General features: G+C 32.0%; 8 protein-coding genes and 1 long non-coding RNA gene across 9 annotated transcripts; 4 read left to right on the plus strand and 5 right to left on the minus strand.

The window, feature by feature from the left end:
* Window positions 1-4203: 4203 nt before the first annotated feature.
* On the minus strand, window positions 4204-6120 carry LOC114374652 (tubby-like protein 8). Its single transcript, XM_028332319.1, has 5 exons — window positions 5503-6120; window positions 5371-5426; window positions 5109-5295; window positions 4925-5026; window positions 4204-4839 (listed from the first exon to the last, which is right to left on the minus strand). Exons 1-5 carry the CDS (start codon window positions 6082-6084, stop codon window positions 4696-4698), a joined length of 1071 nt encoding a protein of 356 aa, XP_028188120.1. The 5' UTR covers window positions 6085-6120; the 3' UTR covers window positions 4204-4695.
* A 1521-nt stretch (window positions 6121-7641) lies between these two features.
* On the plus strand, window positions 7642-8379 carry LOC114373421 (protein FAR1-RELATED SEQUENCE 6-like). Its single transcript, XM_028330881.1, has one exon. It carries the CDS (start codon window positions 7642-7644, stop codon window positions 8377-8379), a length of 738 nt encoding a protein of 245 aa, XP_028186682.1.
* A 2167-nt stretch (window positions 8380-10546) lies between these two features.
* On the minus strand, window positions 10547-15588 carry LOC114374208 (ubiquitin receptor RAD23b-like). Its single transcript, XM_028331823.1, has 12 exons — window positions 15416-15588; window positions 15154-15315; window positions 14121-14159; window positions 13964-14025; window positions 13840-13884; window positions 12643-12820; window positions 12418-12552; window positions 12250-12312; window positions 11674-11721; window positions 11474-11583; window positions 11109-11187; window positions 10547-11004 (listed from the first exon to the last, which is right to left on the minus strand). Exons 1-12 carry the CDS (start codon window positions 15479-15481, stop codon window positions 10888-10890), a joined length of 1104 nt encoding a protein of 367 aa, XP_028187624.1. The 5' UTR covers window positions 15482-15588; the 3' UTR covers window positions 10547-10887.
* A 2288-nt stretch (window positions 15589-17876) lies between these two features.
* On the plus strand, window positions 17877-18665 carry LOC114373422 (fasciclin-like arabinogalactan protein 3). The gene has a single exon (XM_028330882.1). It carries the CDS (start codon window positions 17877-17879, stop codon window positions 18663-18665), a length of 789 nt encoding a protein of 262 aa, XP_028186683.1.
* A 1817-nt stretch (window positions 18666-20482) lies between these two features.
* Window positions 20483-21836, minus strand: LOC114377688. The gene is made up of 2 exons (XR_003659130.1): window positions 21559-21836; window positions 20483-21311 (listed from the first exon to the last, which is right to left on the minus strand). It is a non-coding gene; the product is annotated as an uncharacterized LOC114377688 (long non-coding RNA).
* Window positions 21837-27017: 5181 nt separating this feature from the next.
* LOC114376475 (ribulose bisphosphate carboxylase/oxygenase activase, chloroplastic) lies at window positions 27018-33134 on the minus strand. Its single transcript, XM_028334615.1, has 12 exons — window positions 32764-33134; window positions 32577-32662; window positions 32461-32470; window positions 32053-32115; window positions 31685-31798; window positions 31374-31435; window positions 30268-30322; window positions 29919-30120; window positions 29576-29682; window positions 29183-29238; window positions 28506-28598; window positions 27018-27636 (listed from the first exon to the last, which is right to left on the minus strand). Exons 1-12 carry the CDS (start codon window positions 33092-33094, stop codon window positions 27529-27531), a joined length of 1287 nt encoding a protein of 428 aa, XP_028190416.1. The 5' UTR covers window positions 33095-33134; the 3' UTR covers window positions 27018-27528.
* A 6045-nt stretch (window positions 33135-39179) lies between these two features.
* Window positions 39180-42294, plus strand: LOC114376474 (4-coumarate--CoA ligase 1). The gene is made up of 5 exons (XM_028334614.1): window positions 39180-40271; window positions 40450-40648; window positions 41206-41419; window positions 41498-41603; window positions 41920-42294. The coding sequence occupies exons 1-5, from the start codon at window positions 39267-39269 to the stop codon at window positions 42037-42039; spliced, it is 1644 nt and encodes a 547-aa protein (XP_028190415.1). The 5' UTR covers window positions 39180-39266; the 3' UTR covers window positions 42040-42294.
* Window positions 42295-45458: 3164 nt separating this feature from the next.
* Window positions 45459-54726, minus strand: LOC114376444 (vacuolar cation/proton exchanger 3-like). The gene is made up of 11 exons (XM_028334563.1): window positions 54179-54726; window positions 54037-54104; window positions 53925-53953; window positions 53635-53831; window positions 53345-53557; window positions 50349-50480; window positions 48033-48149; window positions 47905-47958; window positions 47590-47706; window positions 47276-47369; window positions 45459-45800 (listed from the first exon to the last, which is right to left on the minus strand). The coding sequence occupies exons 1-11, from the start codon at window positions 54458-54460 to the stop codon at window positions 45790-45792; spliced, it is 1314 nt and encodes a 437-aa protein (XP_028190364.1). The 5' UTR covers window positions 54461-54726; the 3' UTR covers window positions 45459-45789.
* Window positions 54727-61915: 7189 nt separating this feature from the next.
* Window positions 61916-64000, plus strand: LOC114374605 (D-3-phosphoglycerate dehydrogenase 2, chloroplastic-like). The gene has a single exon (XM_028332270.1). It carries the CDS (start codon window positions 62057-62059, stop codon window positions 63815-63817), a length of 1761 nt encoding a protein of 586 aa, XP_028188071.1. The 5' UTR covers window positions 61916-62056; the 3' UTR covers window positions 63818-64000.
* The last annotated feature ends 7698 nt before the right edge of the window (window positions 64001-71698 follow it).

Raw genomic sequence — 71698 nt, forward strand, 5'->3', positions numbered from 1 at the left:
CCTTTATATTATCAATTTTAGCTTCAGTTGTGCTGTAAACCTCATATATTGATTAACATGGAGCATACCTCGGTGAAAAAAGTCTAAAGTTTAGTTAAAGTTTAAAATCCTACTTGGACGCAACACCTCCTTAACTTTAAGCTACATTTCACACACTAATTTTGAGCTGTAGTCTTTCTATTTTTTGGGTCTAATTTCATATTTAAAATTGTAGTTCCTCTAATTTTTTTTCTTCTTATTTTTAGTTTCTCGTTGATTTTTAATGTTCACGATTGGTCATTAGTTAGGAGGAACTAAAAATGGATAACAAAAGGGCAAAAACTTAAACCCTCAAACTAATTATGAGCAACCAATATTAACGAGTACTAAAACTTTAAAATCTAAAATTTAATAGGAACTATAAACTTATTTAACCCAATTTTTATATAATTTAATGATTGACTCCAACCAACTATTTTATTGGATTAACTAGTTTAAGTTAATTATTCTAAAATATCAAATTAATCCGAATTTGTATAAGTAGTTTAAATTATTTTTTCTAAATTGAAATTGAGAAATTTATTTATAACTATTTTTTTAACTTTCAAATTTATATATTTTTTGTCGATAGAAAAGTTTTCAAATTCATATCTAAACAATAGAATTAAGTTTTATTTTAAAATTCTAATTCCCCACCTTAACTCTTTATATAACTCATAGTTTTCAAAAATAATGTATTTTAATATATCAAAATTGAAATTGAAATTATAGTTTTAATTCCATCATGGAAACTTAAATTGATTTGGTATTATCCAATCTTTTGTGCTGCAAAGCAAACTCTAAAAATTGTTCCTTTAGGTTTTTAGCTATTGGGAAGAGGAAGCAGGAACTGCCGAAAGAGAACGAAGATACGAAAAATGAAATTAAAAACAAAAAAGTCCTTGAGTCTCGCGAGCGAACGTGGACAGAGAAAAAGCTGAGTGGTACTAGCAAGGTTCACAACGAAGCTCAATCTCCCTCATTTTTGGGATCAATCCCACAACAACAAAGGAATCTATGGTTCTTTCATCCCCCTCTTCATAATGAATCTACACGTAGACCTTTGGGTCTTGCTACTGCTTAGGTCACTGTTTAAAAATTACATGAGAGTGCATTTAAAACTCATAAGAAAATATAGTTTTACACATTTCAATAAAAAAAACTCATTTTACTTTCTTAATTAGTGTTCTTAATATTTTACTTTTCTTTTACAGGTCCACCACTGATATTAAAATTTATAATTTTATGTATATTATCCAAATCATTCACTATTTGGCCCATCCTAGTGTTTCTTTGTATTAAATTTTACATGACGTGAAAAGCGTATTTTTTTCTATATAAACTTCTTACAAATTTTCATAATACTTCAATTATTTAATATTTGTAAATTTTCATATAAATATTAAGTAATGTTTTAACATAAAAACCTATTCTCTTTAGTTTTTTTAATTGAGCAATGCTATGTTGTATTACAGTACAATTTATCTTGGAAATCTTTTTACTAGTACTTTATAAGCAAAATGTTGAATGAAAAGATAAATATAATTAATATCATCGAAATATAAAATGCATTGAATACCTATCATATAAAAGAAATAAAAAAAAATACTGTAGTAAAAAATGTGTTATTGAAAGATTTAAAAATTGCAGTATCTTTTTTAATTTTTCACTTTAGATGTCCTGATTTTGTTGTCTATTGTCGTCTTTAATTCGTAGACACCATCACAATGGAAGATGGGAAGCTCGAATTGGCAGTGTCTTCGGCAATAAATATCTATACCTTGGAACTTACGGTAATTTCCGCGACATTAATCTAGCGTCATAATTAAGTTCCATGCATGTATAGTGGTTAAATAAAGTGTCCTCTTAATAATGTAATTGAGCAGAAGTTATTAGTTTGAGTTGAATTGTTTAGACTTTGATCTTTGAGAATAAATAATTTTTAGATTTTATTTATTTTTTAGTCAAACTTTGAATTAGTTAAAATTTCTTTTTCTAAATAAATTGAAGGATTAAGATAAAAAAAATATTTTTTTAATAATTTTTTTTGGGTAATAATAAAACATTGATTAAGATATTATAAATGCTTAAAAAAGATATTAATAAGATTAAATGTTTTATTTTTTATAAAAAAAGGTTATACTCATAATTTAATTCTTTAATTATTGGAACAGTGATTAACAAAACCTTTTATTCTTATTTTTTAGACTCCAAAGAAAAACAGTAATGTAAGTACAAATCTTAAGCATATGCACGTATGTTTGGAATTGCTTCCTTATAAATAAAAAAAAGTGTTCGGAATTGTTTGCATTATGCATATTAATTTGAAGTGAAGGTTGTGTATCGGTTTTTCGTACAGTAATAAGTTGACGAAATTGCACTTTAATTTTGCTTCGAATTTAATAAAGAAAAGACTTTTTTTTTTTGTTTTGTTTAAAGAGGAAAGACATATAGAGAGAATGTATCCAGTGATAGGATTATTTTTTTGTAAAATATAAAATTACTTCAATATTATTCAACTTTTATATTTGATGTTAATTATTTATAATAAATTCAATGTTCATAGTTTATTTTATTTTTATATATAAAGAGATAAAAAAAATTATGTATTGACATAATTAGTCGATTATAAATCATTATATAGAATAAATTTATTAATTTTTATAATAATTATTTAAAAATTATATTAATAATAAATTATAATTAAATGATAATATAAAATTATTTTATATTTTAGACTACTGGCACATGACTATTAAACTTATATATTATAGCAATCCTCTCGCTTAACATTTTTGTTTTGGTTTGTTACTAAATATTTTTTTTTAAATATATTAATGATATTTTTTCGTACACATGCTGTCAAATGAACAAGTGAATCTTAAAAGAAGAAAAAAAGTAAGAATATTGGACACAAATTAACTCAAGCTGTTTGATTAAGAGGAAATTAATCTATACATGAAATTAGTGAAATTAGTGAAATTAGTGAAATTAGTCAAATCAACAAGACAATAATTATAAAATGGTGAAAATACGCATTCAAATCTAGTTCGTTGGGATGTCGATCACCAAGTCTCAACTGCTTATTAAGGCTATTTAAATATGACCCCATTCTTTCAAGGCCCTTTTACAAGGGAAGAAACAAAATATCCTCTGCCAAACTTTATAGTAAATTAATTTTTATAACAATAATATCTTGAATACAATTTTTCTTAATTTCACGAAGGACGGACAAGTGAACAATGTTGTAACATTGTCATTTTCTTTTTCAAATTGAAACTATTTTATTAATTTAATTTTAAATCAATAATATATTAAAACAAATAGTCTATGCGCTTAGACAATAATAGTAAAAATGATTTTTCACTTATATTTGCTGCGGATTGCCCTCCTCGTGCATTCCCTGAAGATATTCAAACATTTTTCGAAAGTCAAGATTCTGGAATCTACACAGACACTGATGACATTATATTTGTAGACTTGACCTCCATTGCTTCACCAATTTTTCACTGTGAGCTTAATGCTTAATTACAACAAGGATTTCAAATCTCGTAGCTTAGACAATACTATGTATTGTTAATTCTTTGACACTGCCCTTTTTCTTCTCCGATCCTTTTGTATAAACTTACGGGGGGAAATTTACTATTTTTATTTCTTTATTCCTGTATTGATTCTTATAATTGAGATAAACAAAATGGCATGTAATGTGAGGGCCTGCTGATTTCTACACAAACTAACGTGGTACTACAATGAATGGCTAGCACAAAAAGGCTTTTAATCTTATTGTTTTTACATCAAAACTCATATACCGTATTCTTTTACATTCCCCTTTTAATATATTTTTCTCATAAAAAAATCATTTTTCACCTTTCTTTTACATCGTCTTGGATTAGTAGCTTAGAAAAGAAAAGGATAAAAAAAAATGCATATAAGAATAGTATAATAAACTAAATTATGCATCACAAAGATAAGGGATAAACTATTCGTTTTATAGCCAACATTATTGATGTGAAACAAATACCACTTACAAAACGTTAAATGGAAAACAAAAGGAAGATAATGACAAAGATAACAACACAATAAAGATGTAATATTTTATATTACTGTCAGACAAAAAATATAACATATTCTTTATTATTACATAAATTAATCAATCAATATAAAATAATTTAAACTTAGGGTGTGTTTCATTGAACATAAATGATGGATTCACATTGGAAAGTGGGAATAGAGGTTTAAACAGGAAAATAAACACACACTTAATCATGGTTATGATTTGGAGTCTGCTATACGGCTGAATTAGATAGATTATCTTATATAAAGCTTCAGAAACAAAGTTAGCCAAGTTCAGAACACTTGGAAAGTCGAGAAGTGAACAAGGGAGATTAGATAAATTATAAATGCTTCAGAAACAAAGTTAGCCAGCCAAGTTCAGAGGACTTGAAAGTAGAGACGTGAAGATCGGAGTACAAGGATTTGTTGCAAGATTTGATGACTTGGTGGTATCTTTGTCTTTCGAGCTGAAACTTGGAGGAGACACCAAATACAAATCCTGCAAAATCTTCAATTTCCTTTGAAAAACGTACTATTAAACTAGTTGTGTTTGTAGTGGCAATTAATTCAGTTGAGAGATTGAAGCAAGCAAGTTTGGTAACAGAAATATCTGATCTGAGAGTACTAGAGTGTGCAACAAAGTTTTGCATCCATGGAAGCCAAACATATGCAAAACGCCTGGTAGCCTGTCAAAGGATAGCTGTAGTCCATAACGAATTTTGACTTTTCCACCCTCCCTAGCTGCAGGATCGTCTGCCTCCCATTCTCCTGATCACATCACAGTAAATACAAGTTCATTAAACAGATAACGGAACAATTGCTACAAAACATGCACGATTAAAATTAAAAATACCTCTAAAGTCAGCTGGAAATTTTTTACTGATCTTTGGATTCTAAATCCTCCTCCTGCCTTTCCTTTATTATCTCTAAAGTCAAGCTCGTATTGCTTTGAAATCTGAAGGAAACCACAAGAAATTAATGAAAAGTCTGATACTATAAAGAAAGAAACTTAATTCCCTTTCAGGGCCCGCTCCTACCTTGTTGTAAAGTGGAACCTTTGAGAATAGTTGATGCACTTTGTCCGGTTTTCCCTCCCAATTGAATGGCAATCCTTTTATATGTTGTACCTGGGTTGTGCTCTTGAGTGACATAGTTTGATGCTTGGGTATATATGCCCTCATGCTTCTGTGACTTCCTGTGCATGTTGTGACAGTAGGAATATAACTGCAAAGACAACCAAAGCAAGAACATGAAGAAAGATGAAAATTGAGAAAGATGATGAAGAAGAAAACGGCTTACGTGACAACAGCAAGAGGTGGCTTTGGTTGTTTACCACGGGAATTATGAAGATATCCCTAAGAGTAAGAATGAAAAAGATGAGTTAGTTTAGAAGAAGGAAGAATTAAGAAGAAGAAAAGGAAGGGAGCTGACCTGATCCCAAATGTGGTATTTAGAGCCGATGAGGTTAGCTGTTACGGTGCCAAGAAAAGAATCATCTGAATGGGAGAGGAGTCCTCTGAGATTCTGAGCTAGGATGAAGTGAGACCTGCCATTGCGGCGCTTATGGTGGGCAACGGCTAGCTTCCTATTCTGGCGTCCATGACCTTCGTTGGTGTAAAGAGAGAAGAAAGTGCCACCTGATAGTCCCTGGGGAGGTGGTTCATTGACGATAAAGCAAGTGCAGCTTCCGATATCTAAAGGCAAGGGTCTACAGATCAAGGACTTGTTGGCCAGTGTGGACCAGGAAGAAGCAGGACCTGATTCGGAGTCAGAGTAGTCCCAAATGTTGAGATTCAGAGACTGGGATTCAAGAGAGCAGGGCTTCAAGATCATGTCAGTGGAAAGAGACCTGAAAGGCCTGGGCTTGGGTAGAACAGAGGAGCCATTGGCGTTGGAGTTTTCCTTGTCAAAGAGAAAGGTGTGGTGGGGTTTGGCAGTGGTGGTGGTGGTGAGGGGATTGAAATAGAGAGAACTGTAAGTGCGCGTTGAGGACTCATTATTCATCTTCTTCATCCTAGTTGCTTTCAATTCGAAACTCACACTTTATTTGGGTAAATACTCCCTGTGGGTCCCTTTTATCATCCACACAACATGTTTGAATTTCAAAACCCTTTGGGAAACGCACTGTTCTTTAACGGTAACTATTCAAAAATGTGGGAAAAACAATTTTCAAACTTGCTCGTCTTCTTATGTGAGCGTGCATGCCTCAAACAACAACCAACCCCATTAATCACCGATCTATCCCAAGCCTCAACATGAAAACCCCATTCTCAATTCAATTTTCTTTTTATCTGTTTTTTTTTCTTTTCTTTTCATTTTTCCATTTTCCCTCAATATGAAATGAAATCTTATAATTTTGTTTGGATGAGAAAATAGGTAAGTAAATAAAGAGAGAGCAAGAAAATGGAGACGGCGTGGTACGAAAGGAAAGGAGCCTCTCTCCTCCCTGCCCTTGAGGGAGCAATTGAAGAGAAGAACAAGTTATAAGGGAATACTACTACTGTTACTCTATGTATCTGTAGTTAATTGGAAATCATTATTTAGGTTTAGGGTTTGTGAACTGTGATAGATTAGATGGATAAAGTGTGTCTGAACAGTGAGGCTGTCCCTGTTGTTCCTGCTGTTGGAATGGAATTTGACAGTTACGAGGATGTCTATTACTTCTATAATTGGTACGCCAATGAACAGGGTTTTGGGGTTAGGTTCACTAATACCTGGTACCGCAAGACCAAGGAACGTTACAGAGCTAAACTTAGCTGCAGCAGCGCAGGCTTCAAGAAAAGAACTGAAGCCAATCGCCCCAGACCCGAAACCAGAACCGGTTTTCCTGCTATGATCAAGTTCAGGTTGATGGACTCCACTAGATGGAGAATTATTGAAGTTGAGCAATCACTTAGATGCTGATGCTGCTCAACAGGTTCACAAAATTAGGATGTTTCGAACTCTCATAGTCGATGCTCAGGATGAAGGGAAATCCCAAAACGCCCTCTACTCCAATCAGTGGAAGCTGAACAAAGGTGATGCTCAAGCCATTCTGAATTTTTTTAGTCACCTCTCCGGCAAAATTGGCAGATCCACACTTTTTCTATGTGGTGGATGTCAATGACAGGGGATGCTTGAGGAATTTGTTCTGGGCCTATGCAAAGTCCAGACTGGCATACACTTATTTTAGTGATGTTGTAGCAATTGAAACTGCCTGTTTGACAGCTGAATATCAAGTTCCACTGGTTCTGTTCCTTGGGATAAACCACCATAAGCAATCCATCTTGTTCGGTTCTGGATTGCTTGCTGGTAACACCATTCAATCATATGCATGGCTATTCAGGGCGTGGCTTACGTGTATCTTAGGATGCCCCCCACAAGTTATCATTACCGACCAATGTGGAATCTTACAAACTGTGGTTGCAGATGTCTTTCCAAGATCCACTCGCTGCCTTTGCTCGTTACTATCATGCAAAAAATTCCAGAAAAACTGGGAGCCTGCATTGATTTGAAGCAACCTATGCAGCTTTGAGCAGAGCAGTTTATTCCTCTCTGAGGGCTGAGTAAGTTGAAGCAACTTGGGAGGACATGATGAAAAGCAATGAAACTAGAGGCAATAAATGGCTTCAATCTTTATATGAGAATCGGAAACGGTGGGCTCCAGTTTATCTGAAGGAAATCTTCTTGGCAGGAATGTTTCCAATTCAACCAAGTGATGTTGTATCATTTTTCTTTGACGGGTACCTAAACGAACAAACTTCTCTAAAAGCATTTTTAGAAAAATATGATCAGATTTTACAGACAAAGCGACAACTTGAGGCTTTGGCAGATTTGGACTCAAAATCTTCTAGCTTTGTGCCAAAATCAAGGTCTTACTTTGAGTTACAGGTTTCAAAGTTATACACCAATGAAACATTAAGAATGTTTGAAAGGGAAGTGAAAGGGATGTTTTCTTGCTTTAACTCCAGACAGATAAATGCTGATGGACCAGTCGTCACATACATTGTCCAGGAACAAGTTGAAGTTGAGGGAAATCAGAGAGATGCAAGAGATTACGAGGTGTGTTATAATGAAGCTGAAATGGAGGTCCTTTGCATCTGTGGTTTGTTCAATTTCAGAGGCTGCTTGTGTAGGCATGCTTTATTTATCTTAAGCCAAAATGAGATAAAAGAGATCCCAGCTCAGTACATTCTTTTACGATGGAGAAAAGGTATGAAGCGTGGCAATGTAGATGATCACAACGGTAGTGGCATTGATTTTAGTAATCCAGTTCATAGGTATGACCATTTGTACAGGACAGGCTGTGAAGGTTGTAGAGGAAGGTAAGAAATCTCATGATCATTACAGGACTGCGGTACATGATGTCATTGGAGAATATATTGAGCAAGCTTCATCTTGTAAACGTTGAGGATCCCAATACAATGTACAAGTATTGATGTCCGTATAACTAGGGCATCGACATTGTATAATATTTGCAAATTTTTTTCCTTGTTCGTCTTCCTAATCATTTCACGCCAATATTTGGTTGCTGAAACTTACAAATTTGTCGTGATTATAGTAATTCATAGGAATAAACTTCGAATAGGAGCTTCCCAAATATCTCCTAACCGGGCAAAGCCAGTAGAATGACCTCTCCATTTTTGTAAGAGAACCCATATTTCCTAAGAATAAGAAAATTGTTACGAAACAACATCTATGAATACATTTCACAAACACGATTTCGGAGTTCTGGATAAACGGACCGAGTAACAATTTAAGGGTCTTAAACCAATCAAGGTTGTTATGTTTTAGGGGTCGCCAACAGATCTATTAATTACATTTATGGCCCCTTTTTCATCTCATCTAATGACACACAGTATAGCAATGAAAGGAAAGAAGGGAAAATAAATATTTATAGGTACTTAAAACTAAACATGGTTTGTTAAAAAAAAAAAAAAAAAAAGAGTAAACATGGCAAGCAGAAATAATTCCATCAACTAAATCGAGTAGCACTATCCCAGTCTCTTCAGATGGAGATGCACTGATGTTAAAAAGTATAATCCTTCGCATTTGCACCTCCCTTGTATCGAAAAATTGAATCATCCTAAATGTTGAATTTGATTTGTTGTGTAACGACGCGCATGCCAACAAATATCAAACGGCAATTCTAGAACCAAATATCATGATGCTAACAATGGTTACTATACAAGGCCGGATGAACGCATATATAAAACTATAAAACTACATTATAAGCTAGGAGAAGCTTAGAAGCTATATGAAACTTCTAAATTAGCTGTAAAGCAGAAAACTTGTAAACTAATTAATTGAATTTGATAAAACTAGTTTATAAGCTGGTCAAGGAGTTTATAAGTTCTCTTAATTAGCTTATAAGCTATTTTGATTAAATCTTTATCTTTTATAAGACATAAGCTACTAAAATCACCAAATCTTTATCATTCTTTTATAATACAAAATTTAAAAAATTATTGTCCTACTTTTTAAGATAATAAGTCATTAGAAATAAGTTTAAATGTTAAAAATAATAAATATGTCATTTCCACCATTTAATATTAATCAATTAACTTATCAATTGATGTTATCGTACATTTTCAATTAAATCAATTAACTCATAAGATTTTACTTTTTTAACTAATAAACTTTCAGTTTTTTTTAGCTTATAAACTTTTAGCGAGTGCATTAGCTAATTTTAACAATGTCAAAGTATTTTGTGGTGGTAACCACATGGAATCACGTTTGTACGGATATTAAAAAATCAATTAGTAAATCCAGTTGTATTGCATTATTAGTTTTAGACAAGTAAACAGTATCAGATTCAACACACTAAAGGTAAAGCGCACCGCATACCCAACATCACGTTTCCACACTCTTCATTCAACTCAATCATACAATTCTAATCCACAACAACATCTATGAATACATTTCACAAACATAAAATTCAGCTAAATATAACTTTTAATCCCTAAATGAAGCTAACTAGACGCAACCAGATTCAAGAAGAACAATGGCAAGTGGCAACTGTCGGACAATCCACATCTACTTCATTAGAATGATTTCGGCACCAAAAAATTCAGGAAAATGACACCTTTACTCAAACGCCACTGTCCACACCGGCAAGAATGGAAGTCAAAATCAACTTTGTTCAGATGAGGGAAAGCCCGTAAAGTCAAGAAGACCAAGTCTTTTGTCAGACAAGGAAAAAGAAACTGATGGGTAAAGACTTTTTTATCCTACGATTCTCTAAGCATGTGATTCCATGTGGTTACTACCACGGAACATCAGCTATCCTACGGTCCAGAATTCTTTCACACGGTGCAGGACCTAACTGACATTGTTGTAACGTGTCATTTCATCTTTGTTTTAAAGTGGACTTTTATCTTGTCACTGCCTTGGTCTAAACCAAATAAAAAGATAATTAGACGCATTATAGTCGAGTTCCTTTTACCTACTCCAATATAGTATAAACCAAATAAAAAGATAATTAGACGCAAATACATGACCAAAATAGCCGTATCAGAATCTGCTGCAATGCAGAAATCTAACATTGGTGCTAATTAAAATGAAACGATAGTACCAACTACCAATAGATCAACTTACAATTAGAGCTTCGCTATTTCATCTGGGAAGATAACCAGAAACACTGTTGTGTAAACTAAACCATTCTAATATCAAGAGTAACTTTTGTCCATTGTCTCGGTTAATACGCAAACCAAATCCAAAACTCTATCCACGTAAATTTGCCAAGACACATTAAGTACAAAAAAATGCTCCCCCCAACAAAAATAAATAAATAAATAAAGCCTCAAACAAAACTACAAATCAATGTAGGTTAGTGATTTAACCCTCAAAATCTCCAGCATTTTCCAGTAAGTAGTTGGCTGCCAATTGCTCGTCATGGTCACATGCCAAAAATGCCTCGATGACTGAGGCTCTATCAAATCCCATAGCCTCAAGCTATGTATCATAAGTAAAATCAATCAGCACATATGAAGCTAATGGATAAGTCAGTGGAAATGAAATGAGCAAAAATATCAGACTTAAAAATATAAGAGACATACCCTTCCAATTGCCTCCTGCTCTGCTGGCGTCACATTGATGGCATGAGGCATATCTTGCTCAGGTTGATCAAATATATCACTAATAAAAGAAAAAGGTTACATTTCTAAATAAAAAATTTCTCTGAGAATACATTATTTAGTGAAGATAACAAACTACTAATTCCATGTCGTGTAATAAAGAATTCCTGGATAGGGTATCAAGCTGACTAGTCAAAAGGTTATTTTCATGTTACAAACATGGCCAAAGACTAAAAACCAATTGAAATAGCAAACGATGAAACAGATTAAAGGATTAATGCTAGTAAAACACAATGATAAAATAAAATTATCTAGCATATAACATATATGGCAAGCAGTACACTCACCCTTCAGAACCCTCAACAGGTTCGTTAATCAACTGGAGAAATTCAGCATGATGCTCTTGAATTAGTGTTAAGAGACTAGGATTCTGCTTTCCAAGTTCCTGAAGTACAGGCTGCAATACAAATGTTCATAAGACATTGACAAGTGACCAACTGGCCATATGTTGGGTATTGGGTGATCAAGAAAATAGCCAATTAGATACCTGCAGAATTTGCGGATTGGATTGCACCATTGAGCGTAATGCTTGAAACTAAAAATGCAGACAAAAACAGTTTAGGGTTATGCAAATCAGGAATAACAAATCAATTGCAGTACTAAATTGTCAATTGTTCTACGTGCTAACCCTGCAGTATATTTACTAGGCATATGCAAATTCATCATAAATTTCCAAATAGCTCCAATCCAATCATATAAACCATAAAGTAATTGTAACAGACGAGAATGCACCAACAACAAATATTATTGTTTACTTTCAGAAAGTCTTTCTACTTTATATTTTCTTTTCAACATATTATGATATTACCAATTGGGGGGATGGGGGATAAGCTCACCTGATGGTCCAAATTTATATTTCAGTCTTCACTTGACTAATGTTATTCATAGTGTAAACAAGTCGCCAATGACCCAGAAAATTCAATGGCAGATACAATCCACACATCTCAGGTTTTATTAATATAAAAAGTGCAAGATACTAAAACTGTTTCCTGCAACAAGGATATGCAGAACATAAATGTTTTCTAGCATTGAGAGCATAGCAATTTATGGAACAAAAACCCACCTGGGGATTGTTTCTAAGAAAGTCAAGCGATCCAATTTCAGCTCCAGCACCAGAAATTGTTTCCTGAAAGAGTTTCAACTTAAAATAAAGCTCAAAAACTAACAGCAAAAAGTTGTAAATGACAAGGTACAAAGACTTCTGACGATCCATTTAAATTATAAGTTTTACCTGTGGAAACATATTCAAGGGAGATGAATTAGGGACCCCAGGAACAGCTCCGACAGAGGCCCCACCTGTTTCTGTTGTCTGACTGATTGGGTAAGAAGCAGCTGGCACAGCAATTTCTGCTGCTACAGGAATTCCCTGCAAACAAAAAGAAATAATTGCTAAATTGCAAAAGATACAGCAGAAAATCTAAGCAGTTAGATTCAACAATGAGCACTTCAGGCATACAGAATACAAGTAATCTACAGCACGCTCTGGGTTATTGTAAGCTGCTCGAAGAGCACGAGTAACTGTATCTCTGTCCCAACTGCCGCCACCCATGTCCATAAGTTGCTGAATAGTCTGCTCCAGATTACTACCAGCAACTAAATTTGAAGCCGCCTGACCATAAGTATTTGTAGTCACACTGCAAAAATGATACCGAAATGTTTATAAGAAGGCTTGATTACAGGAAACAGGAAAATGGCAAACAACTCAATTTGTTAATAGCAACAAAAGGGTGATATTATATCAATTTATCACAAATATAATTACCAGGCTAGAGTGTGTAAATAGGAATTTAGATTTAGTTATTTGGGTCTGGTATGGTTTACCCCTTGGTTGTAATACTACTTAATTTGCCATTGTAGATTAGAATTTGTTGAGCCTAAGTTTGGGCTACCCATAATGGTATAAGGGTTGTTCAAGTTGCCTGTGGAATGCATATTTTATCTGTCTTTTATAGTTTAACTGAATTTTTGGAATTTGAGCGTATTTTCATCAGTTTGTATGTGGATGTAGTGCTGTACTCCAAAGTGAAAGCATCTTAGGAATCTGAAGATTGAACAAATTGAAGATTAGGTGAAATGACATCTGAATGCAACAGGCTGAACAAAATCTGGACATAAGCCTGTCCCTTCTCAGGACTGTAATTTGTGTGCAGGTAAAAACAGATTTATTAGATTGGGCCAAACCAAAAGGAATTGTGCAGGTCCAAGTTAGAATTTGACCACATTGGTCCACCCTTCATGGCCACAAAGGAAACATTAACTAATTAGATCAGGACACCCTATAAGTTATCAGGCTAGCCCCCATTTTGATTTCATCCCAATTTAGCATCAGGTCAAATTGACCTGCTCTTCTAGGCAGTGGGGGAAAAAAATTAATTAGATCTGATCCAATTTGGCATCAGGCAAAAATTAATTAGAATAGTACCAAAAGTAATCCGGTTGACCTAATCAGCATCAGGCCAAATTGAAATTACAAAAAATGCAATTCACCTCTTGAATGTATTACTATAAATAAATAAATTAAAAGGATGCCTAATTATCAGCCTTCATTAGACAGAAACTACTTAAAAGGCGGTATATCATGGCATAAAGAATAGAAACTTCATTAGAATTTATTAATAGTATATTCAGAGATATTTAGAGATAAAAGTCATACTTTGTAGTTGTGACATCTGTGGCAGATGCATTGTTGTTTGCAGATCTGCAGGACCAATAAGTTAGGCAAAAATTTCAGCTGATATAAAAACAACCACATAAAAAGCTATTTCAAATAAACTCACTGAGGTTGAACTAGAGGCGTGGAATTTGGTGTTGATACAGTTGTAGGTGGGTTGCTAGCAAACTGTCACACACATTCCCAATCACTAGCTCATTCAAAGGAAAAAGAAATAAAACTCAGATGCCAAAAAGAAAGAATACAATGAGCAAGCAACATGCCTGAGTTGATGAAATGCCAGCAGATCCCAAGGTTTTACCCTGCAAATGAAGAAAAATGGCATGTTATGCTTACAGAATTTAAAAGGAATCACAAACAAAACATGCAGAAACATAACAAAAAGTAACTATTGAAAGGACAAAAATGAAAATAGAATTGAGTTTATCAAATATAACAGATGGCATACTCAAAATATATGACTAGATAATGCTTTCTCACATTGTCAATAAGAATGCCACAACACACGTAATTTCCATTACAATCTAGAAAGGCCAAAAACCTAAGCTAGTTTTGTTTAAAATTTCATTATATTAGTCTTTTAAAAGTTTTATCAGCAAAATAGTTTCTCAAAATTAAATTTATATCAAATTACTTCTTTAAAAACTTAAAATATCATCGTATTCATCATTATGGTGACAATTTTTTCGAAAAATTAATATAATAATTATTAGATTGTTAAAAAGCAATTTAATAGTCATTTATTTGGTAAAAATATTATTGTGATGGATATAATTTTATAAATATATATTTTAAATATAATATATATTATTTTAATTTTTATTTCTTTAATAAATGCTTTCAAGAATAATCTTATTAATATTTTTTTAATTAAAAAAAAAACACACCAACGCCAATATGTGTGTGTGACTGAGAAATAATAATGAAAATAACAAGAAAATAAGGTGAGATTGTGAGAATGGGAGGATTTCAGTTCTACTATCTAGATATAATAATATCTAAAGTTTCAAGAATTATAAATCTCTTATTAAAAAATTATTTAATATATTAATTATTAAATAGTATGGATATAATAATATACTCATTGCATTAATATAACATTTGAATTGAACTAGCCCGTGGTGATAAGCCCATTTTGATCCATCGGTGGTGGTGGTAGCAGTGACGATAACAATTGAAAAAAGGAGAGAAATTGCACAATGCAGGGTGAGGAAATAGGAATTGTAATGGTTTGATGGTTTGTATAAGATAAAAAAAAAAAAAAAAAGTTATGGTGAAGGAAGAAAGTAAAGGTACCTTACTAAGCATGACAACAAGAAAACCATCCTCAGAGACCTTATTGTCGGATAAAGTAGTTTCATCTTTCAAAACCTTACCATTGTGAATGAGCAATTGCTGTCCACATGGGTAATTGTCTTTGCCTTGTACATCTTCGATATTCTTCTTGACTGCCATAATCTGAGGTGAAGATAAAACATCACAATTAAGAAATGCATAGGATTTGGAAGAATGAAATTAAAAAGCAGAATTGGGTTGGGAATGAGATCATATGACTGACAGTGTCTGAGGGCTGAACCCTGATTTCGAAATGGCTGCCTTTCAGAGTCTTCACGGTGAGCTTCATGCCTCCGATTCAGCTCCGCCACGCCCCGCCTAGCCTAAATGTTTCAAACCAAACCCTAAATTACCATGTACACACATGAGTATGACTGAAGGGAAATTTCGTGCGCTTTCAATCCTTCAAATTTTTATTTTTATTTTAAGATTAAAATAATGGTGAATATTTATTTAAATTAATGTTAAACAAAAAAAATTATTTAAAATGAACTAACAATATAAAAACTTTTTACAATGTTATCTGAATAAATATCATCACATAATGATAAATTTATTTATTTTAATAGTCATATTTAAAAAATAATACATAAATCAAACTATAAGAAAAAATTGAAAACATGCTTGATTTGATTACGATCTCGTAAATTTTTATAAGTTCTATTTCAATCAATATTCTATGTTTTGGTAATATGTTAAACAAATTATTGTTTTTCTAATGATTTCCATAATAGAGTAAGTTTTGATTTGTCCTTGAAATGAATGAGCAAATAAATCGAATGCTGATACTTAAAAAAAAAAAAAAAAAAGAGAGAGAGAGAGAGAGTGAGCAAATACTAAAGGATAAAATGAGTGGTAAGTAGATGCAATTTAAACATGATTTGAAACTAAACGGATGCGATGGAAGTAAGACTGAGGAGGAAACATCCCTTTTGTAATTTTTTATTTGAAGTTTCATACTCTGTTTTTAGTAAAGTTATTATTTTAGTCTCCTAAAAACTTAATTAAATCCTCTCATTTTTTAAAATTATTTTCTGCCTGCAGTATTTTTTTTCTAGTGAGTATTTCCCTTTGTTGACATCATGAGATAGAAAGTTATAATCTTTGTAAGAATGGTAATATAAAAAATGATGTGCATGTATAATGAAGTATTTGAATTGATCACTTCCTTCATTTTCCATTCAGCTTTTATAACGTACTCAATAATTTTTCTTTCAAATCACACCAATTGTTATCTTTACTTGGAATCGGTTATAAAAGATCATCCAGAATAATTCCAGTCTAATATTTGTTTTGACTCTGAGTCTTTTATATCTATGATTGTATTAAATACTTATAAAAAATGAATACATTGGTTCAAATTTGAGTGATATATATATATATATATATATATATATATATATATATATATATATATAACTCAAATTTAATTAAGAACTCATATAATATGATATAATTAATAGATAACAATATTTTTTAAATATGTGATTAAATGTTTGATGCTTAGTTTGTATATATGAAAAATATATGTTAGAAAATATTAATTCCTTAAATAGATTTCAATACCTTGAAGAAATATTTGACTTTCAATAAAAAAATACCCTTGAGTTCAGCAAAAAAATAAAATAATAATAGTTTTACATATCACTCATAGATAGAACATTATGTTGTTAATTAAAAGTTTAAGTCACTTATAATAATGTTGACTATTTTCTAAATTTACACCTGATCAAGTCCTCAAGCTTATGTAGCTGTTTCTTAGTAAAGGTGTTCAAAATCAATTACAAACTATTTGTAAATCGTTAAATTGATTCAAAAAATTAAAAATGAATTAAATCAAAAATTACAAAAATAAAATACCTCAAAATCTTTTTTTTTTTTTTTTGCAATTTGCTTTGATTTTTAGATTTTTTTAAAAAGAATTTCCAGGTTTTGTTATAAAAACCTAACCAAACTGCATATTATAATACTGACTTTATTTAATGGATTTTAGCATTATGCAGCTAGGATTTTTTAATTTTTTTAATGTATATGATTTATTGTGTATTTTCTTATAATAAATTTGCAACATGTGATTTTTGTTGTGATAATTAATAACAAGTATTAGATATTTTACTTTGCTTTAGGACTTGGCACGAGATTAATTTATTAAGTCTTAGGCAACGGTAGGCTTTGGTTCAAAACATATATTGAGCATATATATGTGACTTCAATATACATGCGTGCCTAAAGGGGTGAACCCAAAGACGGCCGGGCTCTTAATTACTTTAGATTTTAAACAAACTTGCGTAGTCTATGATTATGCATGCAATATTAATTTCAGCAACAAGGTTAAAATTCCATCAGGTATTTGGTCCGTGGTACACGTGCATAAAATAAATATGCATGGTGGATATTAAACAGAAAGAAAAACAATGATCAATGAACTAAAATTAGACGAGACGCATGCATAGGTTGTGAAACGTGAAAGTGGCCTGGCAATGTAAAGAAATTAAAGTCCCACCATTCAAGTACGTAGCAACGATCCGAGTATAGCTCCTAAAAATGTGTAGGAACAACTTCAGATACGGATCTGAATGGAGAAACATATATGTATATATACGAGTGATGAGTGTGGGTATCCCAAAAGGTGTAATAAGAATTGAATAAGAGATATGGAGGTGATGGGTAGTCGTTGGACGACAATGGTGCTAATTATGTCAGTGGCGATGGTGCAGTGTGGTGTGATGAGTATTGACATAGATAAAGTGATGAGGCAATACCCAGAGTACAGCAGATTCAGCAAGTACCTGAGCCAAACGCAGTTGGCCAGAGCAATAAGCGGGAGGCCAAGCGTAACGGTGCTGGCAGTGGATAACACCGCCATGGGTCCTCTGGAGGGGAAACCAGTGGACCACATCAAGAACATCTTGAGAGTCCACGTGGCACTCCAATATCTTGACCTTGACCTGCAGGACAAGCAAACCATCGCCCTCCCCACACTGTCTCAGGGAGTGCTCTTGAAGATCAACAAGGGCGCCGTCACCTTTGTCTCTGCTACTCATCCAAACGCCGTCGTCCGCGCCAGATTGATCAAACCCATCATCGTCTCTCAATCCCACAATAATATCTCAGTTGTCCAAGTAAACAGCCTCATAATCCCCCCCACCAATCCCAATGCTCTAATCCCCCTAATACCACCCGTGCCTCTTCTAACACCGGTTCCGGTCATCTCCCCTCTGCCTATAATCACACCTGTTCCGGTTGTACCACCTTCTCTTCCCATCAATCCCCCGGCGCCAGTAGTATCGCCGGTGCTTCCGATGAATCCCCCTGCGCCCGTGCCTGTAGTTCCTGTTCCAGTAGATGGGGGGGTTTCCACTACTCCTGGCGCAGATGAACCTAAGTCAGGGCTGGTCCTATTTGGAGTCAATTGGTCTTTAGCTATTTTCCTTACTTTCTCATCAATCTATTTAACAATCTTATATCATTGATAGATATCACATGACTGCAGGATGTAGGACTAGGACAATTAGTTCATTTCTTTTGCCTTTCATTCCTCTTCCTCTAGTATCCAATAATACAAATTAAATGAAAAAAGCTTCAAACACAATTACTATTTTGTTGCTTGATGCTATCCATCTTTCCTGATTCATGTCTTAAATGCATGCATCAGAAAGCCGCCAAAGTCATTACCATTTGTTCCAAAATGGTGACAACAAACTACCAACCCCTACTACTGCGTAGTCGCTTACATTACCATTTACTTGCATAACCCAGGTCGAGGTGTTTGTTTGCTCTTAATAGATTTTTTATTCCTACAGCTTTTGGATAGCTGGACTCAACTCAGTGGCCTTAATTTGTTTTACAATAAGAGTGTCAGAGTGACTTGTGTTAAGATTTCTCTCTGTCAGACACAAATCCAGTTTTAAACTGCTCCCCCCTAATTATCACAACAAGAAGTTAAATTTTCGGAGCATCTGATGAAAGAAGAGCTTATATAAAGCTTATTAAAGTTTATAAAAGTAGCTTATGACCTTCCTACAAAATTTAACTTATAAGTAAACTTTTAAAATAATTATTTTAGTTGTGATATAAATCTTCATCATATATATATAAAAGAAACATATAAACATTAAAATCAATAAAAAAATGATTAAATTAGTTATTTTTAATTAATAGTACCATAATTTATTTATTTTTTTAAAAATATCCTTAAATTTAAATGTCACAAGTGATGATCACATTTAAGATCACTAATATTTGTAATCTAATAAGTGAATGTCAAGTAAATAAACTTAATAATAATTTTAAGAGTATACAAGAAATTTAATCCTTAGTAAGTTTGAAAAGTAGTCATTATTTCTTATAATTATTAAACCAAAGACATAATTTGTTTCTTATAAATATGACCCAATGTAGTAACTTATTATTATTTTTCTTACTTATCATAGTATTAATACAAAGTATTTATCACTGGACATTATGATTAATCTCTATATGTAAACCATGAATATACACGAAATGAATAATTTTTTAATATTGTTTATTTCATATCCAAGATCAAGACTTGAATCCTAAAAAATTTAGTTAAATGACACAAGTCATTGTCATTTTGTCAACATTTGTTGGTTAGTAAGTTGTTGTTAAATAAGAATTTGATTAAAATATTTTTTAGTGTACCTTTTGTATTGAATACATGCAACTTTAAAATTACATGGTGAAACAAATGATTTACTTATCAAACCAACTATTAAATTGTTGTCAAGAGACTTGCATTAAGGTATATTACTGTTGTGAAAGTTCTATCCTGGCAGCCGTATTGATTTTTATACTGTTTAATTCTGTAGTTAATGATAATATTCTTAAAAATGTATAGCTCGGAAGATGAAATTCTTGGGTACCAACTTTCGTGCATGATTTGAAATTTTGAATTAACTGATTTGAAACAAGTCATCCTTGACAATGGATACCTTCTTGGCTGGCTGTTATTATTGTAGATTCAAAACAAGATTTTTTGAACAATCACATCATATCTGTAATTTCATTTGAAAGTGGAGATATTTGGATATTTTACTTTCAGTCGGTGGTTAATATTTACGCGGCAGAAAGAAAGCAACAAATATCAGATATGAAACTTCTTATGGATGTTTGAGAAATGTTCTTTTTTGTTCCAGAAGTAATCTAGTTTTGACATTCTTTTAAATCATTGAATTGAAATTGTACTTTAGGAAGGTTAGTAGTTAGAACCCACCGCATTAGTTTCAATCTAATTGAAGGTAAAGATGATGACAAGAAGGGGAAAATGAAATTTGTGTGATAATATCAAATCTTTTAGAATTGGTATAAATAGGAACAAGCTGATGTACTGCTTCAAATACATTTGACCGATTAGTAGGTTGAGGACGATCCTGGACTAATGAAATAGAAATTCACGTATATATATGATTGATGTACTTGGATGCGTCTTTCTTTTGTTAAACACAGTTGTGGTCTGAAAGTGGATAAATTTAAGATTATGATAGCATAAAGCGTTGGCTCACTTGTAAGTTTTGACTCAGGATCTTACAGAGACAAAAGTTGAGATAATAAAGACTCTGCTGCTTGTTACTAACAGTGACCATAGTTAACTATTGTAATCCTCCGGGCTAACGAGGCGCTGCTTCAATGTCAGTGAGACATGAAATCTACTTGCTTTGCAGTTAGAGAAACAGTAGCTATTCCCCAAAAGCTCTTGGGTGTGAAACTATTGGTATATTTACATATATACTACTACTGTACTGTGACAGGGTAGTAGAGTTTGAGTTGAACACGACATGTGCTAAGTTTTAGAAGCCAAGAAGAAGAAGAAGAGAAGAATCATGATGCTGGCAATGGGAAGATAAAAGGAGGGTGGCTTGCCAGCTGCAGAAGCGGTTTTATTTATAAACTTGAAACTTGTGTCTGGTTTTAACTTGAAGCGTGATTTGCAGATTGAGTATGGTTGGACCATACAAAGATCCTCCAGAAGGGAAACTGCTTGCGCTTATGGTGGTTTTCTATAACTTCACCTTCGGTTCTCTGTAGCATTTCCCACATCACTTGTACATCTTGATATCCACAAGTCTGTACATCATCCTGAAGCTTGAGCAGCCCTGCTCCTGGGGCAAAAAAAAAGAAGAAAGTAGTCTCTATGAGATGAATGAATATGATGAATTGAAAATCACGTTGTGATACAGGGCAGATACATTTTGAGATCCATTCCAGTCAAGCAACAAATTACAAATATTGGGTGCTGAAATTGTTAATTAAATAGCGTGTGACGTAGAAAGTGGAGATAAATTAAGTAGATAAACAATGACAAGGGTGGTATCTGTAAATCAATTAATCTCTGTTCGGAGGGGGTACCGTTTTTGCGAGGCTTGAGGCGAGCAGAGAGAGAAAGCCAGACACGCCTGAGGGGAAAAAACATGTTGGCCCAAATCTCCATAAGGTTGTTTGGTGATGTGTTGTTGATCTTCTTCCTCCTCCTCCTCCTCCTCTGCCCAAGTGGCACCGCTGCTATTCTTTTTAACCCGGCCAGACCTCACCACTTATGAGCTCAGCCTCACCTTTCTCTCTTATAAAACACACTCACCGACACGTCATTTTAATTATTCACCTTCCCCCTCATTTATTAATAAACACGCTCTCATCTTATCACCCTATTTATAATACACGTACTACTTCTCTTTCTTTTTTTTTTTTAATGTATGTGCCATTTTAGTTTCTTTTATTTGTTTTTTTTTTTACTTAACTATCTATCCATTTTCTAAATAATTTTCTCTTTCTCATCAATTTCTTTTACTTCAGATACTCTAATTCTTATATTATATTTAACTATTTAATTTTTTTTATAGATTTTAAATATAAAATGATGGTGGAGAGAGAAGACTCCACTAATATTAATTAACCTGATTCCTTAGCAAAAATTAAAAATCTAAGTCATTGAATATTCCATATTATTATTATTATTATAGTGTCCCAAAAAAGTTAACATAAAAAATTGAAAATTAAATTTACATACAAATTAAAATAAAACAATAAAATATAATTAAATCTAAAATATTTTTACTAATATTTTCACATCATTGACAAATAATAAATCAGGGGTCGCACATTCATTTTAGAGAACTTATGTATATACTAATACCTCCTGCGGGTATATATATTCACTTTAATTTAAATTGCATATAATATGCCGCAAATACTTATCACAGTTCTTTAACTCAGCACACTATAAATTTTATCTATATATAAAAAAAACTCAGCACACTATAACTGCATAATATACTAATAACTGAACACGTTTTTATAAATTTTATTTTCCATACATGAACACGTTTTTACAATTAAGAATTCCATTCCATGTGACTCATAATTTACATTGTTCTGTTTTATGGAGGGAAAAGGGAAATGCCGAGTGGACACCTATATTTTAATTAGTTACTTGCAGATAAAGAGATAAATATTATAAGTGACAGTATAATATAATAAAAAGATGGATAAAAATAATAATATTAATAAAATATTAAAAATCATGAGATCTTCATGTGCTTGTTGATAGAAAAGATATTCATGTGTTATTAACTTATTATACACAAGAAAAACTAATACGTTATTCAATTATGCAATTATGTGTCTATCATTTATTTTTTTTCTATTTTATTTTTTAAAGCAAAATATTGCCCATCATTTTCCCTAAATTGTTACTAAAATTGTCAGAGAAAGGTAATTCAACAAAAGCGGCACCTAATCCCCGTCACTCTTTGTCCTTTTATTCATCAATATTAAATACAATAACTTGTCATTAGTTACCTCAAAAAAAAAAAATTGTCATTAGCAAAACAAACACGTGGTTGATATTGTGTTGTCCCCTTTGGTACCGTGTTTGGCTTTAGAATTTTTATACTTCATATCGTTATTATTTACCCAATTTTCCAAACAATGTAATTAACCATTAATATCTTAAGAGAGGTAAATAAAAGTTAGAAAACATTTTTGAAAAATATATAATATTATTATTATTATATATTTCTTTAAAAATATTTTATGATATGCTTGATTGAAGAAAAAAAAGTAATAGAATTTTTTTTAGATAGAGAAAAGAATATGATATATATAAAAAAGATTAAGTTGTTGGTTCAAGAGTAACTTTTTTTTTTTTACATTTTTTTTAATTTAATATTTTTAACAAGTAATTTTTTAATCATTAAATTAAAAGAAAATGAAAGAAGAAGATGTAAAGTAACTCTTTTGATATAAACTTAAGTATTTTTTCCTTATCCTTAATTCTTTTGAAATAATTTTTTATTTTTACCTAGTTTTTTTTCTTTCAAATAATGAATAAAATATTTTTTATTTAAAAACGGCTAATATTTTGTTATATTTTGAAAACTATGTTTCATCATGGAATGGTGTCGGTGAAGTTTGGTCCACGTGTTAAATTATGAAGCTGACAAAGAAGGTTCAACAGCAACAGTAGTTATTCTGTGACATGACATACGTCAGTATTCTATTAGTTATTTCGAGACAGAGGAAGAAACTTTTGGTCTTCTGAATCTAACGAGTAAGTAGTAACAAGTGCATTTTCTATCAAAATATCGGTTTTAAATACTTATTTTTTATTTATCAAAATTGACCAATTCAGCAGTTCTCCTTCCTCCAAACATGAACCCCATTTTTTATTTCTTTTAAAAATAACCGAGAGCATATTTTCAATCCATTGGATTTGAGAATTTGAAGGAATTAAGTTGCTTTTTTTCGGTAAACGTAGGTATGGATTGATGTTTGTACGCCATATTATTGAATCTGTTTTCGGTGATAACAAATGACTATGGGCAAATTACGTAATGTGAAAGAAGTCAGATTAGGATATAGAATTATATAAAGTACTACATTGTATTGAAAGGTCTAAAGTCTATAGTCTATATTATGGAAGTTTTGGGCAATAATAATAATGTAATGGGAAAAAAAAGGTTGTTAATTTGATTTTCTGAATGGACATTAATGGTCCTAGTTGAAAAGCATTAGGTGATACTGAGGAGTCTTGTTTAATTGGGATTAGGCGTATGTGTGTTGAATGTGTCAACTTCAACTGTGTGAAAGAAAGGGTAATAAGTTGTGGTGGGTGGGCTATGAGATGGAGAGGAATAATTCAAGGTTGGTGTTGGTGAGAGTGACTCACTTTTTATCCTAGTTTTCAGGCTTCCAAGTATCTCTGCATCTAATAAATCCTAACAAATCATGAATAATAACAATGTTAATGATTGTTATTATATTAATCGCGGTTATAATTTCACTTCGGGCTCGAACTTGAGAACTTGTGTTTTATTGTTTTTCCTACGTGAGCCGCTTATCAGACAATTCCCGTTCTTTATTTCCGTATCTACTTTTTATTCTAAAAAAGTACTAATAAATATCTTTGAGATATTAGTTAAAAAAATTACTCCATATAAAAAAATATTATCAACTCACTCTTTCAGTGTTTATAGCACAATTTTATCGGTACTTTTAATATAACTTTCCATTTTTAGTTTTTAATTAATGTCGTTAAGATACTTGTTAATAAGATTTTTTGGGTTAACTTGAGAAACAACAAAATGGTTATCAAGAAATGGAGTTAGAGAGTAATTAACTAACTATTATTTAATTACAATGACAACCTCTCTGTTTGAGAGGGACCAGTTCCAGCTTTGTCGCCCTTGTTCACTTTCTAACAATTAAAGTTGATTAAAAAAAATGTAGTGAGTGCATCGATGTTTTGGTTCATGAAATCATCAATAGGACAAAGAATAATGCGGAGATCCATCCGAATTTGCGAGCACTAAAGAAGGAGAAGATTGCTAATAATTTGTTATCATTCCTTACCTTCTACTATTGGGAGGGCATATCAGCTGCTGGGTAGCTGATAGTTATAGGGATGGATGACACTTGTGTAGTTTTGGATTAGATACTATAGTATTTACCTTCATAGGTACCTTTTTTATATATAAAAAAATAGATTCATACTCAAATAGATATGAGTTTTAGTGTTTCTGTATTTTTTTTTTTGGATACCTAACCACAGTACTCATAATTAAACCCATTACACACACTATTGTTAAAGATAAATGAGAGAACGACGAAATTCCAAGTTTATAAAATGAAACCGTTAGACAGTGAAAATAAGGAGTTAGGAATTTCGATTTTAATATAAGAAAATAAAATAATTAAAATAAATAAATAATACTATGGCAATTTGGAACCAAAGGATGGGGTGCGAGTGTAAACTTTTTTACAGTAAAAATACATAAAAATAAAATTCTGACGACATTGAGACATCATGCGAAATTAATTGGGCTCAAGACTCAGTTTGGTGACCATATATATGATGCATATGCTTTTGGTTTTCGGTATTGAGATTATTCGGGGGTTGAATAATTCCACTGTGGAGAAATTATACAAAAAAGGAACTCAAGCACACTGGAAAAGGGCATTATTCAAATATTGTTTTTTCGCTGAGCCATCCCACCCAATTTTGTTGCCTTGGATGTTGTCATGTTGTGGCACCCACAATCAATTTGTGCTTAAATCAAGCACACATCAGGCTTCTTTAATCTCAAATCCTACCATATATATCTGACATTCGCTTATTCTTCTTTATCGCACACCCTCTTTTCTTTTCGCCAAAGCCAATCACAAAAGATAAGAGCAAACATTAGTGCTTCTTGTTTTAGAATTGTGTAGATGAACTAACTAATACCTATATTCCACTTCACACCACTAGCCACCGAAGAAATTGTAAGTAAAGTTTTAATTACTGATTCTTTCGTATGCTTTTAATCCATCACTAAAAAGTACCCAACTTTCCAAGTTAACCAAGCATTGGATTCCGATTAAAGAGTGGACTATTTGGATTGTTCTGAGATAAAATGTAACCTTCACATGTCATCAGCACAAAATACTTAACATAGAAGGATGGCCTTAGATAAGGAATCCAGGACACGTTGGCAATCATCCTATGTTTAATATACTTACTTTTGAAGTGATTATCTTTTCTCAATGGTTAAGTGTTCAAGGTCAAGACTCTTATAAGCACCGCAAACAGAGGAAGTGGCACCCTCTGTTTCAACATTATATAATTATTATATACAACTACAGGTCTCGTTGCCACAAAGCAATATGTTTGGTCCGGTCAATTTCTCTCCATTCTATTCAATTATGTAGCAAAGTTAGATTTCAAAACAGAAATAGCCTATATCCTCTCTTTTCTAAAATTTAATCACTAAAAGCTCAAAATCCAAACCATCTAGAGATTTGCATATATTCTCATTCTGTGGTGGCCGAGAAAGTGCTTTTGTGCCCACGAATGCAATGATATTCTTGGTGGGGTTGTTGATTTATATTGTGTTTCTTAACCTTCGAAGCGCTTAATTTATATGGAGACAAGACCGACATCGGCCATGGTCAAACCGTGCATCAAATACAAAATAATTACAGCCTTGAAATTTCTCCAGTGCCATGAAGTGATTATAGGCTGAGGTGATTGGTTATGTGCCATAAAGGTGTCAACAAAGTTTCAGGTCGCTAAAAAGATTACTTGTTTTATGACAATTGAATTTTGTAAATACAAGTTTGTAAGGCTACTTCAAAAAAATTGTATAGAAATTGGGAGATTTTGCTACCGTTTCGTTCCAGAGACTTGTACATAATGGGACAAAAGATTTTCTTTTTAGCTTGGGGGAATTAGGGCTTATATACTTACTCATTGTTCCACCGTCCAATTCAAATAAAATAGCGATTCAGGATAGTAAGTCACATACAAAACTTCTAAGTAGTACACAGGATGAAGAAAATCAATCAGAGTTTATTAATTATTTGGGCAAACAAAAGCATATTCAAGACTGAAATGAATCATCCAGGATGTTGGTAGGGTTGACTATTCCAGGTAACTTCGTTGCCAATTCTGTTACTTATTGATACTAATGGCCTTTTGTGGTTTGTTTCCTATACTAATACTTGGATTTGAATACTATAAAGCACCAGCAGGCTAAATTATAAGAATGATTACATCACCTTTGAACTAACGGTACTATAAGGATACAATGATACACGAACAAGCGGCTCAGCAATGTAAGGTTAAACATTGCACTGTTTTTGGATAACATTTCATGCAATTCCTTATCTTAAAAATGGGTTACATCATGATAAATAACGATTCTTATAAAAACTGGGAAATTGCTAAAGAGAAGCACCCTGTTCGAAAGTGGACCGTATCCACGATAGCAACTTTACACGGATTCCAAACTGGCCCAATCATAATTCCTGAGGACTTGCACCACGGCAACATTCTTTATATTAGTCATCTATGTTCTTCATGTATTCCTTTGAAAGTTTAGTTTCCATTATCAACCGTTGTTCTTTGATTAGAGAATAACCCGATTCAAGTAAAGCATCCACCGTTTGCTATCCAACCAAATACAAAAGCAGCGTCAACTTCATTTGCATTCTTTTCACATAAACCCAATCAAGATGTTAAAAGGAAAACAAGAAAATATAAAAGGGACAAAAAGAAACGAAAGAAACAAGACAAGACAGTCAAACAGGTCAGATATGTATATTTCCTCAACCATCATCAACTTCTCTAAAAGACTAATATTTCGTGAATGAAATAAAAGTACGAGTTAAGAGCTGTATATTTCTAAGTTAGCAGAGGATGTCCAAACGTTGGGCAACTAGGGCAGAAAAAGAACCGACCTAAATGAAAGTCAGTATTATTACAGTGTCACTGAAAAATTACTGCAGCAATAGTGAAAGATCTCATTAAGTGCAAGAGAGATACTAACAATAAAAATATCTCATATAAAACATCATGGATGAAAATCCTTGGGGATATCCTTTAAATTTTTTTACTTTGATTTTTGAACGTCTTAAGACATCCGCTTGAAGAATTTTAATTCAATTATATATATATATATATAACAGACTAGATTTTTTTATCTTCTATCTACATGGTGGCAAACTACAAACGTAGAATATGCTTTGTCAATACCAATTATTGTTCATATTTCTATTTTTTAATAAAATAATATTTCATTTAATGCTAGAATAAATCAGTCAAGTCAATTTGAATTGCACTAGAATAGAAAATCGGCGACCCTAATCCGTTTTGGGCCTTTTGGCTCATATTCGCCAATAATTTTTAACGGATAAATGAGCTCTCAAGCAATATTTCATTGATACTAATTTGATCACAGCCAATTCCTATCAGTTAGTGGACCAAGCAGGACACAGAATAAGTGTAGAAACAGGGAAAAAAGGGCTGATTAATTTACCTCTGGAGGAATAAATACAGGAAGGCTTTGGTCCTTTCTTCTCTTGAGAAGTTTGTTTCCAAAATTTTCAACACCTCCAATATCATCAATCCACTAAAATCCATCACAAATATATATGTTATTAAAACTGAGCTTTATGAAAAAAGTTAAAAAGATTTGGATGCTAATCTTCTCTGATCTCATGTATAATGGCCGTTGTCAATTATCATTGTTGAAACATCAGCTATGTCAAACATTGGTATTTATTGAAATTTACTGTAGATACTAGATAGTTGCATTTGCATTAGTCTTACTCTTGTACCATGGAAACATTCCTTTAGTTATATACCTAAATAATATTAAAATGCAAGGTGATAGAAACATACACAATTTTCAATTGGATTTTAAGTATATGATTATATGCTAATAAAGAGTTGGTCATGAAGCAACTTAATCCCCACACAAAATCTGAGAGATATAATGAGTGAATAATTTCTGTAGTGCCGAACAAACCACATTCAAGAGTCACAAAAAGAGAGAATCCCTTCCCCCCCCCCCCCCCCTCTTTTTTTATATCATTTGTCCTGGTGTAATATTTCAATTGAATGATAAACATTAAAGGTAATTGAAAATTATAATTCTGCTTTTTTGAAATGGAAAATCAGATACATACCAGTAAGATCTAAATGTAAACTTACCTTTAAAATAGATCTGTCATATGTACGTGATCTTAGAGCTCCATAAAAGTCCAAAGCTGTCAACAACAAAATAAATGAAAAATTAAACACCCTGATATCTCAGACATGAAGAAAGTAAGTTACATCAGATAAAGAATCAAATTAAATAATCCTTTAATGCAAAGAAAGTTATAAAACATAAGGCACTCTACAGGAAATATCAGCCACAGGCTAGTATGTGGATAAGCATGAACTTCAAACCATATCACTAACAATCTCAGAAAAATAATTAGGCAACCATAACATTTTTTTCCATATTACTTAATTTATCAAATAATACATGCTCTTTATAACTACTCATGCTTTAACAGCATATCTGTAACAAAAAACTTTTCTGGACCTACATGTGAGTACCTTGATTAGGGAAAGTGTTCACAACCCTTTCAACTTCATCCCTAGATATACTGTCTTTCTCATACATTCTGTGAACGATATTAAGGATATCTTCCTGGTTAGGTTGCCTGTTCCACATTTACAGACAATATTTTAGTTTTAGGGAAGAGTGGCATGGTTACTTATCTCCATGAAATCAGATATTTCCAAGTCCTTACATAAGCAATGTGATATATGATGCAAATTCCACCTGCAACACTAATCTAAAACTTCAACTAAAACCCTGTATCTAAATATGTACCCTCAAAAACTCCCTCAAAATGGTAAGTATAATAAACCTAGAATAAGACGGATTACAATTTACCAGTAAAACTTATCCATCCTTCCATCGCGTATCAGTGGAGCGTAAAGAGTTGAAAAATCGTTCCCTGTTACAATGATTGGAATTCTGTTTGTGACATCTGATTCTCGCCAATCTTGACCAACACTTACTCTTGTAGGATTGTCTGACAGATTCATAAGAGTCCCAACAACAATTTGATTGTTGACTGTCATTTGAGTATTCCCTACATGAAAATAGCAAAATTACATTCAGGAAATAGTTGACCAAATACCTGTAACAACACAATACACACATACATGGAATGTAATGAACAAAAAGGGGGTTATGTACACAGTTATGTTTCTCCATTCTAAATCAGATGTTAGCTTACCAAATCTACCAAGGCCAGCATCAATATCATTGATCATCAAACAGCTCATTTTTCCCTGTATCAGGAAAGCAATACTAAACAATGTTAGCAGATTAAACAATTGCAATAACATTGCTCAATTCAAAACATAGGTATTGAAGCTAGAGGTAATACTGATATGAACAATCTTAAACTATTTCAACCAAATTAGAAGGTGAACGTTGGACAGGTCAGCCTTCAGAATGTCATCATCACCACTTGGTATAAACATTGTTCAAATAACATTAGCCTACATCATCAACTCAAGGAATTGCAATAACATTGTTCAACTAATAAATACTCAAGTTAGAAGTAAATTAGTGTTTTTTACACAGAAACAGTCAAGTTAAAGGTGCAAGCAGGATAGGAAGTTGAGCTTTCCCTTCATTGAAAGTTAGATCCCTTTGATGGTAAATATGAATTAGGATTTTGGCCTGTTTGTTTAACCATTAGAAAATCAATTCTAGCACTTTCCACTGAAAAGCACAAGTTCCAATGCAATTTCTCCCTTGGCTTTTTCAAATCTAACTTTACTCCAATTCTAAACCAAATGGACACTTAGTACATTAGCAAATATCATATGTTAGCAAACGTAAAGGATATGAGAGAGGGGGAGAGAGAGAGAAAGAGGACAGTTTAAGGGAGAGTGCAAAAAGAAAAAAAAGTACAAGCAGAGAAATATGAAGTTTGCAACACAATCTTTAGGTGATCAATGTCAAAAACCTCTAATAGCATAAACTGAAGCACAAATGTTAATTTGTTCAGAATAGATCATATTAGCATTCTTTTCTGCTTAGCATAGGGAGAGTAAATTCTGGTAAGTTTAATTTGGACATATGAATGATTCATTTTAAGCTTTTTTTGAGGTTGTCATTTATCAAAAATTTCTTTCTAATATCTTCATCAAAGAAATGATAACTTCAAAGCAACATTTTCATAATACCTTACAAAGAAGAGAAGATTGTAGGGTTCAATTTCCATAAAACATGGAATATTATCTTTTCCAAAGCCAAAGTCATGTAATTAATCACATAAAGTAACATTTGAACATCAAAACAAGACATACTGAAAACTTTAAAACTCCTAACTTGATTCTGGACCACTTGAGATGCTGTTCTATAGCGTTCACGAATCAATTTTCCTGGCTCTCCTGTAAATGAAAATGAGTAGATGATACACATGCACAAAATGCATAATTAAACACGTTTAGAAATAAGGGTAAGAACTAATCTAAATAAGAATTGCAATGAAAACAATTTCCAAATAATTCCATCGATCATTTATTAGCGTTGGATGGGAGAACTAATTAACATCAGAATCTTATTATATCATGAAAATAGAAATTACTTTGTTCATTGAAAGATGTGCGTCTATATTAAGTATCAAGGAAGCAACTTACCAGCTCTCTCTGATTCTAGTTCCCCAGCAGACATAATTACAGGTTCAATTCCCATAGCCTGAAATATAAGTTCTGTTTGAAATGATTTCCCTTGCCCTTTTCCTCCCCAAATACCTGAAAGAAAGTGAAAAATAAAGGTTAAATTTTAAAACAGAATGTGCAAAACATTCCCAATTGCATTTAGATTATACATGAAGCCTAAAGATTTCTTTGCGTGCATCAATCTCACGATTGCATTTGAGACAGAGAGAAATACAGTTTTCAAATAGATATTACTAACAGCAGGAACCTCACAACAAATTGTTATTTTAGTTTGTTTAGGGTTTTAGATAAGCTATGGGAAAATTCATTTGCAGTTTGGTTCATACCTAGAATTAAAGGAACTTTAGTGTTGAGGACACGAGCTAGGTAGTTCTTCACAATGTGACATACTGCATTCACAAGGGGGGGGGGGGGGGGGGGGGAGTTACAATAATGAGAATCATGTATAAATTTGAATACATACAATTACAGAAAGGAAATGAGAGATGATGCAAGATTGAATAGATATAATAGGTGCATCAACTAACTAGAAATTTATAAGTGTATAAGATAAGTAAGCGGCAGCATTGATGGAGTGACAGGATGATGACAATTGACCAAAAACAGTAATGATAGAGAATGTATATAGTACAGAATGATGAGATAGGAAAATAAAAGAAATGACGTTAGTTTTACCAAGCTCACTTACTGCACCAAAATGAGTTATCACAGTGGGTCATTTTCAGAGAACTTACCAACTTTGTCCTGTGAAAAAAAAAAAAAAAAAGAGAAGCGAAGAGAAGCTGAAAAATGAAAGTTGAGAGAGAGAATGAAATTGGAATAAATATGATTTGATAAGAAAGTAGAGTACCATGAAGAGAGGAGCGATGTAATAATCGCCCTGAAGGTATTGAAAGGACCTCGTCACTTTTTGACGATAATCAAAGACAATGTCCGCTGCAACACAAAACAAAAAACAAAAGGGGGAGGTGATGTTTGATTGTTATTGATGGAAAAAAATGTGGAGCGTGAGAATAAAGGAATGGCATTAGAATTACAATCTTTGCCGAGAAAATTGCCGGCGAAAAGAGAATCGATGACGCCAGCACGCTGGCCGACGGCGATGTTCATGTTATCAGCCTCTTTCCCAAGTCGGTAGAGATAGTCTCTTCCCTCAGCGTCTTGGGCTTCCCACGACGACTGCTGAGACAACCGCTTTTCCTTCTTCTTCTTCTTCTCCTTCTCCTTCTCTTCATCACTATTATCACTGCATCGAACACGCAATTGCCCTCTGTGACTGTATGCATATCGATATTTTACGGTTGGATTTGGAATTGGAACCCTTAGACATGGACATGGTGGTGCTGAAGGTGATAACAACTTCGTCATCAGTCTTACCAGATGAAAGACAATTCCCCGCCACCCAAATCATTTCCATATATTATATACTATATCTTTTTTCTCATCCATTTTTTTTTAAATAATGGTATTTCATCAAATTTCAAATTATTATTTTAAGACCGATTAAAAATAGCTCAGAGTCAGAGAGAGAAGATTGAGTCAATCTCAATTTTGCATTTCCATTTTGGTGAGGGAGCCCACGGAGAGTGACTAGGGAATTGCTTGGGTACGCACCAATTTTCAATAAATGTCAAAAATATTTTTATGGGTATTTTCGATTATAATAGTAGGAGGAGTATTTCATTTTTGTAGCGTCATTTTTTTTTTCTTCGCAAAATCTCAATCACTTAGTATAAGTTTCTTCCGTTAAGGTTGGTTTCAAAACGTATTTAGTCTCTGATGGTGTAGGTGCATTGTTCAGGAGTATATGGTAAATTTTGGTTGATTTTCGTCACCGGAAAAGAAGAAGTACGCGAAAAAAATTTGAAGAACCTACGAATTGACAATCCATATGATTCATACGGATTAACAATTTGTATGATTCATACGGATTGACAATCCGTATGTCCATATTGATTGACAATCCGTATGTCCATATGGATTGACAATCTGTATGGTTCATACAGATTGCTGATCTGTAGGTTTGTAATTTTTTTTTAAATTGTGAATAAAATTATATGATTGTAATAATTTTAGCAATTGTGTGAATTTTTTTTAATAATTTTAGTAATTATAAAAATATTGATTTTGATATTATTGTGGTATAAAAAAATATTGATTTTGTGATATTATTTTATAGTTTTATAGTGGTATAAACAAATGTATTTAGTAATTAGATTGTTAAAAAAAATTATAATACATATAAACTTTTTAAAAATTACTAAAACTAACATTAGATTGCTTAAATTTTAATTTAGTGATTAATTAAAAATAAATTTATTCATAAACATGACCAAATTAATTACTAAAAGATACTATTTGTCGCTCAATGTTACTTCAACATTGCAAAAAATTTATGATCAACACATAGTAAAACAACTATTATATAAGAAACTGATAACTAACAAAGGGATAATATTAGACAAATTGTTTGTAGCAAAAGTATAGTTAGGGAATTCCTAATAATTAAAAGGAATAATGTTCCAAGTCCTAATAATGCTCAAAGTCGTAATAATGTTCCAAGTCCTAATAATGTTGAATTTAATTCATAAACATGACCAAAATAAAACATGATTAACTATTGGATCAAGGAATTCGGAGATAATTTCCATGTCAGCTTTGAAGGACAGGGTTTCACAAAAATATTTTCATCCAACTCCAATTTTAATTTTCTTTTTCCACTGATTGAACCCAACCCGACATTCTGCAACGTCCTTCAAATGCAAATGAGTCCAGCCTTTGTCTTTAAGAAAGCAATACATGGTACTTGGAACGTCCTGATATAAGAATAATGTTATGTCAACAATTTATGAAATTTAAAACTTGGAAGATAAAGAATTGTTGGCACCTAAATTGAAAAGTTGTTTACCAGGTTGCTGCAGATAACTTTGTGCGAAGTGAGATATACCTTGAAAGTGACAGAATTTGGCACTTGACACTATAATGAGTGTCATCTTGAGAATGATTTTGGAAGGCTATTGCTCTTGAATATGGTGAGAAAGAATACACTCTTACCATAATGAGTTAGCGACACTTGATGATCTTCGGTTAGGTGATAAAAATCTCTTAGTGTTGTACACCCTACTACAATGACTGATTGGTTCAAATCTTGGTTGTAGACAATGGTATGGAAATTTCCATCCTTGTCAATGAAATGCCATAAACGGTCAAATATGTCTTTCCACCTCATAGCAAATGACATACTAACTTCATCGTAAATCTACATTTGATATAACAAAATAAGGTTGGTTAGTTACACAAAATAGCAAAATAATGATATGTTAATTAAATCAAAATGAAGATGACCTAGTCTTTGGCGTTAACGGTGTTTAAAATAGTATCTAGTGGAATCGCGATGTTCAGCATGATCTTGGCTATTTCGCAGCATTATTTGTACTCTTCATTTGTTAATTCTGACATAATTCATATTCAAGTATGATATAACAAAATTGGCATTCAATTAGCAGTTATGATGAACGCCAATTCATTCTTAGTAATTGATAGAATTATTAATCTATTAACTCGACATATATTTGAAAGAAATCATTCTTAGCATTAAAATTTTTAATATATATTTAATACACATATAAGTTTACATAATAAATTTTGTAATAATTAATTTTGATCTAATAATATATTTTTATATATATATATATATAATTTTTTTATTAAACCTATTATTTTCATTTAAAATTTATATATGTAAAAAAATATTATTAGATCAAAATTAATTATTATAAAATTTATTATGTAAATTTATATATTTATTAAATATATATTACAAATTTTAATACCATTAACTATTTTTTAACATAATAAACTTGTTTGCTCTATTGATTGAATTAAAGTGTGGTACTTATAAAACGAAAGTTTCGTGTGTTCGAGAGTAGAGTTACAATTTTGCACCTCTGACTTTCTATCGGCCAAGTCCTCTGGGGACATTGTGAATTTGCATCGTTGGAAAGTGAACCCAGTCTTCCCCCTTGGATCCTCTCGCGACGGAAGAATCAAATATTACTATCTTAAGACCTGTTGTTCTTGCCAAAACCACTGAACACGATATCTATAACTTATGTTACCCCCCATTTCCACTAAATACATACTTGAACGCTTCAAAAAGTGGTGTTTCGTTAAAAAAAAAAACGTCTCCACCAACTAATAAAGAAAATGAAATTACAAAGATATGGGTTACTAAAAAATTTATTCGATTCGTATTGATATTTGCATGTGAATGATTGAATCGATTTTTTTAAAAAGTGTCTTCTCATGAAACAAAATATTGAGTGGAACTCTTAACAATGACGTAATTATGTTGACAATAAGGAAAGTAAAAAGACTTAACACTCAAATTAAAGTTGTTTTTTTATTGGCAAATTATGTTCATTAATTACGTGTAGAATTCGACTCTCAATAATGGGCAGCAAGTCAGCAATCAACTACAGGCATCTGGCACATTGACACCAACGACTAACAATTAGGTTAGATTTATCCTTGTAGTTTGCCAATTACCCATTTAAAAATAATAAAATATATTGTTCGGTAATTAATTAATACTAGTACGTCTAAGATCGTTGTTGGGCGTTGGCACTTGTTTTCTACACTTTGGATAATTTTTTGGAGTCAGTAATCTAATTAATTAATAAATTCACCAAATTATATCTGCTCTTCTTGAATGGTACATAGCTGGAATGTATCACACACCGGCATCTGCCTTACTTGTAAGTGCGTATAACGCCCCTTTAACTGTTAATATTCTACCTTCAAATATAGTAGTAATTATCAATGCAAGAAAAAAGATGTTTTATATATTATGAGAACGTGAAAGAAGAAAATTAAACACTGCTAGATCTCATTGAATTGGGGCATCAATTATAAGAAAAAGTTGCTAACTTCACGCATATTAATTTGTTGCCATAAAATCCTTGGTTTAGTTACTCGTCAATTCCCTTCTCTGATCGATCTCGATCAAATCGCAAGTACGCAAAAACTCAATGGGTAACTTATTCAGTACTAGCAGTGTAGACGAATCTTCCATTCACATGCACAACGTAGTCTAGTGAGAGAAGTACTATAGATAGTTTTGATTTTACTGCGAATTGCATGTGCATTTTAATTTAGAGTTAGCGCGCGCACATGCACACACCAAAAAAAAAAAGAACATGTTTGTATCTTTATCTATATTTTTATACCCAGTTACTTCATCCGTTAAATACAAGTGGAAAAGAAAGGTACGTAATACCCGTGTTTGTGTCTTTATCTATACTTTTATACCCAATTACTTCAGCCGTTAAATACAAGTATAGGTGACTCTAGATCTGCGCGTCGGTGCATGCGTACGTACCTATGGTGGAACCATATGGTAGCCAACTTATTTGGTGAGGTGAGGTCCATCTCCAACGAGTTTAATAATAGTCTTTAATTTTAGCAGGAATGATTACATACTCTTCATAAGTACCTGCTCGAACGTGAATGGTGTAAGGCTTGTCGCTCACTGTTGTATAATTTCCACTCCCATCCTTGGATACTATAATAGTACCGTGGCAGCACACTACAGCTGAAACTAAGATCAGCAACACTGCAGTTGTTGAGTCCATGATGCAGCAGCTACAATATTTTCTTCGATGATGATCGTTTCTGTATGTGTTTCTATATATATATGGAGCAGGTTTGGTAGAAACCACCACGTTGACTTGTGTACACTCCAACATATATATATAAATGAAAAGAAATTAACTTATTCGACCCCTAAACTTCAAAGGCCAGGGAGCCCAAGAGAAACCATATATGGAGATTTTAAAGAATTTAAGGCAAATTAAGGGTCGTCAAAGATTAATTTTAGAATTCATCACTAGCAAAATTTCTTAAAGAGTAATACTAACCAAGCAACTAACTAAAAACCACATATAAAACTCCAAAATGACAGTGCACAGCATCTAAAGATGCAATTTATCCACAGAAATAATTATTTATTAAAGAAAAACTAACCACTTTCTACTTTTCTTTAGTTAGAAAAGAATCCAATAATTCTATTTTTGGGCTCGGAGAATCCAATGAATTTAAGTCAAAAGTATGGCATGCATTTCGTGGTGATTAAAAATAATACTAAATGCATCCTCCCAATTTATCTCATACAACTAACGGGGGTTGACCATCCGTAAAGTAATAAATTATGGCTCATTTTTTTAAAGGTATTTAAATTGTGTTTCCAATTAAAATATCTTTTATAAGAAATATATGCCGTGAAAAAAAAATTAATTATCAGTAAGAATCAAACATCGAACATAAGCATAAGTATCAGAAAATTTATGATAATTTATGCACATTATTCAAGTTATATTCTCTTAATTAATAACTATTTAATCTCTTATAAATTTATGCATGTTTAATGATGATAGAAAACATTTATTTGCGTTTAAAAATACTAACATCCCTATTTTTTTTCGTGGGTAACGTGTACAATTATATGGTGATTATAATTTATACTTGTGGTATTCTTAAGTCTGTTATAGAATGAATCATTCAAGATATTTTTCACTTGACACTTTGTTAGCCGTCACAATTTTAATTTTACTGAGATTTTTATCTAAACAAAAAATCTTATCTAAACATTATCTTTCTTGCTATCTTCTGTGTACAACGATATAAATTGAGTTTATTAATAATAATTATAGTTATGAATAAAGATATTTTCTTTTATGGGTGTAACAGCCGTCTTATATGTTTGATCAACTTGTTCGTTGCAAACATTGAATTATTATTAATTAACGTTGTTACGTTGCAATGTAGTAACAAAAAATAACTCATCCTTGGAACGTGTACGTTAACAAGTGTTGATGACATTGGGTGAATGTCTCATGTAAATGATTCATTCTATAAATCAGATTGAAGCATTAATAAAACTTGGTTTTCATGCCATGCCAGTCTTCCTTTTGATTTTGAAATTCGAATATGTGAAAACCATGGTTCCATTAAGCAAGAGACAAGCGGGGGAGATAGGAAGAGAATAGAAAGTGACGTGCAAGATCGCATTGAGACGAATATCAGTGGACTGTACTGGACAATCCAATTTGTATGAAACGAAAAAGGAATAAGGCCCAGAATGGGAATTTGGGCCAGGAGAAGAAAGAAGATGGAGGGTCCATGAATGGAATGGCGTGGCATGGCGTGGCTATGGTGAGTGTGGTAGGTGAAGGAGAAGATAGGAGAGGTCCACTGCGGTTGGTAAAAAAAAGTCTTCTTAAGAGTAAGAAAAAGAGGCCTGAACCGAAAATAGGCTTTGATTGGCAGGAAAGAAAGAAACAAGTCTCACCAACCCCAACTCCTACTATCTCAAATCCCATGGTCATATATTATTATTCCCATTGTGCCCTTTACCAACCAACCAACCCCTTATTATTATTACAAATAGAAATGAAGCACTTGTTTCGTGTTCCTCATCTCTACCTCCACAAATCAATCTCCAGGCTATCTATCAAGTAAGAAAGCTGTTAAGAGGAGGAGAATGGCTGATGATGGAAGCAGGAGGGAATTGATATTCAGGTCGAAGCTTCCGGATATCTACATCCCCAAACATATGCCCCTCCACTCTTACTGCTTCGAGAATTTGAGAGAGTGTGGTTCACGCCCCTGCCTGATCAATGCCCCCACGGGAGACGTCTACAGCTACCACGAGGTGGACAGCACCGCCAGAAAGGTGGCGAGGGGGCTGAAGAAAGAGGGCGTGGAACAGGGCCAGGTCATCATGATCCTCCTCCCCAATTGCCCCGAATTCGTCTTCTCGTTTCTTGGCGCATCCCACCGCGGTGCCATGGCCACTGCCGCCAACCCTTTCTTCACCCCCGCCGAGATTGCAAAGCAAGCCCATGCCTCCAATGCCAAGCTCCTCATCACCCAGGCCTCTTACTACGACAAAGTCAAGGACCTCCGCGACATCAAGCTCGTATTCGTCGACTCTTGTCCCCCCCATACAGAGGAGAAGCAGCATCTCCATTTCTCACATCTGTGTGAGGATAACGGTGACGCTGATGTTGATGTTGATGTTGATATCAAGCCCGATGACGTGGTTGCATTGCCTTATTCTTCGGGAACAACTGGTCTTCCCAAGGGAGTGATGCTGAGCCACAAGGGGCTGGTGACCAGCATTGCTCAGCAGGTTGACGGTGATAATCCCAACCTCTATTACCACTGCCACGACACCATCCTCTGCGTGCTTCCCCTCTTTCACATTTACTCTCTCAACTCCGTTCTTCTCTGTGGCTTGCGTGCCAAGGCTACCATTCTCCTCATGCCCAAGTTCGATATTAACTCCTTGCTTGCTCTCATTCACAAGCACAAAGTCACTATTGCCCCTGTCGTCCCTCCCATTGTTCTCGCCATTTCCAAATCACCCGATCTCCACAAGTACGACCTGTCTTCCATCAGAGTCTTGAAGTCCGGGGGAGCCCCTCTTGGTAAGGAACTCGAAGACACTCTCAGAGCTAAATTCCCCAACGCCAAACTTGGCCAGGTACTACTTTATTTTACTCCCTTATTTTTTAACTTCTTTCTTTTATTTCTCTAGTTTTAAATAACTTTTTTTTATTTATCATGACAAGTTCTCACGTTTTACCCTCACTCTACTTTCAATATTTTTGACATTACAAGTATGGAATTATTAAAAGTTTTAAGTTTATAAATAAATACAGGGATACGGAATGACTGAGGCAGGGCCTGTGCTAACAATGTCTTTAGCTTTTGCTAAAGAACCGATAGACGTGAAACCAGGTGCATGTGGAACCGTTGTAAGAAATGCAGAGATGAAGATTGTCGATCCTGAAACCGGTCATTCTTTACCCAGAAACCAATCCGGTGAAATTTGCATAAGAGGCGACCAGATTATGAAAGGTACCCTTGTGTGCAATTCAAATTAATCATCGGTTTTTAAATTATATTTTCAATATAGTCTTTTTCTTTCTTATCTGTTTAGGGTGTAATCCTACACATTAATCTCTCATTGAGAAAGAAAATGCTCTGAAAAATAAATCATTTTATAACATTTGTTTTATATTAAATATAGTGGGATAGTTATTTCAATTAAAAATTAATTACTTATTTAAAGAAAAAATTCATCCAACTTGTCATTTTTTTCCCATCTCTTTATCTCCTTAATACTCAACAATACATTATGGAAATGTTTAGGAGTGCGACTTTGGGGGGAGCTAGGGGGTGAGGGAGAGAAAAGGACATTTGTTAAAAAAGTTATATGATAATATTCATAAAATAAAATATAGGACATCAAATATATACTATTCATTGGTTCATGCCGGCCAAACATTGATTAAGGTTCATGTGCGGTGTGGTTCTGTTTTTATGAAAAATGAAAAAATATTATTACTTGCACGTCTCAACAAATATACTAACATTGTTTACCTATGGGATTATTGACGAATTAAATTGAACAGGTTATCTAAATGATGGAGAGGCTACAGAGAGAACCATAGACAAAGATGGTTGGTTGCACACAGGTGACATCGGTTACATCGACGATGACGATGAGTTATTCATCGTTGACAGGCTCAAGGAATTGATCAAATACAAAGGATTTCAAGTGGCTCCGGCTGAACTTGAAGCCCTTCTTCTCACTCATCCTAAGATCTCTGATGCTGCTGTTGTTCCGTAAGTCCTCCATCCTCCCAAATTAATTAAATACTATCTCCCATTATCTCTTTAATTAATTAAACTTCAAAATTTCAGAATGAAGGATGAAGCCGCGGGAGAGGTACCTGTTGCATTTGTGGTCATATCAAATGGTTATACCGACACAACCGAGGATGAAATTAAGCAGTTTATCTCCAAACAGGTTTTTTTTCCCCTTCCATATATTCACTATTATTTAATACTTTCTTAATAAATAAATAAAACACGTTATAATTACTTTGCTATTAATTTTCACTTGATCTAATATATATTCATTTTAAAAATAATCTCATTCATGCCGTATTAATATAATTTCTCAATTTTTCTTATAACTGACCCACACCGCTTCTTCCCACCTAATTCTAAATGTCTGGGTCACTTTCAGATATAAATGCGTTTTTTACAGGTTTATTTATGATGTGTACTGTACCTTTCTTAGCCACAAAATAAGGAATGTAATGAGTTGTGGAATTGTGCAGGTGGTGTTTTACAAAAGAATAAACCGAGTATTCTTCATTGATGCAATTCCCAAGTCACCGTCAGGCAAAATCTTGCGCAAGGATCTAAGAGCAAAGATAGCGGCAAGTGTTCCAAAATGAAATTAAACCAAACCCATCATGTTATGGTGTTATTATACGATGCCCGCATAAGCAAGCTTCAACACAAAAGGAAGAGGCGCTGTTGCTTGATCCCGCTAGCTTTTACGTATTTTCTCTTACGTAACAACCGTGTATAAGTTACCAGTGTGATTTTCTTACAGAACTATCTTCTGTAAAGATTTCAATCTGTCAAGGACTTTCACCTTCTATAATATCAAATTGTATTTTTTTATTATAAAATTATATTTAATTGCATTGTTTTAATCTTTTGGGATAGCAAAATTGAAGTGATAAACCTCATTGAAATTTTGCTCGTGATATTAATATGATTTAAGGTTGAATTTCGACGAGACGTTTACAAATATAATTAATTTTAAAGTTACAAAAATTAAATAAACATATGTTTTCTATTTTAATTATTAATAAAAAATTGTTATCAATTAATAATTTCATCAATATATTTTATTTATATTCCTATATCTTACCTATAATAATAAATATTCGACCATGGTAGACTTATTAATTTTTTATACAGTTAATTACCCATACACTTAACTTAGGCTATGTTCGGATTGATGGTTTATGATGGAATGGAAAGGGAATGAAGTGAAAGGAAGTTAAAGTTGTTCCATGATTTAATTTGTAAAAATAAGAATGAAGCATAATGGAAGACGGATAAAATGATTATTTTATTTTTGCAAATTTTACTCTCTAAGAGATAATATATATTTTTAAAAAGATAATATAGAATTGAGAAGCTATATAACCCATACAATTTTGTCCTTTTTCAAACAATAGAATGAATTTTTGTTCTATTCCATTATTAAATATCCAAATAATGAAATAACATTTTAATACATTCCATCTTATTATATTCCTATCCATTTCATTTCATTCTCAATTATTAGTTCAAACATTGATTTAGACTAAAATGCAACCTTTTTCTGTTGTTGCATTTATGCAACTATATTCTGTGGGATAAGTTATTCTGCAAAAAATATTATTTTTCAAGTCATTATTACAAAACAAAAGTGATTTTTGTCTACATCATATGTTATATAAATAAAATTGCAAAATTCTTACAAACAAAATTTGTCACAATGAAAATACAAAAAATGATGAACACTTTAAGCACTTTATTAAAATATACTTACTAAAGATTGATATCAATAAAATTAAAAATATAATCATATCTTAAAATAAACCAACTGCAATATGTACATATCGAATTATTACTAATGTGTAGAATGGCAAAAATGGTGTTAAAACCTATAATCCAATACAAACTATCAAAATCTCTTACTAGCTTTGGTTTTGTTTCTCCCAACAAAATATTCATATACATAATCATGAAATGAATCTCTGACAAAATTTTTAAGAAATTCAACTACAACAAGTAAGGCATATATTTTAGTCGATAATCCAAATCTTGGTAATAAGTAATTAACCAATTGTGCGTATAAAGGACTTTATTAAAATGAGAGACAAGGCTAATAATCTATCTTAGCCAGATAAGAGAAACCCTTCTTCAATGTCCATTATCTCCTTTTCCTCCTTTATTCATCCCTCTTCTTCTATCCATATAAGCTTTTAAAGTATAAAGTCTTTCGTGATAATAAGAAGTTAAAATTCCATTATTGGGAACCTAGCAGTCAAAGGTCCTTGTAATGTAATTTTTCCTTACTATCTATTTAATGCAATGTCAATTTTTATTGTTTCTTTCATGTGCTTTATTGTTATTATGTAGTCTGATCATCCATGCATATGTTTAGTGATTAGGCATTGAGAGGTGTTTAATTTCTAAAGAACTGGAAAAGGACATTTAAACAACTCATTGCTAGGGATATAGTAATTTTGTTTTGTCTATGCATACATCTTCAAACTTCATGCAATTTACTGTTTTATCTCTGTAAAGGAATTTAAGAGAAAGAATAGATAAATTAGGCTTTTCATCGTGAGGGATCAAGGTTGAGTATCATAGTAGACGTGGATGGAAATTGGAATATTATTAAATAGAGAAACACATTAACATTGCATTAAGGATAATTAGGCATGTTAGGTCCCAATATATTTTAAATTCTGAATTTACCTTTAATCATCATCTTTATCTTTTATCTTTATCATTTTTTAATTTAAATTTTTATCTTATTTTCTACCTCTCTTTATCTTTTATTTTAAATTCCTTATCTCTTGCTTGTAAATTGAATTTGAATCAATTTAAGTATAAACAAAGTTTCTGTGAATTCGACACTCGGACTTCCGAGTACTTTACTACTTGAGACAAATTGATGCACTTGTCAATAAGTTAACAATGACAAAAAAACAAAGGGATTTTGTTGCGAACATAGAGATGAGTCGATTAGTGGTGGTGATTTCATGAATTCCAACCCAAATTGGACAGAAAAGGAAAGGAAAAATGTTAAGGTTTTGTGTTTTAGAGAAATTTTTGGAAAAAGGAATCAAAAAATGAAAAGAAAAATATGAAAAGATGAATAAGGATTGAACGAAGGTAGGTATTTGTCGGAATCAGTGACTCGTGACTCATGACAGAGGACAATAGCGGTGGCCGAAAATCGCCTCACGACGACAAAGACTAAAATAAGAGGAATTTTGTTACGTACATGGAGAGGAGACAATTGATGGTGATGATTTCTTAGTTCACGACTGAAGTTGACCGAAAAAAGAAAGGTTGAACATGAAGTGGATGAAATGAAGAAATCATAGATCTGAGATTGAAACTTCACTTTGACGAAGAGGAAAAAGGTAATTGGAGAAAGATGTGTAAATTTTCTCAAAAAAAAGAAAGAAAAAGAAAAAGGTAAATGAAAAAGAAAAAATAAAAAAAAAGGAAACAATGATGAAGTACAACGAAGAAAAGAAAAAATTAAGATAGATTCATAACTCTGATACTATGATAGAATTCGTGGTATAAAGATAAAAAAGAAAAAAAAAACTAAATATTATTTTAGATAATGCTCAAATGAGCAAATCAATTACAAAATGTGCATCTCTTGACTTATATAGCATCTAATCCTATATCTCTAATATCTCCCGTTCTCTTTCCTACAAGAATGTCCTTATAGGTCATCGTTTGGGGGGTTTTCCTTATCCTCCTCTACTACATCATATGATATTTACATTGACGATTCCTTAGGAAAACCTTGATCTCCTTTAACTTTTTCTTGCTTCTTCCCACTGACGAGTGCTAAGCCTTTCTATTATGATTGTATTCACTTATGGAACTTATTTTGTCGGGAGAAAAAAAGCGCATAAGCCTTATTATAAATAACACAAGAAAATATGAAAAATGCAGTTATAACTACAAAATTGTCTTGAGTTCCTACCGTATCAACATTCTAAATTTCCAATGCCCAATTCTAGAAACCAAAAAAAAAAAAAAAAACGTATGAACCACAAAATACAAAATGAAAGAAAGCTTTGCATTGATTGGTTACTTTCAACGTGATTCATTGGAGATGAGAGCCCAAAGGCTACAACATTTTATGGTGAATGAATGAAAGCTATGGAGATAAAAATAATACAGTAACACATACACTCAAAATTCAATATATAATACAAGGCTGGAAATTTTCAGTACAGTAAATTGCCCGTGACCACATCAGGGGTTCCCAGGTCATGTTGAATGCAAGAATCTTCCTGAACCCTTTCAAAAATCCTGCTTACTACCTTTATGGTACAGAAAGGGGAAAGAAATGCAGCATTGACAATTGCCATACCTACACTAAATATTTAGTCATCACCTGTACCAGATTCCACAAGCAGCATTACAACAGGCCCTAAGCATATGTCAAATAAACAGCCAAACATAATCCTAAAGAAGTTTCATTTTTTATAAGCAAATAGCCTGATGTAGAACTACTAGTAGTGGCTACACGACTAGATCTATAGTCAAAACTGATTGATGTCAAACTGACAGAAGCCAAAACATGGACATTTTAATATCTTATCTAGGGGATACACTATATTTACCATAATATAAACCCCTCTATCTTCACTTCTACTTAGGCCAAAAAGATTGATAACAATGCAGAGTATATCAGAAAAGATAAAGTGATCAAACCAGTAGGTCTTGATGAACAAACTCCGATAGGCAACATGATGAGGCATGTGACTAAAATACTACATGGGTTCAGCGTTCCAAAAGGTAAGTTCAAGGTACACTTCTACGTGCAAACATTTGTTTGTGCGGGGTGGGGGAAGTGTCAACTTAGCTAAAGCATTTGGAAAGAAATTCCCCTAGCTGAAAGTTCTAGAATTTTATCGTGGCTTAATTGCAAAAAATGTACCCTATTTTTCTCATTTCACTAAATCGGTCCCCTTTTTTTTAATTCATTATCGGAGTCCCCCTATTTTTCAAAATTCACTATCTGAGTCCCTGAGGAAAAATTGAACACTGACTATTAGCTTAAAACGTCGACTATCACCTGTTCGCATATAATTATTCGTTTAAGAGGTATTTATGTGTTTAGAAAATATCATTATTGGTAACTAAAGTAATTAATTATTTACGTTATTTTCAATTTATCCTCATCAGTAATTAGGTAACTAACAATTATCTCATAAACAATTACCTCAACCCCAAAACATAAACTTCATCCACCCAAAATCCCTATTCCCAAAATCAACAACACAAACCCAAACTAAGCAACGAAAACATTAGATGCGTAAAATAAGTTAACGGTCAACATTTAATTTTCCTCTAAGAATCCAAATAGTGAATTTTAAAAAATAGGGAAACTCCGATAGTGAATTAAAAAATAGGAGACTGTTTTTACAATTAAGCCTTTTATCTTTTCAACAAAAAAACCCATTTGTCTCCAAATTAATTAGGCAATAATGAATAAGCATATCAGATAGTAAGAATATAAACTACTAGGGATTTTAGTGATTCACCTAAATTCATCATATACTCTGTTTAGCAGAAATGTGGCACTACCAAATTCACTTTTGGTATTACAAACTTAAACTAGACAGATGGCATGTCATGAATCTGGAAGGGTCCAAGTTCAAAAATCCAGAAGTTCATATCGTTTAACAGAAAATATATGCATATCTTGAGAAGCAATGGGGAAGAGACAGGTAGGTGGATACATGAAACTAAGCATGCTTGTTGTTGGAGATTTACTAAGCACAAAAAGAAATAGAGGAGATTCATCTAGATTCTGCATTATATAACTCTACCGTGAATCTATGCAGTATATTCTCGGTAACTCACCACTTTTAGGGTCTACATGTACGAAAAAACTGGCAGCAACTATTAGATAGCATAGAATAAGCATCAACCCTTTAAAATAATTTGAGGTTCCTTCCTGCATGGAATAACGCAAATTTAAAATGGTTGTTACAAACATAAGTAATAGTGGCAACAAAAAAAAAACTCTATATATAAACCTATCACACACAAATCAAGCACGTGCAATAAAAAGTTAATGCTTTGACCAAACATCTCGACCATCGATTGTTTATGTTGAAAAAACATTAATAACTGCTACCAACACAATTTACAGGCGCAAGTAAGAAATAACATACCTGCATCATAAATGCAACTACTAACACAGTGATAAAAAGCGTGGCAGTCTCGAATAGTTGAAAATTCAAGTCCATTTCTTTTCCCATGCACCATCCAACAACTACACAGAAAGGGATCTACAATTTTCAAGAGATCAAGAACCATCAACTTTCTCCAATGATCATCATCTGATTAACTAATTTTAAAAAGTTAATAAACTCAAGAAATGTCCTCCTATGACAAGAAGAAATCCAGGATAGTTTAATCACAAAAAGATATAGTAAATGTATACCCCAAACAACTTAATAACATTTAATAACAGTTCGAGGCCATACCACAAACATAGATATCTGTGTAGACGATCCAATAGCAACTCCAATAGTGATATCCTGAGGAGAGATTGAATCCATTAGCAGATTAACAATATTCATAGAATAAAGAGTAGGCTTTGAAAGCCACTTACAAGCTTGTCCTTCACGGCAAACATGATAGCACTGGCATGTTCTGCAGCATTGCCTACAATTGGAAGCAAGATGACAGAAATAAAAGCCACTGACATATTCAATGACTCAGATGCTCCCTGCAAGAGACCAGAAACACAATGTCAATGAATGAACTTATGATGCAGAATTTATGGATAATAGGAATATTGTGAATGTATGAATACAGAGTTTTGATGATGTCAAAGTAAAATCAAACAAGGTTGTTTCAACAAACATTATTGCTTCAAGATTAATTCAAGGTCAAACAAATAAGATCAAGAAAAAGATAAGGTCTCAAATAATCTCACTGGTTGATTGATTTTTGCCTTAAAACAAATTGTTTCCAAGAGATCAAAGGCTCTAGTAATCGATTACTAGGCAATGTAATCGATTACCAGGAGACAAGTTTACAAATCAGCTTTTAAAAAAGATTTTGAAATTTGAATTTTGAATCTTGTAATTGATTACCAGATGTTTGTAAAAGATTACCAGTAACGGAACTCTTGAAATTCAAATTGAAAAGTCATAACCTTTAAAATATAACTGTGTAATCGATTACCAGTGAGAAAATTTCAGAAAAGCTTTTTGAAAAGACACATCTATTCAAACCATTTTGAAAAGGTACAATGAGCCTATATATATATGTGTGTGTGTGTCTGACTTCGAAAAGCAAGAGAGGGATGTTCTAAGATAACTTAATTATCAAATGCTCTCTCAACAACTATTAGGCAAACACTTACAAATTTATTGAAAATTCATCTAGGAATTTCAATTTGTATTATCATCTCTAAAGGAGAGAAATTCCTCTAGGAACTTCAATTTGTATCATCTACTTTAAAGAAGAAAAATCTTTCTATTCATCTCATAAACTAAATTGTAATCAAGAGATTGGTTGTCTCTTGGATTGTGAGAATTGTAATCAAGAGACTGGTTGTCTCTTGGAGAATCTTGAACACAAGGACGAGAGATCCTAAGGTGTGTTCAAAGTCTGTAAAGGATTTATAGAGATAGTGAAAAATCTCAAGCGGATTGCTTGAGGACTGAACGTAAGCATGGGAAGTAACCGAACTAGTATAAATCGAATTTGCAATTCTCTCTTCCCTTATCTTATTTATTTTATTGCAATCAAGTTTGTCTTGCACGTTTAAAGAACATTATTAAATTGATTGTTGTTTCTTCTTCTTCTTCTGCATTCTGAGCCTATCATATATCATTTAAAAGGAGGATAAAATTTGTTAGTGGAAATTTTGTAAGATTTAAGTCACCTCCCCCCTCTTAAGTTATTGAGGCTACTTGTCTAACAAATATTACAGTTTTTTATTGTCAACAAGGACAAGAAAGGTAGAGATATTGTAAGAGTATATAATCTCAAACCACAAAGCAATCACAGCTAACTTTGTCAAAGTGGAGTGATTAGGTCCAGGCAAAATAAAGATTTAGCAGCACTACATTCGGCCCAACTAATATAGAATCTGTTCATTCTGTCCCTGTTTAGTTTCTGGCTCAACTAAGGTTTTTGGTGAGGACAAGTGTGTGAAACCCCTCTGTTGTCATATTTCCTTTTCTATGGAAGACTTTCAAATCTCCCATTAATTGCATTCTGTTATATAGCATGGGTCAATGGGAAGGGGACAGGTATTCCTTTTGTCCTCTTCTCTCACCACCCAAAATATATTTTAAATTATAATTATAAAACAAATAGAATAGCAGTCATCTAGCAATCTGGCATAATGTTTTTCGGGGTGACACCTTTGTGCCACTATTCACTACTATGATTGTACGGGGTAAAGCCTTAAAACAATCCTTTTTGTTTCTTACCATTTCTTAAATACCAACATTCCACCACCAAGAATTCTTATCTCAGTTCAAAATCTTTTGATTCACTCAAGATTGCTTTAACAATCTTCTTAACTTTCTTAGACATCTATCTCATTCAAATAAAGTTAGCACTACTTTTTGATTTTCAATTATCTTTAATAATTTTTTTCTTCGAAGTCAAATGTTTATCACCCTTGAGTTGTCACCACCTGATTCTTGGATTAATAACTTGGTTTTGTATTTACGGCTCTAAAAAAAGAACATCAAGGATCAAGATATTATATCGTGTAGTGAGACTCTTTCTTGGAATCATTTACAAACCTTGCAAATAAAACCAACAAAAATTAAGAAAACCAACAAAAATTAAGAAAATCAACAAATATAAAGGCTCAAATTCAACAATCCACGAGAATAGAAGCTCTAGTGGTACAACAATAGAAATTAATGATCAAGAAATTCTGAAAATGATATAGCTATACCTGTATGGCGTCTACAAGGTATCCAGACAATATAGATACCCATGCTGTCAAGATAGCAAGCCAGATTATTGCCTCCCATTGAGTTAATTCATGTTCTTCCTCCTCATCAGAATTTTCACCATTATCTCCTTCCTACATTATGAAGTGTGGAGATTATGTGAAAATGCACTGTTGAGTAATAAAGAAAAAAAGGCATTCAATAGGCACCAATCCATTTCAAAATATATGTAATAATTTAATATTCCGATCAACTTTAAAATAAAAACCCCACCAGAAGAGTGAAAACATAAATTAAAAAGGATGCTTTTTACCTTTTCTAATACATGCAAGAACAATCCACTCAAACTGACATCCATCAAAATGTAAAGCCACATACTTGCGTTATGTAGTGGCGGATCTTGGTTATGACAGGAGTCATTCCCCCAACTTTATACACTAAAGATTTTCTATAATACTCTCAAATACTTTGTAAAGTTGTTTATTTCTCAATTATTAATGATTTTAAGACATTGAAAGAGCATAAAGAAGCACTTTAATTGAAGGTCATTTTTAGTCTTTTTCTTTATTATTATAGACAATTTTATGTCAATATTGCACTTCAAGATTTTGCTTTTGACAACATTGATTCTTGTAGCTGATTTAAACATCAATAACACTTTTCATACAACTATTTCATTAATTAATTACCTTTTCAAACAATAAGCTATATTTTTTTTTGCCTTTTTCTATGACTTTGATATCCTCATTCTCTATAACATTCTCAAATACTTTGTAAAGTTGTTTATTTCTCAATTATTAATGATTTTAAGACAATGAAAAAACATAAAGAAACACTTTAATTGAAGGTAATTTTTAGTCTTTTTCTTTATTATTATAGATAAATTTATGTCAATATGGCACTTCAAGATTTTGCTTTTGATAACATTGATTCTTATAGCTGATTTAAGCATCAACAACACTTTTCATACAACTATTTCATTAATTAATTACCTTTTCAAACAATAAGCTATATTTTTCTTACCGTTTTCAAACTCATTTTTTCTATGACTTTGATATCCTCATTCTCTATAAGACTTATACAAGATGACTTGAACCAGCAAATTTTTCCTGCATCTGGATTTTTCATGCAAATTTGTCTATGATTTTTTCACAAATTATTTCTAGACGAAATTTCATAAATTTTGCTATGATTTTGGAGAAAAAAATATTATTATTTCCTCAAGTTAGTTTAAAATTTCATAGATTTTTTTTTTCGTATTCTCATACAAAATAAAAAAAAAATGCTTCTTAAGAAATTCTTTTCACGAAAATATATAAAGATAAATTCTCTAGATTATTTTATTCGGTAGCAAATGAGGAAATAAAAATCAGAAAAAAAAAACTTAAAATAAAAAAAGAAGATATTTTAATATCATAAAATGAAATTAAGAAAATAGTTAATAATAAGCTTAAATTAACTTTTGGTGCCCATAATTTCACGATTGTGCACTTTTGGTCCTTGAAATTTAGTCCCTTGAGTTTTCAAAATTGGGCAATTTTGGCCTACCGCTAGTCTGTAGACAATTTTTTAACAAAAACTGTTGATGTGACACATTATTGATGACATGGGAGTGACATGCTGATGTGATGAATTATGTGACAGTTTAACACATGCTGATATGACACTAATAATGAATGATGTCAGCATGTCAATGCCAAGTTAGCACAATGTCTGCAACATCAGCATATGTATTGGATTGTCATGTCACCATATCATCATTAACATGTCACATTAGTATTTTTTATTAAAAAACTATGAACCAAAATTGCTCAATTTTTAAAGCATGAGATCAAATGTGCAATAGAAAAAATTTCATGAACCAAAATTGCACAATCATGAAACTTATCAAACTATAGAGATCAAAAGTGGATTTAAGCCTTAATAATATCATGATATGCCTAAAATCACCCATAAGAAATGATATTATCGAAACCATTACATTTTATTTATATACATTATAAACTTTATTATTTGTCCTTCCAAATTTTTTTCTTAAGCTCCACTAGTGCCAATTTAGTCATTTCTCCCCGTTCTTCATTTTTTTAATATATTTTCCACTCACTTTTTTGGTAAAATGGTTAAGTTAATAAAATATTTGAGTATAGCAGTCCAAACAAAACACCTTTTTGTCGTTGTGTTTTTGGGGAGGGGTAGTAAGAATATGCATTGTCGACAAATACATGATCATTTGTATCTTTCATTCACTAAACTCAACCTTGTATCTTAAATTTTTAAGTTTAACTTGTAAAATCAGGCCCTACTAGCAAAATGATGATTAGTAAAGGCTCATTTGGTGGCAAGGATATGATAGAATATAAGAAAAGATAAGAGCATGATAAGCAGGATAAGCTTTACTTTAATCCTATTCGATGTTTGGTGGATAATGACCAAATAATGATAAGTGGTGGTGGCAACAACAATGGTAGTGGTGGTAGTGGTGGTAGCGGTAATAACAACAACGATAATGATGACGATAATGATGGTGATAATGGTGATTATAAGGTGAGACGAAAGAAGGGAGAGAGAGAGTGACAATCCTATCTTATTGCTTTCTAACTTAACTCTTACCTCAGGATAAGAAATACACTGCATCCACAGGATAGACACCAAACAATTGATTACAGGAGGATAAGATAGTTATCCTGGCCACTAAATGAGCCCTGAATGTATAATACTAGTTAACACAGTGACAAGACAATGACTGAATGATTAATTAAATGGCCATAGTTGTAACTAGTGCCAAATATATATTCATCTCCTTAAATATTATAAAAACTCCAAACATCTAATGTACCTCAGTCAGTGATCAGTGCAGCGTATTTTCTAAAACGGAAAAAAAGTATAACAAAAAATAGATGGGCTTCACCCCTTGCACATCACATGATAATTATACATCATAAACCTAAAAGACAAAAGGCTAAAAATAATTTTTAAAAAATGGGGCAAAAGAACTAACCTCGTCAACTGGACTATAAACATTTTGCTGACTTCTAAGTTGAAAGAAAAGGTAGCTTGCATAGGCCAGTAGCATTATGCAGCTGCTAAATCTTGAAAGAGATAAGACTGACTTCCCTTGATGAACTTCGGAGTGAGTAAAGTAAAGCACAGCAGGAAATAGTATTCCCATTACAGCCATCAAGAGTAACCCAGAATTGACAACAGCAGCTGCCTGTTGCAAAGGCGGACTACAATGTGAAGTCTGTGACATCAGGAGGAAGCAGAAATGAATGGGGTGATGATATGTACCTTATCAAAAACCTGCACTTTTTTGTAGTGGACAATGCCACCAGTAAAGAATGCACAGCCAAGAACTAGAAGCATATTTGACAAGATTGAACCGAGTAAAGATTGCTGAACAACCCTTATCATATTGCTTTCCAATGCATAAATTGATATAATCATTTCAGTTGCATTGCCGAATGTGGCATTAAGCAGACCCCCAACTGCAAATATGAACAGAAGTGAGTTGAATTGACGAAGCAGACAAAGGGATAGAATGATAAATAGGAAAAGAAAAAGAAAATAAATGAGGATACCTGTGGGTCCTGTGTAGAAGGCAAGCTGCCTGGAGGAATCAAAGAAAGAAAAGGGATTGGGGGTGTTAGAAGTAATAGTGAGGAGAAGGTGAAGTAAAATCAAAAGACTTACTCGGTAGCATAACCGAGGCGTTCTGCCAAAGGAGTAATCCCCAATAAGGTGAAGAAAAAGACCCATCCCTAGGAAAAGAAGAAAGAGATATGAGATAGGAGAGGAGAGGGAAATAAAAAGGAAGGGAAAGGGGGAAAAATACATGGTGTCCAGTTAGATAATGTAGGAGAATGGCCAATGGACCAAAGGGAAGCAAGAGGTTGATCTTGGCTTTAATTAAGACGACGTATATACTCCTGCTGATACGTGTTGTGTTAAAGATGGATGAGCTCCGCAAATCTACAACGCTTGTGTCCTCAAAATCGAAGCTGTGTAATTGTTGGAGGACTTTAGAAGAGGAAGATGCTAAGGGAGTATCGTCGGCGTCGTGGTGGTCGTGAAAACTATGACGGTCTATCTTGTCCTCTAGAACGGAACCCATCATCAAGAGATCTAGCAAAGCGAGGGTTGGATCGGGTCAAAATATGCTATGGAGGAGATTAGAAGAGAAGAGACTCGACTCGACTCAAACAGAAACAAGAGGTGTAAGTCTCTTGGGATGGCTGAGATTTAGGGATATCCTTCCTTCCTATTTGGCGTTGGATGGCCGGCAACTATGCGATGGCAAGTCACCAGTCACTAGTCACACCTGCTATGCGAACCTTCCCCGAAATCTCTCCCCTTTTTCCTTAAATCATCATCAAATTACCAAATACTACTCTTAAGCTTAATAGTCAATATATTTTCCTTTTCTTCTTCTCATTAAATAACTACTGCCCATGTGTCTTGTCACCCCCTCTCTCACAAATTTCATTACATTATATTAATTATTATACATCATCCCTAGTTTTTCTACTAAACTCCCTTCTTATTATTACTACCACTACCTTCCATATCTTAAGTCCATATTCACATGATTTGCTTATACCCAGTTGGCAAATTTAGTTATAGTAAATTCTCTATTTTTAATCACGTTTTCTTTTTATTCAAATCAAAACTTTCTTAAATGAATTCAATTCTCTGTTTATTCAGATTAAGAATATATAAATAAATACAAATTAAAATAATACACCCACACATCTAAGTATTTTAAATAATTTATTTATTATTTTTAATAATAAATTATATTTCAATTAATATGTAATTTTAATTTAAGGAAATCACTTGTCTAAATAACATAATTACAAACAAGGTAAAAAAAATATCCAATAAACAATACATGTACTTAGAAAAGAATATCAATATATGATTGACTCAAATATTGGTTTCCAACGCAAATAATTTGATCCTTGATTCATCGTGTAGGGTAAACTAGTTAAATATAAAAAAAATGATAAATAAAATGAAATCTAAAAGAATTTAATTATATTACTTCTAAAAAAATAGGAAATGGATGCGGTTAAAAAAAAACTGCAGCAAGTGCAGCTTATTATCTGACTCATTTTAAACTAATTGTACTTTTATCTCTTTTTTTTTATCACAAAGACTGTAAAAATAAAAATGATATACCTGTAATTATTAAAAAAATTACAAATGATGAGAATCTAAAAAACGTACCGAAGGAAGGGTGTTCATGAATTGAGTCAGATTTTGCAAAGCCCACAATCCAATCCGATAAAAAAAAAAAAAAACTGATGGAATTAGGTTGGTACAAATTTTTTTCATATTTTACCCAATTCAACTCAATCATTATAAATGCATCAGGTTGGATTAATCATGTTTCAATATTTAAATTTTTTTTATTTTATAAAAATTAATTTTTTTTAGAATAATAATTTATTTTTATCTAAGTATATGATGACTAAATATATTTAAAAAAACTAAATTATGATAATATTTAATTAAATAATTAATGATTTTAATGTTAATATAATATTTTTATTTTATATAAAAATAAAGTATTATATTAATATGAGAAAACATTAACAAAATTAAGATAGAAATAAAAATAATAAATTAAAAAATAAAAAGATCATGGATAACTTAATTTAATAATTTAGTGAATTAAAAATTAATTTATTTTATATTTAATAATTAATTTATATGTAATAATAAATTAATTATATGATATGGGTTAAATCGAGTTAAAAAAATATAAAATCTATTATTTAATCTATATATAATCTAATCTTAATTGAATGGATCGAATTCAATTCTAATATAATACTTAAAAAATCAACTCAATATAGTTGATTTGGATCATAGGTCAATCCTCATTCCCTATGTCAAAGTCTATCTTTTGTGTGTGATGCAAACTTGCATTAGCTTAAAATTGGCAGTTAAACGTTACCCACACTGTTAGACACTCTTTTTTAAGATTTTGTTTCCGGCAGTTTGCTGCAATTTATTCAAAAAATACTAATTTTAGTAGATCTAATTTCTCTTTTAATGACTATTTTCTGATTTCGAACTAGACATATTAAAATTGAAGGTTTTTAATACTCTTCTGTCAATTGTAAGGGAGTACTCCTGTAATTTGGTTTTATAAATACAAATTTATAGCATTAATTGGCAGAATTTTTTATTCACCACAGAAAGAATATGTCAGATCTACCTAACAAGTGCATTAATCTCAACAATGAGCAAGAACGAATAATATGGATCCCGATCTCTTCCTCCGTAATTTTTTAATAAAATATAAGTTCTTTTTAATCTTTTTTCATAAAAATAATTTATGTCTATTTTTTTATAATTGATTAAATACAGTATGAATTCCAATCCAATAATAACGCATCTATCGCCAGAAGCCACACTATGAAGTCTGAAGCCTCTTCTCGGACCCACAAATTACCACGCACTGTTGTATTATTTATTAGATAGTTTAAAAAGTTAAATTTTATTAATTAATTTTGTTGGTTATTTTAAATTTATACTTTTATCTTTAAACTAGTTATTTTATTTTTCTGTTTCGGACTTGGTTTTGTGGAAGAAGAAAAAACCGGCTACTCTTAAACTTCGACTTTATAAGAAACCTATTGTTTTTTCGTCTTTTTTTTTTCTTCTCATGTATTTCACTTAATTTCTCTCCCTAAATGTTTTTTTTCTTCTGCCAACATGACATGTCAACATTTCCCTACCACCAAAATCTCTTATGCCTATGACGTGATCCAACAACGATCCTACATGAAACATAACGATGAGGATATTAAGCCTCGTCCTTGTATAAAAAGTATACAATTCTTAGAAAACACCAATTTTTTATGATGAGAATCTTATAACTGTTCAAATATAAGGATTAAGAGTATGATTAAATAATTAGGAGATATCTTCCAACAAATGATCATAGACATACTTAGTAAAATCAAAGAGGAGAAGAATGAAGGCTAACACACTACTAAGAATATTAATTATTGTTGAAGGTCTAAACTTTGAAAGCATATGTCAAATATGTTTTATTTTTTATTTATAATTTTTTCGTTGTAATTTTGATTTAAACTGATTTGAAGGCTCATGTCTATTTTTTTTTTTCGTTCAGATATTGTATGTATGAATTTCGTTTTCAATAGAAGCACTTTTGACATTTGATAAAATTTTGTGAGATCTTCTCTCTGGATTTCTCGATGAACCAATTTTGGACTTATCAAGATAATCCTTGTGGCGTCTATCCTGACTTATCTTCCCTATCTGAAAGTGACGTCAACCTAAACTTTGTGACCTATCAAGCAATCTGCGTGATTACATCAGTTTACAACATCACATATTTAAATACTATAGATGACAAAGAAAAGTGATAAAGCAAGATAAGATTTATTTCCTTCTTGTCCCTTTATAACTCCAATTATGCTACATGTTATTATTCAAGAGATTATTCCTGAAAAAGTGGAAACATTTCGATTACTATGCCTTGATAAACCAAGTTGTTTTATTTTGTTAAAGAATTTATTCCTTTACTATTTTATTGCATATTTGATTCTTATAATTTTACAATGCTTCATTACATCTTATTTATCTAACACTTTAATTATTTTCACTTGGCAATAACAATGTTAAAAAGAGATATAAGGGAGAGAAATATTTTACAATTGGTGAGGGAAATAAGGTGAAAGGAAAAGAAATATAAGATCATAATACCATGCATAATCAGCGCATTAGTTTCTCTATATCATGTACAACCAATATATCGATCTCTTTATGCCATATACAACCAGTACATCGATTTCTTTATATCATGCAAACTCGTGCAAGGGTCTCTTTATACCATGTACAACCAGTACATGGGTCTTTCTATGTCATGGTCTCTTTATACCATATATAACCAATACATGGTCTTTCTATGTCGTGTACATGCAACCAATACATTGGTCTCTCTATGTCATGCACAACCAGTACATCAGTCTCTTTATACCATGTACAACGAGTACATTGCTCTTCTTATACCATGTACAACGAGTACATTGACTATCTTATACATTGGCTCCTTCCTTTACATTAGTCGACGGGAGACATAAGGTGAAAAAAAGATATAAAGTCAGAAATATCATATTCAATCGCATACTTCGGCTTTTTCAACCTTTTATTTAAGTCTTTTACTCTTATATTACTTATATTAGTTTTTCAACCTCACATTACTTATATTGGTTTTCAGCCTCTTACATCAGCTTTGGTCTCACACTACTTACATCGGCTTTAGCCTCACTATTTACACATTGGCTTCAACCAAAATGCTCCTATTTTTAACTTAGGAGAAAAAGAAAAAGGTCTTCTATGGTTGAATTATAACATTGTTCTTAAAAACACTTAATACATTGGCTTTGGTCTTACTTCTCTAACACATAGGTTTTGGTCTTTCAATTATGATTTTACTTCAATAGATTATTTATGTACAAAAAGGAAAAATAAGGTCAACCTTTACAATATATACCTACTAACACGAGCAGAAAAATTAATAATGTTGTATTCATTCATGCTTATTATGTCTCTTATTCATGCAAGTCAATATACTTACTTATTTGGAAGCATTCATTCAACTTGGATGTTACAATGATCTATACAAGAAACACCATATTACACAACTCAACCTACAAATTTCCTCTTCTAAGCACAACACTTGATCTTCATAAGACTCAAACAATATTTTTGAAATTTCCTTTTCTTGACCCACATAGGTCTTGAGACACTTTCCCAAGTAAAAAAAATTCCAAAGTTCAACTTTGCTATTTTGGCCTACATGAGCCTCATAATAATTTATTGAGACAAATTCTTGTGTTTCCTACATCTCGAACTATGTACATCCTTAAATAATTCACTATTTGACTTCTTCAAATACACAAGTAGTGTAGGTACTCATTCTAAACACTACACAACAATTGTAGGTCCCCTATTTCAAAATTGAGTACAATTAGTACATCGGTCAAATTATTTGGTTGCACGGAAATAGAAAAAATAAGGTTAGTTTTATAACCTAATCAATTTCATTTACTATTTTATCATACTTACATACTCAAATTGGCACATACTATTACATGCATGTTCAAATCAATACATGTTATTCACATTCAATTTCAACTTAGAAACTTTATTATTTATTATTCAATTCATCGGTTGCAAACATACTCATTCATGTTGAACATTACCATTACATTTCCATTATTACTCAATTATGTTATATTCAGTACACACCTACATTAACTACATTGGTTTTTCAGTATTGCATTACATATGTCAGCTTTTCAACCTCGGATCACTTATATCAGATATTCAGCCTCACACTTTTTCATCAAGCCACTTTGACTTACAATTCTTATGTATAACACTGACGACTTGTGGGATTATGCAACATCCTAGACATATAAAGAACTTAATCAACTTTTTCATTAAGCCACTTTGCACAAACTATGCTCGTGACTTGGAGGGCTTGTGTATTGGCCGAAAGATAGTGGATAATAATCGCCCACCTCAATTACTCACAACTAGGTAACTTATCATTCAAATAACTGACAAACTCTATTATTATTAATAAGGGGTACATTGAAGGTAAATATATTTTCTAACTTTATTATAATTCTATTATTGACTGACTTAAGCGTCAGAGTACCTTTACATGTACCACTCCCACCACCCGAAAAAGCTTAGAATACCAAGTAGAAGATTAGATTATTGGTGGAGATCGATTTGAAGAGCACTTCAGTGGTAAGAACATTTCCTAAATTACATTTCTAATTTGTCACAAAAATTTCATACTATAGATGCAAGTATTGTGCTAAAATGATGTAAGGCCCACGGAACTCAAATGTTTCCTTGGCTGTTGCAGATTCCCCGGCCCTAGAGACTTTGACGTTTGATCCACACCACATGTCATCTCCTTTCAGAAGTATTGGACTCAGAGCAGACTTAATATTATTGTGGCCACCTGAGCTAAATACTGGTGTGCTCTAATTAACTCTATGATGTGCTCTGCTTTCAGCAGCAGCCAATGCAGTCTGGCCAAGTATGATGACTAAGCTCAAATCCTTTCCCAGTGCTACTAATTTCTTTGTCCTCTGAACTAATACCAATAAGGATGGAATGTGCATATATATACATAGATAGCAGGTCAACACAAACAATATAGCATATTACCATAATTCCATAAATTAATTGGACAATTTTCAATATCTCAATTCAATTGAAAACCTCTTGCACAAGGTGAACAGATACCATTGCGAAGCACATGTAATATAGTAAATGTCTAATGAACTAGAAGAATGCATTTATAGTACGTGTAATATAGTAAATGTCTAATGAACTAGAAGAATGCATTTATAGTTAAGTGTAGACATTAGACAGCATTAACAAATATATTGTCAGGGAGCAGAAGATCATTACCTTTCTGATTTCATCCAAGAGGTTATAAAACTGAGCATTGTGGGGACCATGTTGTTCATTATGGCAAAGGTCGTTCAGCATTTATAAAAAATCTGCTCATAAGGGAAGAAATCTCACTCGCGCGCGGTTAGGGCTCCATAGTCTTATCTCTATTTCTGCACCTGGTCCAATATTTGGCTTTTTCACCAAAAACAAGTTAAAAACGAAAACTAATTATTATAATATGTTGATCAAGAAAACATTTATTAAAATAAATTATTTTTGTTACTGTAGAAATATAAGAGGCACCTGGTCTAATATTCATTTTGTGTTGGCTTGATGGATTATATTAAAATGATATCTCCTGTTACAAAAATAATCTATTTTAATAAATATTTGTTTTTCCAACTCATTATACTTTTTTCGTTTTTTAATGATGAAAAGGCTATCACTATTTATCCCTAAAAGTGATGGATTCGCAGGCCAGGACTGCACTTTAAAGTTTTAGAGAACTAATACTAGTACAGGTGCATAACATTAAAACATAAAATTAGAAAGTGTTCATCATGTTAGAGAATACCACCCACTAGGGAGTCCTAAGGCCTTAGAAGGACTCAAGAGAAGGTGTGGTAAAGAGTGTATCTTTTTATAATTAATTAAAAATAGTTATTAATTTTTTATTATATATTATGTACTTACGTATTTTTATTAAAAATTTAATATTTTTATAATTTATTATATATACTTACGTATTTTTGGTATAATTATATTTATTAATTTTTAATTAACAATTTTTTTACTCTTTATCTATTAAAGTAATAAAGAATATAGGACATATGTGTGATAATCAAAACGTAGTAATTTTAATTTTTATTTATAATTTTTAATTGACAATTATAACTTTATTTAACAATTATAACAAATTATTAAAAGAAGTTTTAAAGTATTATAATATTTGTTTATGTTGGAAAATGAATAAAATAAAATAAAAAAAAGGATGTGATAAAGGAAGATATATAATATTTAAAATTAACAAGCTTATCTCCATTACACATTTAAAATAATATATTTGTAAAACAAGAGAAAGCACACTAAACCAGGGGCGAATAAATTTCTCTCCCTTTGTTCCTGCTCCTGGTTGGCTTTACATTAGCATTTATAGCCAAGCCAAGCTAGATCAAAGACAAAGTGTGTTGCTTAACGTTAACATGTTCCACTAAAACAGAAAAATTAAGAGAGAAAGCTGAAAATTAATTTGATGGCGTGTACCAAAGCGACCTTCACCTTTTCACAGTACTGTAGCGACAGGTGCAGCAGCAGCAGCAGAAGAAGAAGAGCCTCTGCTGTTTCATTCTTCAACGGCAATTCGGTCATGAGGCTCTCCTCTCATCGCGGCGCCTTGCTTACGAACAATGTTTTGGAGACGTCCAAGTCTAAGGACAAGAGCAGCAGCAACAATAATATTATATTGGTGAGCGAGAAACTTGGTGAAGCAGGGCTTAAAGTGCTACGCGAATGGGGCGACGTTGAATGCGCGTATGATCTCTCACCCGAGGAGCTCTGCTCAAAGATCTCATGTTGCGACGCTTTAATCGTGAGGAGCGCCACCAAGGTCACAAGAGAGGTCTTCCAAGCTTCCAAAGGAAGATTAAAGGTTGTGGGAAGAGCTGGTGTAGGCATTGACAACGTGGACCTCCAGGCTGCCACCGAGTTTGGTTGCATCGTCGTCAACGCACCCACCTCCAACACTGTCGCTGCTGCAGAGCTTGCCATCGCGCACCTTGCTGCCATGGCAAGAAACGTTGCCAGGGCTGATGCCTCCATGAAAGCTTCCAAGTGGGAGAGAAACAAGTACGTTGGTGTTTCTATGGTTGGGAAGACAGTGGCGATAATGGGATTTGGAAAAGTGGGATATGAAGTGGCGCGGCGTGCAAAAGCAGCGTTGGGAATGAACGTGGTTGCGCATGATCCCTATGCCTCTGCGGACAGAGCGAGTGCTATTGGGGTCCATCTTGTGTCCTTCGATGAGGCCATCTCCAACGCGGATTTCATCTCTCTCCACATGCCACTCATTCCTTCCACCCACAAGATATTCAACCACACTAGTTTCGCAAAGATGAAGAGAGGAGCGCGCATCATCAACGTCGCGAGAGGCGGAGTGATCGACGAAGATGACTTGGTAAGAGCCCTGGACGATGGAACAGTTGCTGAGGCAGCACTTGATGTGTTCACGGAGGAGCCCCCGGCCAAAGATAGTAAGTTAGTGAAGCACGAGAAAGTGACGGTAACACCTCACCTTGGAGGAAGCACAAAAGAGGCACAGGAGGGTGTGGCCATTGAAATAGCAGAGGCTGTAATGGGAGCATTGAAGGGGGAGCTTTCAGCCAGAGCGGTGAATGCTCCAGCGGTTCCAACCGAGCTGGTCGCAGAACTGGCTCCATATGTCGTGCTGGCAGAGAAGCTGGGGCGGGTAGCTGTGCAGTTGGTATCAGAATCAAGAGATGTGAAGGTGGTTTATCGATCAGCTGATTTGGACACTAGACTTTTGCGAGCCATGATCATAAAAGGCCTCATTGAACCCACGTCCAATTCAGCCATCAACTTGGTAAATGCTGACTTCATTGCCAAGGAGAAGGGGGTTCGCATAAGCGAGGAAATAATAGCTGGCGTGGAACTAATTGATTCAATCCAGCTACAGATATCAAATGTAATTAGCATAGAGGGAAAAGTCAAGTACGGTAGCCCCCACCTCACACGTGTGGGCTCCTTTGATGTCGATGTGAGCTTAGAGGGGAACCTTATACTGTACCGGCAGGTGGATCAGCCAGGTATGATTGGGCGCGTTGGAACTATACTGGGTCAGCACAACATCAATGTTAGCTTTATGAGTTTGGGAAGGACATGTCGGAGAAAGATGGCTATTGTGGCTATTGGTGTCGATGAAGAACCAAGCAAGGAAGCTCTTCAACATATAGGATCGCTTCCTGCTATCCAAGACTTTGTCTTTCTCAAACTCTAGCTAGCCTTCCAACCATCATTATATGCCGTACGTACGACTCAAATTAAATAAATAAACGGCTAGCTCAAGGTTTCTATTTGCTTAATAAATTCTTGTCTTTTGTTATTATTCTCGTTGCACTCGCACAGTTACTTCCCTGCTTATTGTTTTAGGAATACAATATAATTCTATATATTTGAGTTTGAGTTGGTGCATACGACAAATCGACAATGCCAATTTCTTTTTATACAATAAATTCTTGTATTTTTCTTTTATAATTACGATTAGGATGTTTTCTCACTAGAGAGCTTTGTATAATGTATCAGATTTGCGGATCTACTATTAGGATCGATGTTTACCCAATAAAGCATTATATCATGTATGCATAAATAGTTTTGTAAAAAAAAATGTATATAGATCGTTGGTAATGTCACTAACTTTCGCTTGTAACTGTTGTTGGTAAATTGGTAATGTCGTCACTTACGAATTGGATCTATTAGGAGGTTAAATACGGGTCACCTTGTGACAGAGTTGATTGTTCTCAGATCCAGAACTACTAATTTGTTGGCTAACCTTAATATCTTATTTATTCATTCCAATCTTTTCCATTATCTATATATTCTCCAAGATCTTTTTAGTTAAAGTTGTAAAATCAATTTTCCTGAAAAACAAAAAAAAAAGGCTAATAATACACTTTTTAATATATTATTTCTAACACATTTTATTATTAGTTAAAATTTATTAATAACTATAAAATTAAGGAAAAAAACCATTAAATAATATATTAAAAAGTATGTTTGAAATCCCAAACGTGTGAAAGTAGACTTGCTAATGAGGTAAACTTGCTATTTACATTTTTCTTACGAGAGGAGATTCAAATAATAATTGTTTAGGGGTGTTGCATGTAATTGTAAAGGGGTTGTGTCTCGGAAGGGTTTTTATTCTTTGTTGTCATGCAGGTTTGGACACTACTTGTCTTAGAGCTGTATACCTTTCAAAAAATAAATAAATTCATTTTTTCTTTAAAACGTCTGAAACAAAATCGTTCTTAAATCAATTAAGTAAATCTAATTCACGGGAAAGATTAATATTTTAAGAAGACACAAAAGCAAAGAGGGAAGGGAAGGTTGAATGGTTAATGACCTGATTCAGAAACAGAGATGGCGTGGCAAGAAGCTATGCATAATCAATTCTCATTTGTACAAATTAGCATTTCTCATTCTTTATTATCTTATAAAAGGAAAAGGGAAGAATATTATGAGCATGTGAATGTAAATACAAATGTATTTGTTTATGACAAACGGAGCAGAAAGCATTGTTTAGCATGACTCTTGTTCTTGTCTTCAATGACAATGAGTCAGAGGTCAAAACATTGCTTTCCCATTGCAGGTCTTGACATCGTTTACTTTTTTTCTTTTCTTTCAGTCGCCTTAATATAGTATTTATTTTTAATAATTATATATTTATATATTTTATATATTAATAATAAAATTCTTAAGATTTAGAGATTAATCTCTTGTTCTTTTTTTTGTGTGAAAGCCAAAAATTACAGAGTCTTGAGATTTAAGACATGCAATTGATTATTAAAGACTATACTAGATACTTGTATTTATAGTAATTGATCACCTTGAAGACTTAAAAAAATAACAAAATAGGCAATGCCATTTTCTACTTCTAAAAAAAAAAAACAAAGAAACTGTGTATTTTCTTGTAAAAAAAAGAAAGTAGAAATGAAATTGTCGACTTTTCTAAATTAAAAACAAAGAATTATACTTTATTAAATTGGCATTCTCAGTGTTGATTTCCTTCTATTTTAACATTGGCGTTGTTGATTTACGTTACTTTTTAGCAAAACCTTTTTCACTTGCACCATTTACGCAGATAAAAAAAGCCAAGAAAGACACTCAAGTTGAAACACCAACAGCTATATAAAAAACAATTTAATACCAAAACAAGTAACTAAAATTGATTATGTTGGTCCAGCTTCTTATGAATGTTCAGACTTGAGATGTGGAATTGAAAAGCAGAGAGGCAACTGGTAGTCTGGTATGGCCTGGCAACTGCAACTAGCGTTGCTTCTTTAGTCCCTGAAGCGGTATGTCTTCTATGCCATGAAAGGATTGAAGACTCATCACATTTGTTATTCAATTGTAGAGTTACCCATCTCATTTGGAAGAGATGGTTTAATCTCTCCGGTATAAGTTCAGCTCTAAGCTCGATGACATTTTTGGCGAAGTCAGTTTAAACTTTAAAGGGTGCTTGGTGACATATGAGATGGAGCGCAATTGTGTGAACCGTTGGGCAACACCAAGATATATAAAAGATTTCACGTGTTCCTATCAGCAGTGGCAAAAGATTCTTCATGCTTTTCTCGGGAGTATGAAAAAAATGGATATTCTTAATCCTTCCTTCCGGAAAGGAAGAATAGAATTTTTTTTTTTTTTTTTTCCTTTCACAGGGGCTAGGAGATTGGATCTAGCCGTACATAAGATGAATAGAATGCTTGGCTAATAAATAAAGTGTTTGCTGTGATTTGGTATTAATGCTTTGAATGTTTTGCGATATTGTTGTAGTTGAATTTTGGTGAATATTAATTAGTGTATGCTGCTGTATAGGTTTCGTATCTCATATTATGCATTTTTCGAGTGTACAGTATAAGATACGATTTCTTTATCTTGACGGGTTTATGGGTATCGGGGTGAAGAGGCTGGATGATTTTTTGTTGGGTGATTTTGACCATGGCAGGGGCTGTCTTGTGCATGGTTGAGTCTGTATTCATGTACTGTAAGCATATCTTGTGCAAGTTATTAACAAGTTTATGAAGACTAAAAAGATAATCCTGAAAAATTAAAAAAATTATAAATTAAAAGAGAATTAAAATATAAATTATAAAGGATTAAAAAATCATTTAAATTATAAAGATTAAAGGAGAATTAAAATATAAATTATAAAAAATAAAAATATCATTTTCAAACTATATGGAATAAAAGATATAAATCATGAAATTATAAAAATTGAATGAGTAATTTAACCTCAATTTATTACAAATTAAAAAAAATAATATGATCAAATTTGCTTAAAAAAACAATTTAATAAGTTTTTACATATAAAGACAAATTGTGAATTCATGACGTGTATGTGTATGGAAATTAAATTATATGTATAAAAAATCTAAAAGAATTGTCATAATCAAACGCTAATTGACATAAAAAAAAGTTTGGTGATTGAAATTGGTGTCGTGGTTGTTCGAGATGACGAACAACTTTAGCTAAATTGATCACAAATAAAAATAGTTTGAGACATGTAATTTATCTTAACAAAAACTTATTTTAGTTCGAAGGCAGCAGGAAGGGAGAATTGTTATGAGAAAAGAGTAAGTCCGAAAAACTTTTGATGCATAGATATTTATTCTGGAAGGAAAAAAAAGTGTTTCAAAACTACTTGCCCAATAATGTTTAAAGATAAGGTATGACCAAGTTAAAAATGACAAAAGACAAAATATCTATTTTTTTATAAGCACTAAATTAATTTAAATTATAATTTTGAATTTAAATAATTAAAGATATTAATTTTTTTTTTGAAATATCCAACAAAAATACAAATAAATGAAATATTTAACATTTTAAACAAAGTGGATAGAAAAAAATCTTTAGGGGCAGACAAAACTAACTAAAAGTTAAAAGAGTAATCGGTAGTTAGAAGTTCAAAGTTGTTAAACTAACTTATTAATAAAATTATCAATTAAAATAATTGAAAAATATAAAATCATGAGTTTGACAAATTAGGAAGATCAAAATTGTGATTTAGTCATTAAAATGTTAGAAGTTAATTAAAAAAACCCTGCTTAATAAATAGTCAAATGAAATTTGTAATTAGTAAAAAAACTGAAAAATAAAAACATAGCTTATGATAGGAGTGTTCACAAAGTTAAGTTGAATTTGACCAAACCATGATCTAACTCAATTGGTTCAATCCAATCAAATTTAAATAGAGTTGGATCGGTATTTTGAATTTTGTTTATTTTTTTTTAACTCAAATCAACATGTGAACGAGTTATTTCGGATCAAGTCAATGGACAATGGAATTAGAGCATTTAAATTTATTTATTATATGCTAAAATTTTATTGAAATGAATTTGAGTTCAACACAAAATTAAACCATACAACAAGATGGAAATATATATCATCTATCCAAATTTATAAGCTAATATAAAAGGATAAAATAAAAGTAAATATATAAATAATAATAATAATAATATTTTATCCCTCTAACAGTTATTATGACTAATATAATATGGTAATATTACTAATAAGATTTGTTTTTTTAAAATTTAAAATATATTATAATAATAATAATTTAATATTAAATACCAGCTTAACTGATGAATGAGTCAACATAATTAAAAATAAAACTCATGATTCAACTCAAAATTTATTGAGTTTGAAGGAATTGGTTTGAGTTTAATTCAAATACACTAAATATTTAATCTAAAATATTTTAATTGGTCTAGATCAATTCAAATTCATGGATAAGTGTAATGTAACATATAATAATACTAAATAATTAATACAATTACACCCGCCGCGATTTGATTTTACTGTTTATCTTCCCCCACTTTCCATGAATTATCTTCATTAATCATTAGACAAAATTTAAACTTGATTATTTAGGTGTTTGAGGAGGGCTAGTAACACTCTTTTACATATTTATTTTAATATGTATTTTTAATTGGTTAAAATTTATTGAAAACAAAAAAGTTATGAGAAAGAGTTATTAAATGAGATGTGGGATCTACAATTTTTTGTGATTTTTTAATAAATTTCAACTAATAATAGAGAGTGTATTTAAAAGAATATATTTGATAATGTGTGCTCAACATATGTTTTAATAAGTATCACATAATTAATGATTAAGATTTTAAAAAAAATTATAGCTTATTTTAGAGAAAAAAAGTTATATACTGTTAATGGGATCTAAGTTAATTAGTTGAACAGAATGTATGAATTATTATAAATTATTTGTCATGATTATTAAAGATTTTATTATATTCATATATTTGTTTTATTATAATTTTATTAATTAATTTTTAATTATTATTTATACTTTATTTTGTAGGTTTAATTGCATTTTAGTGATGATTTTTCCTTTAAATCATCATAGTTAAAATAATTTTGTGATGCTTTTTTTATTACGAATTTTTTTATGAGGGAATAGAATTTTTGATATTTTGTAAATTAAAGGATAAATTTTGAGAAAAAAAATCAGGATATTATAAAAATTTTAGGACCAAAAGTATCACTACACCTATTATGTAAAATCTAGGAGCAAAGTAAGCCAAGTCTAACTCTAGTTGTCACGATACAAAAGCCAAGTCATCCTTTGCTTCCATAATGTATCATCATTTATTATTTATCAATGAAAAAGGAAGGATACCGCGCGAAACTGACAAGCGAACATGGTCTAACTGACTAATTAAATCTAATAATCTATTGATTAGCTGTTTCACAAATTGTTTATAGTAGATTGCAGTCACTCCCAATAATCGCACACTAAAAAAAGCTATTCAAGACTTGCTACAAACTTACCTGATATCTTACCTACCAGTATGAAATTAACAAATACAAAATGTATTAGTGACACATCACGTATCAAAAAGGGTTGAGACTTTGGTCTGAACAAGTTGAGATGTCTTTGTACATTTCATAAAGGTCGAGACTTTAGACTGAACAAGTTGAGATGTCTTTGTGCGAAGCATGTAAACACAGCACTTATATAGAAATGTTTTTGTTAAAAATAAGAATTATATATTATGTCTTATTTAAAAAGTTATTTTTTTTAAAAAAAATCGATTTCAGTTGTTATGATTTATGGCCTAAATTTACAATTCTCACATACTTAAAGTAGAATAATTTACATTATATATATATATATATATTATAACATTTAAATATTAACAAAAAATATTTAACAAAAATGAATTAGTCTTATGATGTGGGCAACGTACTTAATCAAGACTTAAATCTCCATTAAAAGAAGTGTCCACATTCAATATTCAATATCTAATAGTATATTAAATATGATTATTTCCAAAAAATAATACATGTTAGAAATAAAAAAAATATATGTAGATGACTTTTTTATATGCTCATGTGACTAACAAGTTTTAATTTTATAATTATACTATTCATATTTATAATTCATATTTCTTATCATAACAAAACATTTTTGGTTTAACACATCTTACATATACATACACATAAGTATATTGAATGATAAGTTTTACTATTGTAAAAAATAAGAACATTTAATTACAATTAACCATTAGATTAAACCTATTGATTTAGTTTTTTGTATTTAATTACATACATGAGTTCTTAAAAAAACTTATATGATCTTTAGTTAATTAAAAAGAAAGAAAACTACACGAGATTTATAATTAAATATGCAATTTGAACTTTCAATTTTAATCTAACTAGGGCAATAATCTGTGTCTTACATGACTTTTATATAATTATTTTTTATATATTTTAATTATTTTATACTTTTAAAAAATATATGTTAGTAGACATGAGTAAAAATGTTTTCAAATTATGCTGCTTTTACTTATGAAGTTTGAGTATAAATGAATTCAAAATGATTTTACAAAGTTAATTAAAAAAAACACCTGAGACAAAAAAAAGAGAGAATTTAAGAATTTTAGCAGAAGAATGTGTACATTTTATTCATTTATATTTTATAATTTTATATGTATATATTATAAAAAATGTCAAAAATTAAAAGGTAAAATAAAGTTGTCAAGTAGTAAAAAATAGCATATTTAAAGAGAGAGAAGGTAAGGGTTTTGGACATGATTTTATTTTGGGTAAATAGTCAATTTTGTCCCTTAATGTGTAATTCACTGATAAATGTGTCCCTGAAAGATAAAAATACAAAATTTAGTCCCTGAAGTTTAAAAAGTGTGATAAATATATCTGATCGTTAACTTCCCTCTGTCACCGTTAATAAAATAGCCTACGTGACATGAAAGGACAAATTTGTTACTGAAATAATTGCTAGCGTGGATTGTCAGCATAGGGGCATATTTGTCATAATATTTTTTTTGACTTTTCGTCTTTCCACCCCGTTGACAAATGTGTCCCCGAAAGATGAAAATACAAAATTTAATCCCTGAAAGTACAAAAAGTGCGATAAATATATCCGGACATTAATAATAAATTGTATAGAAGATAAGCAAAAAAAGGATTAAAAAAACAATAAAATACAGCTTAAGATTTTAACTCTTATACTTTGATTATCTATCTATTTATCCATCTATCAAATTGTTAATTAATTTTTTAATTAATCAATATAACTACTTATTTTTCAAAATAAAAAAAATTCTTTAGTTATATGATATAAAAAAATTGAGTTACCATTTAAAAAATTGAAAGCCTTTTATTTCTTGAATTTTTTGTTGCTTCAATTAATTATTAATCTTTATTACGTACTGTGTCACAGTATGTCAAATGGAATGCAGAGTCGTTGGAGTCCCTAAATCAACTAGAGATACAACTCTACATCCCAAAGATAAAAAATAAACTTCTGTATTAGTTTTTTTTTATTTTGTTTTAAAGTTAACTTATGTATTAGTTTGAACATTATTGTAATTTTTATTTAAACTTATTTTGGTTTTTTATTTGTTAGTAACTGTTTTCGTTTCATTCATATTATGTATAATAAGTGTTGTCTCGAGTGGAAGCATGTAAGGTTTATCCAAGAGATTTTTTCATATTTGAGGTATATATATATATACATTTTATTGATTAAGTAAAAAAACTTATAATTTCACTTTAGTTTTATCTAGTTTAAATTTTGTGATACTTTTTTTTTAAAAAAATAGTTGATTAAATTCTTTTTTTTAGA

This window comes from Glycine soja, chromosome 11 (assembly GCF_004193775.1).
Source record: "Glycine soja cultivar W05 chromosome 11, ASM419377v2, whole genome shotgun sequence".
Classification (NCBI taxonomy): Eukaryota; Viridiplantae; Streptophyta; class Magnoliopsida; order Fabales; family Fabaceae; genus Glycine; species Glycine soja.

Excerpts from the sequence above, each read along its gene's own strand:
- LOC114374208 (XM_028331823.1), bottom strand. The coding sequence starts at position 15,481 with ATGAAGCTCACCGTGAAGACTCTGAAAGGCAGCCATTTCGAAATCAGG. Across the intron at positions 12,553-12,642 it reads CTGTAGATTACTTGTATTCT|GGAATTCCTGTAGCAGCAGA; the intron begins GTATGCCTGAAG and ends TTTTGTTTGCAG. Across the intron at positions 11,722-12,249 it reads TTCTTAGAAACAATCCCCAG|TTTCAAGCATTACGCTCAAT; the intron begins GTGGGTTTTTGT and ends CTGCATTTTTAG.
- LOC114376474 (XM_028334614.1), top strand. The coding sequence starts at position 39,267 with ATGGCTGATGATGGAAGCAGGAGGGAATTGATATTCAGGTCGAAGCTT. Across the intron at positions 40,272-40,449 it reads CCAACGCCAAACTTGGCCAG|GGATACGGAATGACTGAGGC; the intron begins GTACTACTTTAT and ends AAATAAATACAG. Across the intron at positions 41,420-41,497 it reads TCTGATGCTGCTGTTGTTCC|AATGAAGGATGAAGCCGCGG; the intron begins GTAAGTCCTCCA and ends TCAAAATTTCAG.
- LOC114373422 (XM_028330882.1), top strand. The coding sequence starts at position 17,877 with ATGGTGCTAATTATGTCAGTGGCGATGGTGCAGTGTGGTGTGATGAGT.
- LOC114373421 (XM_028330881.1), top strand. The coding sequence starts at position 7,642 with ATGATGAAAAGCAATGAAACTAGAGGCAATAAATGGCTTCAATCTTTA.
- LOC114376475 (XM_028334615.1), bottom strand. The coding sequence starts at position 33,094 with ATGACGAAGTTGTTATCACCTTCAGCACCACCATGTCCATGTCTAAGG. Across the intron at positions 30,121-30,267 it reads TGCTGGCCTTGGTAGATTTG|GGAATACTCAAATGACAGTC; the intron begins GTAAGCTAACAT and ends ATTTTCATGTAG. Across the intron at positions 27,637-28,505 it reads CTGTATTTATTCCTCCAGAG|CAAACGGTGGATGCTTTACT; the intron begins GTAAATTAATCA and ends TTGGTTGGATAG.
- LOC114376444 (XM_028334563.1), bottom strand. The coding sequence starts at position 54,460 with ATGATGGGTTCCGTTCTAGAGGACAAGATAGACCGTCATAGTTTTCAC. Across the intron at positions 53,558-53,634 it reads AAGTGCAGGTTTTTGATAAG|GCAGCTGCTGTTGTCAATTC; the intron begins GTACATATCATC and ends CCTTTGCAACAG. Across the intron at positions 47,707-47,904 it reads CACAGATATCTATGTTTGTG|ATCCCTTTCTGTGTAGTTGT; the intron begins GTATGGCCTCGA and ends TGAAAATTGTAG.
- LOC114374605 (XM_028332270.1), top strand. The coding sequence starts at position 62,057 with ATGGCGTGTACCAAAGCGACCTTCACCTTTTCACAGTACTGTAGCGAC.
- LOC114374652 (XM_028332319.1), bottom strand. The coding sequence starts at position 6,084 with ATGAAGAAGATGAATAATGAGTCCTCAACGCGCACTTACAGTTCTCTC. Across the intron at positions 5,027-5,108 it reads AGGTTCCACTTTACAACAAG|ATTTCAAAGCAATACGAGCT; the intron begins GTAGGAGCGGGC and ends GGTTTCCTTCAG. Across the intron at positions 4,840-4,924 it reads ATTTCCAGCTGACTTTAGAG|GAGAATGGGAGGCAGACGAT; the intron begins GTATTTTTAATT and ends TGATGTGATCAG.